The sequence below is a fragment of the Capricornis sumatraensis genome, chromosome X, assembly GCF_032405125.1.
Source record: "Capricornis sumatraensis isolate serow.1 chromosome X, serow.2, whole genome shotgun sequence".
In the NCBI taxonomy this organism is placed as follows: Eukaryota; Metazoa; Chordata; class Mammalia; order Artiodactyla; family Bovidae; genus Capricornis; species Capricornis sumatraensis.
Genome location: NC_091092.1, coordinates 53,117,685 through 53,189,773, shown reverse-complemented (window position 1 = coordinate 53,189,773; position 72,089 = coordinate 53,117,685).

Sequence of the window (72,089 nt, the reverse complement as noted above, 5' to 3'; positions counted from 1 at the left end):
ACCATAACTGTGGTTGTTGTTTAGTTGCTAAGTCATGTCCGACTCTTCTGTGACCCCATGGACTGTAGCTCAGCAGGCTCTTTTGTCCATGGGATTTCCCACAAAAGAATACTGGCTGCTGCTGCTAAGTCGCTTCAGTCATGTCCAACTCTGTGCGACCCCATAGAAGGCAACACACCAGGCTCCTCTGTCCACAGGATTCTCTAGGCAAGAATACTGGAGTGGATTGCCATTTCCTTCTCCAAAGAATACTGGAGTGGGTTGCTATTTCCTTCTCCAGGGATCTTCCCGACCCAGGGATCAAATCAGCATCTCCTGAATTGGCAGGTGGATTCTTTACCACTGAGCCATCTGGGAAGCACAAGATGATAATTGGTATTCACAATTTTCCCTTTTTCTATCCTTAACACTGTGGACAGGGTGTCTTTCCCCTGTTCATATAAACTGATTGTGTTTATAGCCACATGCCTTGCTCTGGTTACTGGAGTGTGAGCAAATCCAGCTTGTGCCATGTTGGACTAGAGGCTTTAGATGTGCTTGTGTGGCTTAGCTTTCACCTTAGCGCTCTGTTCCTGAACTGCAGTGGGATCACAACCCTGGTAAATGCTATTCCCTCACCGTGCATCCTAGAGTTAGACATGTTACACAGCCAAAAATAAAGCCCATAGTTGGAGCTGAACCCAACTGAGCCACAGCTGACCCACAAATCTGTGAATGAGAAATGAATGCTTGTTGTTATAAACTACTAATATATGAAGACATTTTAACCACAGCAAAAGTTAGCACAATTCCCATTTAGAAAGGGGAATAATAGGAGACACAGAGCAGCCATTAGGCTGTGGTAATTTTGAAATCCCCCTGGGAACATTCCTTTCTGTGAAGGTTCCTTACACTTGGACCGGGAACGTTACTTGATTTAGACTCTGATTCTTCACTCTGAGATATGGTTGGGTCTACCCTCTAGGGGACCCATTCTTTGCTCATTATTCTCCTTGGCCACATCTGAAATGTGTTCCAGGGAGAAAGCTCTCCTTAGGGGCTGCAGAGCTTTGAAGTCATCCACCCAATCATGGAAGGTTAAAGGACTCAGGTTAGTTTGTCTGAAATGATCTGAGATACTTCCATCTAGGCTTATGGTTTCTTTAACAATACTGCTGTAGCTGCTGCTGCTGCGTTGCTTCAGTCATGTCCAACTCTGTGTCACCCCGTAGATGGCAGCCCACCAGGCTCCACCGACCCTGGGATTCTCCAGGCAAGAACACTGGAGTGGGTTGCCATTTCCTTCTCCAGTGCATGAAAGTGAAAAGTGAAAGTGAAGTCGTTCAGTTGTGTCCAACTCTTAGTGACCCGGTGGACTGAAGCCCACCAGGCTCCTCCGTCCATGGGATTTTCCAGGCAAGAGTACTGGAGTGGGGTGCCATTGCCTTCTCCCTTTAATGGTACAATTACCTCCAAATTTAGTAATTTGTTTTTGTTTAGTTATTTCTAGATGTCAATAACTATAATTAAAGATTTTTCAGGACATAACTTTCAAATATTCCTTGTTTATTTGCTTCTTTTACCCCCCGACCTCTTTCAATTTATGGTTAAAAATAGAACAGCACATGGAAATGACACCCCCTTAATTTGGTCTCTATCTGAAGTCACTTTGAGAAGTTTTACTTCTCAAGTTTTACTGGGCATTTAAGTCTTTAAGCCTGTTTTATACTGTCTCCTATCATTTTCTTTATGCAAGTAAATGGCTTTTCCAACTTGACAAGCCCCCAGTTTTTTGAACCTTCCTTGATCATTGGATTTCTTGTCAGAAACCAACCACTCTTTTTTAGGTCATCTTTCTTACATGATATCTTGACGAAAAGAATCAATATAACCTAACATATGCTACTAACATTTTGTTTTTCATGTGTTTCTGAAACCTCATGAAACCACATATTATAACCTCAATATACTTTTGTTATTTTTACAGTTTCATCCTACTTTTGGTACCAATTTCTTAATTAGATGAAGTTAGGCTATAAAAAGAACACCTGGCAGCTGTGAGCACAAAAGTGCTTGAAAAGGCCAAAGTGAGAAAAATCATAATGCTCTTATTTGGTGAAAGTTATCTAGATCCAACCTATAAATGTGATGTTGAAAATATATATCTATAGAAAATAGATTTCTCAATCAGTTGTTTTCAGTAGAGTAAAATAGTGAGGTCTTGATCTCATTTCATAACTAAAATGAAAAGAAACTGGTTGATGAATCACATTGTCTGAACAGTATGTTATTTTCTATCATCACAACAAACCAAATAGATTGTTTATGATTGACCAGAATAACAACTGAAAATTTAATGACTCTACTGTAGTCTTGTCACTTTAGTCAAACAGTATAAAGGCAATGGAAATATCATTCTTGCTTTATTCCAGTGTAAGGTATTCAGCAGTTAGCATGAGCTCCTCTGATTAGAAATGCAGACATAGGACCCTTGGGGCAGAAGCTTACTCACTTGCTTGTTAGAATCTCCCTAAGGAGACATTTCAAGCCCAGTGAAGTATATGATTTTGAAATTAATAGAAAATATATATTAACAAACACTCAGGTCAAAGAGACGTATGGAATGCTACCTAATTTTGAGAACAAAAACTTACGGAGCAAATGCATTATGAAAAATAAATGTTTTCAATAGCAGCTTTTTTTTTTTTTTTTCCCAGTATCTGTAAAGAGCCCAATAAGGAGAACATTCTTCCGTAGAATACAAGTTCTCAGGACCAGGACTCCAATTTAGGGCATTCAGTTGCAAATGAGTAATTCACTGTATAGCCAAGGAGAAAAACCACTCTAGATCTGTGTCTTGTGTCTGATTCCAGGCATTACTGCTTGGAGCTAGTTAAACCTGCTAAAATAATTTAGGGAACATTATTATTATTTCCTTGGAACTTCCCTAGTGGCTCAGTCAGTAAAGAATTCACCTGCAATGTAGAAAATCCAGGTTTGATCCCTGGGTTGGTAAGATCCCCTGGAAAAGGAAATGGCAACCCACTTCAGTATTCTTGCCTGAAGAATCCTTTGGACAGAGGAGCCTGGTGGGCTATCATCCATGAGGTCACAAAGAGTTGAACATGACTTAGTGAATAAACCACCAGAATTATTTCCTTAGCATAAAGAAATGTGTTCAACTATGTGTGTTTACTATGTGCTATTTTACTTAAGGTCTTCCCAGGTGGCACTGGTGGTAAAGAACATGCTTGCCAATGCAGGAGACATAACAGATGCAGGTTCGATTCCCTGGGTTGGGAAGATCCCCTGGAGAAGGGCATGGCAACCCACTACAGTATTCTTGCCTGGAGAATTTCATGGACAGAGGAGCCCCGTAGGTGGGCTATAGTCCATAGGGTCACAGAGTCAGACACGACTGAAGTGATTTTACACACACACCATTTTACTTAAAGATGATAGCTATATAAGTGTGTGTGACCAAAAGTAAAATAAAGGAAACAGAAGAAAAAAAGAAATGCTCCCAGATTCCAGAAGAAGGTCTGTAGTTGCTGTCATGACTTGGGTTCCCTGGAAAGCAAACTCTGAGGTATGGAATTGAATGCCAGAAGTTTATTGGTGAGTGCTCTCAGGATCATCACCTCTGGGGTTGTGAAGGAAGGAAGATTAAGAATTATACTGGGTGCAATCAAGGCCTCTAAACAAAAGCCTCAACCCAATACTTCAGAGAATTCTGGAGCTGAAATATGGTAGCAAGGTTGTCCCAAATTGGAGTAAGGGCTTGGACCATTATTATTTCTCCCACAACTTCCCCACAACTACCTTCCACACCTCCCTCCCATGGAACAACCCCCCCCCCCCCCACACACACACACACTCACTGTGACCAGTCATTGGACACAAGCCATCCCGGGAAAGGAGATGTGATTTTGGGGAGCAGTGTTTCTCTCCAGCTATGGGAAATTTCTAGAAATTGATTCAGCTGAGAAAAATCAGTCACCAACACCAGCTGAGGAAATAAGCATTTCACTCCTGGAAGTGGGAAGCACAGTTTTTCATGTGGCAAATATACCACTAACAGCTATACAATTTATTGTGAATGTGTGAGTAGGTGGTGGGTGAGTTGGAAGAGGTGGTAATGGAGAGGGAGGTTGATGGAGGTGGTAATGGAGAGGGAGGAAGAATTGGAGCCAGATATATGACTTTTCCTCTTCTGGAATCAAATCATGTCAGTCTCCTTATTGTTTGGCTTCTTTAACAGCAGATAAAGCCATAAATGTTATTTGATTTAAAAGTATCTAACAAGATTCCCTGAACTTCAAAGCTGGGAGGAACCTTGAAGATCTTCCAGTAAAAGCCCCAGAGATATTAATTGCCCAAAGTCAGAAGTTAAACTAGGGCTTTATATTCGTGTTTAATGGCTAAGGCATGACAAAAGTCAAGTGTAGCTGATATTGAAACATTGATTATCATCTCAACAGCTCTCCTCCTGTTCTTTTGTTCTAAAATGACTTTGTTCAAACATTGGGAGAAGGCAGCATATTGAGCAGAGTGGACATTAGAGGAAGTATTTGAAGCAGCTAGGGCACAAAAAACCCAAGAAAGCCCTTCTTTCAAGATCATAAAAGGTATACACAGTTTAAGGAGGGACTCAAAGGGTGTTGCAGGTACATGACCCTTAGAGTGATTGCCTCCTTAAATTTTGTACCCTAGACACCTCACATACCTTATCCTGATTCTGGCTCTGGGGTGACAGGATGGACCTTTTTCCTTCTGAAGGGAAGAATCCCATTCTCCTTCAGCAGGAATCTGTTTAGGGCAAAGCATGCAACCAATACTGGTCAATGAGGTAGAAGTTGTGGGCTGCAGGGAAGGGGTCCCATGAAAGTTTTTTCTTCTTGGTAAAAAGGAGACACGTGAGAAAGTTCACTTTTTTGTCTGTGAAGAGATTAATAGGGAGATGTGATGCCTTGAACTGTTTAGCCATCTGCAGTTGTAAGGGGATAAACCAACAGGTGAATACAACCTGGTACAGAGGACAGGTTCTTGAGGTAGTGCTGCTTAATGAACAAGTTCTGGAAATGCCGGCCTCAGGACTCAGAGGTGAGAAAATAAATTTTCACTGTTTCAGTCATTTTGATTGAATGTTATGTTATTTACTGGCCACATTAACCCAGCTATTATAGGGGGTCTTTTTAAACATGAACTCTTGTTTCATCTCCTTATTAGGACTTTGATCCCATGAGCATTATTCTCTTTTTTCCATCAGAACTTCTCCCTTACAGCAACCCTAGAGAGTATAAGGATTTGGTGATATCCTAGGTTGATAGCCCTGTTCCTCTACTTCTTAATAGCTGTGAGGCCATGGACTAGTGATTTCACTGCTCTGAGCCCTCAGTTTTCACATTTGTAAGATTTGAATAACACTAATACTTAACAACAGAGGGTGCATGTGAGGCATAATTAACACAGTGCCTGGTAGATATTAAGAGTTCAATAGATGTTATAAATTATTAGCCTTTCAGTTCAGTTCAGTCACTCAGTTGTGTCCAACTCTGTGCAACCCCAAGAACTGCAGCACGCCAGGCCTCCCTGTTAATCACCAACTCCAAGAGCTTACTCAAACTCATGTCCATCGAGTCAGTGATGCCATCCAACCATCTCATTCTCTGGTGACCCCTTCTCCTCCTGCCTTCAATATTTCCCAGCATCACGGTTTTTCCAATGGGTCACTTTGCATCAAAGTATTGGAACTTCAGCTTCAGCATCAGTCCTTCAAATGACTGCTCAGGACCGATTTTCTTTAGAATTGACTGGTTTGATCTCTTTGCAGTCCAAGGGACTCTTAAGAGTCTTCTCCAACACCACAGTTCAAAAGCATCAATTCTTTGGTGCTCAGCCTTCTTTATGGTCCGACTCTCACATCCATACACAACTACTGGAAAAATCATAGCTTTGACTAGACAAACCTTTGTCATCAAAGTAATGTCTCTGCTTTTTAATATGCTGTCTAGGTTGATCATAGCGTTTCTTCCAAGGAGAAAGTGTCTTTTAATTTCATGGATGCAATCATCCTCTGAAGTGATTTTGGAGCCCCGAAAAATAAAGTGTCACTATTTCAATTTTTTTTCTCATCTATTTGACATGAAGTGATGAGACCGGATGCCATGATCTTAGTTTTTTGAATGTTGAGTTTTAAGCCAATTTTTTCACTCTCCTCTTTCACCCTCATCAAGAGGCTCTTTAGTTCCTCTTTGTTTCCTGCCATAAGATTGGTGTCATCTGCATATCTGAGATTATTGGTATTTCTCCCAGCAATCTTGATTCCAGCTTGTGCTTCATCCAGCCTGGAATTTCCCATGATGTACTTTGAATATAAGTTAAATAAGCGGGGTGACAATATACAGCCTTGACATACTCCTCTCCTAATCTGGAACAAATACATTGTTCCATGTTCGGTCTGAAATATTGTTTCTTGACCTGCATACAGATTTCTCAGGAGGCAGGAAAGGTGCTCTGATATACCCATCTTCTGAAGAATTTTCCACAGTTTCTTGTGATCCAAACAGTCAAAGGCTTTGGTGTAGTCAGTAAAGCAGTAGATATTTTTCTGGAACTCTCTTGCTTTTTCTATGAATGTTAACAAGTTGATCTCTGGTTCCATTACCTTTTCTAAACCCAGCGTGAATGTCTGAAAGTTCTTGGTTCATTTACTGTTGAAGCCTGGCTTGGAGAATTTTGAGCATTACTTTGCTAGCATGTGAGATGTGTACAATTGTGAAATAGTTTGAACATTCTTTGGCATTGCCTTTCTTTGGGATTGCAATGAAAATTGACCTATTCCAGTCCTGTGGCCACTGCTGAGTTTTCCAAATTTGCTGGCATATTGAGTGCAGCACTTTAATAACGTTATGTTTTAGAATTTGAAATAGCTAAACTGGAATCCCATCACCTCTGCTAGCTTTGTTCATAATGATGCTTCCTAAGGCCCACTTGACTTTGAATTTCAGGATGTCTGGCTCTTGGTGAGTCATCACACCATCATGGTTATCTGGGTCATGGATATCTTTTTTGTATAGTCCTTCTGTGTATTCTCGCCACTTTTTCTTAATATCTTCTGCTTCTGTTAGGTTCAAGCCATTTCTGTCCTTTATTGTGCCCATCTTTGCCTGAAATGTTCCCTTTCTATCTCTAATTTTCTTGAAGAGATCTCTAGTCCTTCCCAGTTATTGTTTCCCTCTATTTCTTTGCATTGATCACTGAAGAAGGCTGTCTTATCTCTCCTTGATATTCTTTGGAACTCTGAATTCAAATGCTTATATCTTTCCTTTTCTCCTTTGCTCTTAGTTTCTCTTCTTTTCTAAGCTATTTGTAATACTTCCTCAGACAACCATTTTGCCTTTTTGCATTTCTTTTTCTTGTGGATGGTCTTAATCACTGCCTCTTATACAGTGCCTGGAATCTCCACCCATAGTTCTTCAGGCACTCTGTCTATCAGATCTAATTCCTTGAATCTATTTGTCACGTCCACTGCATAATTGTAAGGGGTTTATTTAGGTCATACCTGAATGGTCTAGTGGTTTTCCCTACTTTCTTCAATATAAGTCTGAATTTTGCAATAAGGATTTTTATATTGCTTAGTGTAATTCTGAAGACCAGGAACAAATATCCCCATGCATCATTTACCAGTTTGGATCCTGTAGTGTTTTTGTCAGGAAATGACCTTTGGCTCCAAGACAAAAGGTCTGAAATTTCATTGCTTTGGCAGTTCTTCCATTTGAAAGATTTCTGGCCTTCAGTTATTGTTGGGTCAGACACAGCATGATTCTGACCCATTTGTAGTTTAATTCAGAAATCACTGGTCATTACTTTGAATTCAGAGGATCCTGCCTGCTGGGCTACTCTAGTCTTTGTGGTCAGTCTGTCACAAGGTAGAAGCATCCAGAATGCCAGGTCACATAGCAACTCACTTTAACATAAACAACAAAATTGATAACAAGAAATTAGAATTTCAGTATAATGTTTTGCAGAATAACTGATAATCCACAGGACTTTTTTATACTTGTTTTATAATGTGCAGTCTTTGTCAGAAGAAGCAGGTGGCATGCAGTTCAATACAAGCTCATTCCTTCTGAGCTGACACTTTCCCCTCTGCTTGGAGTAATTCAGAGTTCAGCTTAGCCTGACCATACATGACCCAAGCTGGCATGATGGTTTTTTATCAGAACATTTTTTTTTTACCCCCAGCAATAAGAAATCAGAGTTGTATGAATTTTATTTTGCAGTCTCAAGTTATCTTTCTTTGCTTTTATTTGCCAGTGTCCCACTACTTTCGTTCAGATCTCAGAAGATCACAATGGAACAAGTTAAGAAAAATGGAGCCTTCAAATACATCATAAAGTATAATGATCTGCAGTACAGTCAAGATGGTATTAACACACATTCAAAACGACTTGTTTATCTCTACTTTTACACTGAGCACTAGATAAGATACATTTAAAACCTTTTGTGCTATTCTTGAATTTTCTTATTCTTTTCCCACTTAGATAAATTCAAAGAGTTGAAGCATCAAGCTTATTTTCTTTGTCATTTTCATGCAGTCTTCAGAAAGAATGCTTCTCTATTCAGGCTGATGGTCTTAGGGGCTCGCTCTTTGAGAATTTGGATTCGGATATTTCAAATTTCAGTGTTCACCCATGGTCTTGACAGCAGCAGCCCTCCTTCCTATTACACGCAGATTTCTGCCACCCAGAACAATCATTTAAAGGGGAGCATGGCATAACTGAACCTTTGTGAGTTTTAGTTTTCTTATCTGAAAATAAGGTTAGTTGGAATATTTCCAAGTTCCTGGGTCAGTAACACCATGTCCAATCTCTCTTTGCCAGATGCCAGGTTGTACTCCTTTATGCATTACTACTATTTCCTTTGCAGAAGTAATTGGGGGTCTATATTATTTAATCACTGTATTGGTCAGAGTATTAGGGCAAGCGTCTTCCTAAAACACCCAGACCCCCTTGCAAAGCTCTGGCTTCCAGACAGGTATGTGCGTTCTGACTTGCCTCTGCAGCCAGCCACTCCAAGGAAACAAGTTTTCGCCTCAATGATTGTTTATTCTCTGTTCCTTTATGTCTTTACAAGCTGTGTTTTACTTCTTACTTTGACTTTTTCTGATCTGACTCCTTGAAACTATTGCTGTGTGTATGTGTGTTTTCTTCTTTGGGAATTTATCCAGCTTCCACTTTGGGTTGTTTCCCCCTTTGCTTGCCAGTGCCTCGTGCTGGATTTATTACTGCTATAAGAACTGGGAGGGAAAAAGTGAGTGAGTTGCTGAGTGATATAGCTGTTGACTGTTGTTATTCCCATAACAGTTTGTCTTTAATATTCTCCATTTATGACCAGTTCATGATGATGGCTCAGGTGTCGGGAAGTGGCCTGGGATGCACTGCCAATTTCTCCTCATCTCATCTCCTTTGTGTGGTTTTTAAGTCACTTTATATGACCATGGATTTTTGTGTCCAGGACTCTCTACTGCACTGCATTGTCCACCAAGAAATTTTTTTCCATTCACATTTTTGTTTCCACTTTCAGCCATTCTGTAAACTTCTTCACATGAACACCTGAGTTTGAGACCTGGCTTTTGATCTCTCAATATTAGGCAAGTCTCTTTACCTCTGTGAGCTTATTTTCTGTTTGTGTAAAATGTAGATGATAATGCTTTTGTTATATTGTTAATGTGAAGATTAAATGAGTTGTTATCTGTGACAATGCCTAGCACAATGCCTGACACACAGTGGGGCACTCAATACATTCATGTATGTTTCTTCCCTCCCGCTTCAACCTCTTCCTCCTGTTTATTTCGCACTGAATAAAGCAAGCACAATGGCTATTTTCATCATTCCACAAAAACATGTATTTCAATTATTAGGCCAGGAAACTTTGCTTTCACAGGTTTTTTTCTGACATATTTAGAAAGACTTTTAAAGCCACCCGAGTAAAACTAGACTATATTCCCAGAATTTGTTTTTGTTGCTGGTGGCTATGGATACCACTGTACAGTGGGTTATACTGTATTTATTGGTTCTCAGCAACTTTCCTAAGCATGATAAGCTTCCATGAAGTAATTATTTACCTCTAGTTCTTCTCAGATTTGGGCTTCCCAGGTGGCGCTAGTATTACCCTCATGCTAATACAGGAGACATAAGAGACACAGGTTTTATCCCCTAGTTAGGAAGATCCTCTGGAGAAGGAAATGGCAACCCACTTCAGTATTCTTGCCTGGAGAATCCAGAGGAGCCTGGAGGACTGCAGTCCATAGGGTCACAAAGAGTCAGATATTACTGAAGCACCTTAGCATGCACTTCTCAGATACTTTTAATTCTTTTTCTCTACTCCTTGTATCCTGAAGTAAATAGTCACTATTTCTCCTTCCTCTCGCACTTTCTCAAGTCAACACCATCTTTTATAGTGCTAACCCTGCCAACAAGCCCCTCCAAATTTGAACTTCGGCACCTAGACCATTCATCAACTTTAGTTCATGGTATTTCAGAGATGTTGCAGATTTGTTTATCCATTTTTCTATTCCATTTTCTTCCACAGTCAGATTTGGCTTCTGAGAAATACTTTTTGCCTTCATCTGCTAGCCTTCCAAATTCTTGGCTCTAATCTTTACTTATTGGCTTAACTTCACAGCCATAACCACTTATGTTAGGCATGTAGAATTGTCCACATTTCTCATTATCTTTGTGCATTCATAAGTCTCTTTTCTACCTAGCAAATGACAAACCTAATGCACTGCTTCATGCTCTTAGTATAGGAAGTACAACTCTTTGTTATTCTCTGGTTATCTTACCCATCTGTAGTTCAAGAAGCTATACACTCTTAAAGACATAACAGCTAAAATGATTTCAGACCTATATTTATGTTGTCTGCTCTTTTTTGTGCTTCCCTCATTGCTCAGGTGGTAAAGAATCTGCCTGCAGTATTGGAGACCAAGGTTCAATCCCTGGGTCAGGAAGATCCCCTGGAAAAGGGAATGGTAACCCACTGCAGTATTCTTGCCTGGAGAATCCCATGGACAGAGGAGCTACAGTAGGTGGGCTACAGTCCATGGGATCACAAAATTTTGTGGTTTTTTGTGCAGATTTTACACTATGAGAGAATGTTCCCATATATCATAGAAGACAGTACTCAGGCACTTACTGGGAAGGTCTGTTAGGAATACTGACACTCAGAATCAGAAATTCCCCTTGAAATTCTCCAAGCCTTATACCCTCTCTTAAGTAACTATCACATTTTTGATAAGTGTCTCTCTGCCCACTCCAGTACTCTTGCCTGGAAAACCCCATGGGCAGAGGAGCCTGGTAGGCTGCAGTCCACAGGGTCGCTACGAGTCAGACACAGCTGAGTGATTTTATTTTCACTTTTCACTTTCCTGCATTGGAGAAGGAAATGGCAACCCACTCCAGTACTCTTGCCTAGAGAATCCCAGGGACGGAGGAGCCTGGTGGGCTGCTGTCTATGGGGCCGCACAGAGTCAAACACGACTGAAGCGATTTAGCAGCAGCAGCAGCATCTGATCTCTAGAGATTTTGAAATCATTATCTAATGAGGATATTCTTGGCCTATTCTAACTGCTATAGAATTTATTTGACTATCTCAGAAAACTTTCTGAAAATTTTCAAGTGAGCTAGTGTTCTAGCTTGTCTCTCTTGAACCACATAGTTCTTTTCTGCACAATTGTTTTGTGCTTCCCTTGTGGCTCAGCTGATAAAGAATCCACCTGCAAAGCGGGAGACCTGGGTTTGATCCCTGAGTTGGGACAATCCCCTGGAGAAGGGAAAGGCTACCCACTCCAGTATTTTGGCCTGGAGAATCCCATGGACTGTATAGTTGTTTAGTTGCTAAGTTATGTCTGACTCTTTGTGACCCTATGGACCCCATGGAGTCCACCAGGCTCCTCTGTCCATGGGATTTCCCAGGCAAGAATACTGAAGTGGGTTGCTATTTCCTCCTCCAGGGTTTTTTCCGAACCCATGTCTCCTGCATTGGCAGGCAGATTCTTTACACTGAGGCACCTGGGAAGCCCTTCTGCATGGTAGTCTTTTAAATAATTGAAAACATTAATGTCACTCGTGCTAATTAGTTTTTCTTCCCAAACAACCTCAGTTCTTCCATTGCCAAAGCTTGTCTCTTTACCATCCTGACCATTCACCTCTAGATGTAATCTAGCATGTGAACATTATCTTTAAATGTGAAATTAAACACTAAATCAGAACATTAGGTAAAGCCTAGTCCTCAAAAACAAACAAACAAACAAAAAAAACAGAGACAGTCATCTCCCTTGTTCTACATAGTATGCTCTTCTGATATAACATAAAATGATAATCGCTGCTCAGCAACTTGGTCACACTGTAGAGTCATTGTGAGCTTGCAAAAAATGATAAATCACCTTTTTAAAAGTTATTGGTTAGTCAGAGCACTTTAATTTGGTATTTAGGCAATGCTTCTGCTTGTTTTATTTCATTTTGGTCCAGATACTGAGTTCACATTTACCTACAATAACTTTCACTTTGCTAAATTTACTGTTCTGTCATTTCAGCCCATTGAAATAATTTTGAATATTGTCCTTATTGACTCTTTTTATGTGATTTTATTTTATTTTTTTTAATTTTTATTTTTACTTCATTTTGCTTTACAATACTGTATTGGTTTTGCCATACATTGACATGAATCAGCCACGGGTGTACATGAGTTCCCAATCCTGAACTCGCCTCCCACCTCCCACGCCATATCATCTCTCTGGATCATCCCCGTGCACCAGCCCCAAGCATCCTGTATCCTGTATCGAACATAGACTGGCGATTCGTTTCTTACCTGATAGTATACATGTTTCAATGCCATTCTCCCAAATTATCCCACCCTCTCCCTCTGCCTCTCCCACATAGTCTAAAAGTCAGTTCTATACATCTGTGTCTCTTTTTCTGTCTCACATAGAGGGTTATCATTACCATCTTTCTAAATTCTATATATATGTGTTAGTATACTGTATTGGTGTTTTTCTTTCTGGCTTACTTCACTCTGTATTGTAGGCTCCAGTTTCATCCACCTCATTAGAACTGATTCAAATGTATTCATTTTAATGGCTGAGTAATACTCCATTGTGTATATGTACCACAGCTTTCTTATCCATTCATCTGCTGATGGACATCTAGGTTGTTTCCACGTCCTGGCTATTATAAGCAGTGCTGCGATGAACATTGGGGTACATGTGTCTCTTTCAATTCTGGTTTCCTCGGTGTGTATGCCCAGCAGTGGGATTGCTGGATCATAAGGCAGTTCTATTTACAATTTTTTTTAAGGAATCTCCACACTGTTCTCCATAGTGGCTGTACTAGTTCACATTCCCACCAACAGTATAAGAGGGTTCCCTTTTCTCCACACCCTCTCCAGCATTTATTGCTTGTAGACTTTTGGATCGCTGCCATTCTGACAGGTGTGAAATGGTACCTCATTGTGGCTCTGATTTGCATTTCTCTGATAATGAGTGATGTTGAGCATCTTTTCATGTGTTTGTTAGCCATCCATATGTCTGCTTTGGAGAAATGTCTGTTTAGTTCTTTGACCCATTTTTTAATTGGGTCATTTATTTTTCTGGACTTGAGCTGCATAAGCTGCTTTTATATTTTTGAGATTAGTTTGTCAGTTGCTTCATTTGCTATTATTTTCTTCCATTCTGAAGGCTGTCTTTTCACCTTGCTTATGGTTTCCTTTGTTTTGCAGAAGCTTTGAAGTTTAATTAGATCCCATTTGTTTATTTTTGCTTTTATTTCCAATATTCTGGGAGGAGAATCATAGAGGATCCTGCTGTGATTTATGTTGGAGAGTGTTTTGCCTATGTTCTCCTCTAGGGTTTTATAGTTTCTGGTCTTACATTTAGATCTTTAATCCATTTTGAGTTTATTTTTGTGTATGGTGTTATAAAGTGATCTAGTTTCATTCTTTTACAGATGGTTGACCAGTTTTCCTAGCACCACTTGTTAAAGAGATTGTCTTTAATCCATTGTATATTCTTGCCTCCTTTGTCAAAGATAAGGTGTCCATATGTGTGTGGATTTATCTCTGGGCTTTCTATTTTGTTCCATTGATCTATATTTCTGTCTTTGTGCCAGTACCATACTGTCTTGATGACTGTGGCTTTGTAGTAGAGCCCAAAGTCAGGCAAGTTGATTCCTCCAGTTCCATTCTTCTTTCTCAAGACTGCTTTGGCTATTCGAGGTTTTTTGTATTTCCATACAAATTGTGAAATTATTTGTTCTAGCTCTGTGAAAAATACCGTTGGTAGCTTGATAGGAATTGCATTGAATCTGTAGATTGCTTTGGGTAGTATACTCATGTTCACTATATTGATGCTTCCAATCCATGAACATGGCATTTGCTCCATCTATTAGTGTCCTCTTTGATTTCTTTCATCAGTGTTTTATAATTTTCTATATATAGGTCTCTAGTTTCTTTAGGTAGGTATACTCCTAAGTATTTTATTCTTTTTGTTGCAATGGTGAATGGAATTGTTTCCTTAATTTCTTTTTCTACTTTCTCATTATTAGTGTAGAGGAATGCAAGGGATTTCTGTGTGTTGATTTTATATCCTGCAACTTCACAATATTCATTGATTAGCTCTAGTAATTTTCTGGTGGAGTCTTTAGGGTTTTCTATGTAGAGGATCATGTCATCTGCAAACAGTGAGAGTTTTACTTCTTCTTTTCCAATTTGGATTCCTTTTATTTTTTTCTGCTCTGATTGCTGTGGCCAAAACTTCCAGAATTATGTTGAATAGTAGCGGTGAAAGTGGGGACCCTTGCCTTGTTCCTGATTTTAGGGGAAATGCTTTCAATTTTTCACCATTGAGGATAAAGTTTGCTGTGGGTTTGTCATATATAGCTTTTATTATGTTGAGGTATGTTCCTTCTATTCCTGCTTTCTGGAGAGTTTTTATCATAAATGGATGTTGAATTTTGTCAAAGGCCTTCTCTGCATCTATTGAGATAATCATATGGCTTTTATTTTTCAATTTGTTAATGTGGTGAATTACATTGATTGATTTGTGGATATTGAAGAATCCTTGCATCCCTGGGATAAAGCCCACTTGGTCATGGTGTATGATCTTTTTAATGTGTTGGTTGGATTCTGATTGATAGAATTTTGTTAAGGATTTTTGCATCTATGTTAATCAGTTATATTGGCCTGTCGTTTTCTTTTTTTGTGGCATCTTTGTCAGGTTTTGGTATTAGGGTGATGGTGGCCTCATGGAATGAGTACGGAAGTTTACCTTCCTCTGCAATTTTCTGAAAGAGTTTGAGTAGGATAGGTGTTAGCTCTTCTCGAAATTTTTGGTAGAATTCAGCTGTGAAGCCGTCTGGACCTGGGCTTTTGTTTGCTGGAAGATTTCTGATTACAGTTTCAATTTCCGTGCTTGTGATGGGTCTGTTAAGATTTTCTATTTCTTCCTGGTTCAGTTTTGGAAAGTTGTACTTTTCTAAGAATTTGTCCATTTCTTCCACGTTGTCCATTTTATTGGCATATAATTGCTGATAGTAGTCTCTTATGGTCCTTTGTATTTCTGTGTTGTCTGTTGTGATCTCTCCATTTTCATTTCTAATTTTATTGATTTGACTTTTCTCCCTTTGTTTCCTGATGAGTCTGGCTAATTGTCAATTTTATTTATCCTCTCAAAGAACTGGCTTTTGGCTTTGCTGATTTTTGCTATGGTCTCTTTTGTTTCTTTTGCATTTATTTCTGCCCTAATTTTTTAAGATTTCTTTCCTTCTACTAACCCTGGGGTTCTTCATTTCTTCCTTTTCTAGTTGCTTTAGGTGTAGAGTTAGGTTATTTATTTGACTTTTTTCTTGTTTCTTTAGGTATGCCTGTATTGCTATGAACTTTCATTTTAACACTGCTTTTACAATGTCCCACAGGTTTTGGGTTGTTGTGTTTTCATTTTCATTCATTTCTATGCATATTTTGATTTCTTTTTTGATTTCTTCTGTGATTTGTTGGTTATTCAACAGCGTGTTGTTCAGCCTCCATATGTTAGAATGTTTTATAGTTTTTCTCCTGAAATTGAGATCTAATCTTAATGCATTATGGTCAGAAAAGATGCTTGGAATGATTTCAATTTTTTTTGAATTTATCAAGGTTAGATTTATGGCCCAGGATGTGATCTATCCTGGAGAAGGTTCCGTGAGCACTTGACAAAATGGTGAAATTCATTGTTTTGTGGTGAAATGTCCTATAGATATCAGTTAGGTCTAACTGGTCTATTGTATCACTTAAAGTTTGCATTTCTTTGTTAATTTTCTGTTTAGTTGATCTGTCCATAGGTGTGAGTGGGGTATTAAATTCTCCCACTATTATTGTGTTATTGTCAATTTCCCCTTTCATACTTGTTAGCATTTGTCTTACATATTGCGGTGCTCCTATGTTGGGTGCATACATATTTATAATTGTTATATCTTCTTTTTGGATTGAACCTTTAATCATTATGCAGTGTCCTTCTTTGTCTCTTTTCACAGCCTTTGTTTTAAAATCTATTTTATCGGATATGAGTATTGCTACTCCTACTTTCCTTTGGTCTCTATTTGTGTGGAATATCTTTTTCCAGCCCTTCACTTTCAGTCTGTATGTGTCCCTTGTTTTGAGGTGGGTCTCTTGTAAGCAGCATATAGAGGGGTCTTGTTTTTGTATCCATTCAGCCAGTCTTTGCCTTTTGGTTGGGGCATTCAACCCATTTATTTTTAAGGTATTTATTGATAAGTATGATCCCATTGCCATTTACTTTATTGTTTTGGGTTCAGGTTTATATACCCTTTCTGTGTTTCCTGTCTAGAGAATATCCTTTAGCGTTTGTTGGAGAGCTGGTTTGATGGTACTGAATTCTCTCAGCTTTTGCTTGCCTGTAAAGCTTTTTATTTCTCCTTCATATTTGAATGAGATCCTTGCTGGGTACAGTAACCTGGGCTGTAGGTTATTGTCTTTCATCACTTTAAGTATGTCCTGGCATTCCCTCCTGGCCTGAAGAGTTTCTATTGAAAGATCTGCAGTTATCCTTATGGGAATCCCCTTGTGTGTTATTTGTTGTTTTTCCCTTGCTGCTTTTAATATTTGTTCTTTGTGTTTGATCTTTGTTAATTTGATCAATATGGGTCTTGGGGTGTTTTGCCTTGGGTTTATCCTGTTTGGAACTCTCTGGGTTTCTTGGACATGGGTGATTATTTCCTTCCCCATTTTAGGGAAGTTTTCAACTATTATCTTCTCAAGTATTTTCTCATGGTCTTCCTTTTGTCTTCTTCTTCTGGGACTCCTATTATTCTAATGTTGGAGCATTTCATATTGTCCTGGAGGTCTCTGAGATTGTCTTCATTTCTTTTAATTGGTTTTTCTTTTTTCCTCTCTGATTCATTTATTTCTACCATTCTATCTTCTATTTCACTAATCCTATCTTTTGCCTCAGTTATTCTACTATTTGTTGCCTCCAGAGTGTTCCTGATCTCATTTATTGCATTATTCATTATATATTGACTCTTTTTTTAATTTCTTCTAGGTCCTTGTTAAACCTTTCTTGCATCTTCTCAATCCTTGTCTCCAGGCTATTTATCTGTGATTCCATTTTGATTTCAAGATTTTGGATCATTTTCACTATCATTATTTGGAATTCTTTCTCAGGTAGATTCCCTATCTCTTCCTCTTTTGTTTGGTTTGGTGGTCATTTCTCCTGTTCCTTTACTTGCTGGGTATTCCTCTGTCTCTTCATCTTGGTTATATTGCTGCATTTGGGGTGGCCTTTCTGTATTCTGGGAATTTGTGAAGTTCTCTTTATTATGGAGTTTCCTCACTGTGGGGCGGGGCGGTTTGTATCAGTGGCTTGTCAAGGTTTCTTGTTTAGGGAAGCTTGTGTCTGAGTTCTGGTGGGTGGAGCTGGATTTCTTTTCTCTGGAGTGCAATGAAGTGTCCAGTAATGAATTATGAGAGGTCTATGGTTTTGGAGTAACTTGAGCTGCCTGTATATTGAAGCTCAGGGGTGTGTTCCTGTGTTGCTGGAGAATTTGTGTGGTATGTCTTGCTCTGGAACTTGTTGGCCCTTGGGTGGTGCTTGGTTTTAGTGTAGGTATGGAGGAATATGATGAGCTCCTATCGATTAATGTTCCCTGAATTCAGGAGTTCTCTGATGTTCTCAGGTTTTGAACTTAAGCCTCCTGCTTCTGGTTTTCAGTTTTATTTTTACAGTAGCCTCAAGACTTCTCCATCTATACAGCACTGATGATAAAACATCTAGGTTAAAGATGAAAAGTTTCTCCACATTGAGGGACACCCAGAGAAGTTCACTGAGTTACACGGAGAAGAGAAGAGGGAGGGGGTAGTTAGAGGTGACTAGAATGAGATGAGGTGGGATCAAAAGAGGAGAAAGCAAGCTAGCCAATAATCACTTCCTTATGTGCAATCCTCAGTCTGGACCGCTCAGGGATATTCATGGAGTTATACAGGGAAGAGGCGAGGAAGGAAGTAGACAGAGGTGGCCAGGAGGATAAAAGAGGGAAATGAAAAGGAAAGAGATAGATTCAGCCAGTAACCAGTTCCCTACGTGTTCTCCATCGTCTGGAACACACAGAGATTCACAGAGTTGGGTAGAGAAGAGAAGGGGGAGGGAGGGGACAGAGACAACCTGGTTGAGAAAAAGGAGAGTCCAAAGGAGGAGAGAGTGGCCAAGCCAGTAATCTTGCTCTCAGGTAAAATTGGGTACTAAAGATTGGGTTTTTAAATGTACAAAATTGATAACAAATACCAAAAAGCAAAAATTAAAAATCTAGAATAGAGGTTGGATTTTCAAAAATACAATATTAAAAAAAAAGAACAAGAAGAAAAAAAAAAGTCATGAGAATTATTAAAAAACAACAACAACCACGGGGGGGAAAATATATATATATATATATATATATATATATATATATATATATATATATATATATATGGCGTTTGCTTTAAAAATAGGGTCTTTTTTTTTAAAGTGATAGTAGGTTATAAAAATTCAAATTAAAGGACAAATAGAGGACTTAAAATTTTTAAAAAGCTAAAAAAAAGGAGAAGAAAAAGAAAAGAAGAAAAAACAATCAAACAACATAAACAACAACAAAAAAAAGAGAATGGTCGTAGAAACAGTAAAGATATTTCTGGGACTTTCTCTGGTGTTGTGGGCAGTGTGGGGTCACTTCCAAGGCAGTTCCCTCTGTTTAGCTTCTTCAGTTTGCTGGTCTCTTCAGTGTCTGATTTCTGCCCTGCCGTCTGAGGCCGGCCCTAGGCTGCATGCACCTTCCTGGTCTAAGCCGCTCAGGCTCGGCTGTCAGGTAGCCCTCAGAGGTGCAGATTCAGTTGGGCTTGTGTTTTGTGCCCTTCCCAGGACGGAGTAGCTCAGGTGTTTGGTGAGTGCAGTCGCTGCAACTTACCGCCTTTCCCTGCTGCTCAGTTTTCTGGGTATACCACTGGCGCCCCTTGTCAGGCAGATGGTGACTGTCCAGAACCCCAAGAAGTCTTAGTTAGCAAAGAAGTCTGCTTGCAGTTTGGTAGGTAAAGTCTCACCGGGGCTGCGATTGCCCCCTTCCAGCCCTTACGGCTCTGGCTGCCTGTCACCGGAGGGGGATGGTCTGAAGCCGGCTATTCCTGTTCCATCCTTTGTTCTGTGTGCTGTCCTGGCAGTGTCTTATGTTAGAGCTTTTCGCGTGGTAGCTATCCCACAGTCTGGTATGCTAGCCCAAGTTAGTTCGCTCTGGTTACATTCAGGGCATTTCGGCCCAATTCTTAAAAAGCACTGCAGCCCGCGCCTCCCTGCCCAGCCCCCACTTGCTAGTGGTGGATGCAGGCATCTGCACTGCCTCACCGCTGACGGAGTTACTGTTGGGCTCGTAATCTGTTGGTTTTAATTATTTATTTATTTTTCTTCCCTGTTATGTTTCCCTCTGTGCTTCCAAGGCTCGCCACAGACTCGGCAGTGAGTGTTTCCTGGTGCTTGGAAAGTTCTCTCTTTTTAAGACTCCCTTCCTGGGACGGGACTCCCTTCCTGGGACGGAGCTCTCTCCCTACCTCCTTTGTCTCTTTTTTTGTCTTTTATATTTTTCCTACCTGTTTTTGAAGACAATGATCTGCTTTTATGGGTGCCTGATGTCCTCTGCCAGCATTCAGAAGTTGTTTTGTAGAATTTATTCAGCGTTGAAATGTTCTTTTGATGAATTTGTGGGGGAGAAAGTGGTCTCCCCATCCTATTCCTCCACCATCTTAGGACCGCCCCACTTTTATGTGATTTTAAAGAGAGTAATCTTCAAAACTGGTTTTCATTTTGTGAAACAAATGCCATTTAAAATTTTTAAAATTTACATCATTATTATATTCTGTTCACAGTTTGTTGCCATGTCTCATACTTTATTTAACTTGGGAGAGTCTCTTTTTTTTAATTATTTTTTTCCATTTCTAGAACTGCCTAGGTCAAAAATAATTTTTACTTTTTTTAATTTTTTTTTTATTTTTTAAATTTGAATTTATTTATTTTAATTGGAGGTTAATTACTTTACAATATTGTATTGGTTTTGCCATACATTAACATGAATCTGCAACGGGTGTACACATGCTCCCCACCTTGAATCCCCCTCCCACCTCCCTACCCATACCATCCCTCTGGTTCATGGAAGCAACCTAAATGTCCATCAGCAGATGAATGGATAAGAAAGCTGTGGTACATATACACAATGGAGTATTACTCAGCCATTAAAAATAATACATTTGAATCAGTTCTAATGAGGTGGATGAAACTGGAGCCTATCATACAGAGTGAAGTAAACCAGAAAGAAAAACACCAATGCAGTATTCTAACGCATATATATGAAATTTAGAAAGATGGAAATGATAACCCTGAATACAAGAGAACAAAAGAGACACAGATGTATAGAACAGTCTTTTGGACTCTGTGGGAGAGGGAGAGGGTGGGATGATTTGGGAGAATGGCATTGAAACATGTATAATATCATATAAGAAATGAATCACCAGTCCAGGTTCGATGCAGGATACAGGATGCTTGGGGCTGGTGCACTGGGAGAGTCTCTTTAAAGAGTGCTTAGAGGTTACTTACAGTCCATTGGGATTTGACTCTCTTTTGAAAGCCTGGTGCTTATATCTGAATGTAGTCAGTTCTCTACATATAAACAACCTGCCACGATAGCCAAAATACATAAAAGGAGAGGCAAGGGGTAATATTCATAAAGTCAGAATCAGTTTTTTTTTTTTTTTTTCACAAAACAAATGAACATGTCACCCAAACAGCTGTTTTACAAGGAAGGATTTCAGATTTTGGCCCCCTACCCAATGAGTTTGAATCACAGCTTCCTGGCTCCCTTGGTGGGTCACGCTGAGCCATTTGATCATCTTTGTGTTGCCTCATCTAAAAAGTATAGCCTTATATAGAGTGTGGAGGTGGATTATGAGACAATACCTGTGGAAAAGCCTGGGCCCCAAATACCTAGCATTTAGTTGGTACTCAGTGTGCATTGTAGTGAAATAAACAGACCTTGTCTTTTCACATTCATGATTTTTTCATCACTTCCATGAAGTCTTGAGATTCCTTTCTGTGTAGTAGATACTTAAATTCCATAACCACGTTGCAGTTTTTTTCTTAAATATAATGATTAACACATTCCATGAAACCCTCTCTCATTTATCCTCTATTTCCTCTACTGCACATTCAGTTCCATTTGAATTAAATAGAACAATACTCAACAAGAGCAGATGCTGGTGTAGAGTGTACTTCCAACCTACAGAGTTCTAGCATATGGAAAGCCCATGTGAAAGTGAAGGCTGATCTAATCTGAAGGGAAGGCTATTTGCTAGAGGGAATCCTGGTGGGCTTTGGCTTGAGAATCTTCGAATCCATTTTTTGTCTCCCTGGTACACTTCAGAAAGGTGCCTTTGGAAAGAAAGTGAGCAGAGGGTTTGCTCAGGTCAATGTCATTTGAAAAGTGTTTTGTTCCCATCCCTTGTGACTCACTTGTGAGTTCATCTACTTTCAGCTCATAGCAGCTGTTATAAACAAGATAAGTTCCCCATTAACCTCACAGTATCTTGACCCCTTTTTGACCTCCCAGTTGAATGTACAGTCATCAAGCTGTGTGACCTCCATGTTTCTTAACCATAGCACTTTAGTGGGAAATCAACGTAGCATGTGGGTTAGCATTAAAGTAAAGCTCTGGAATCAAACAAAATGATCTATATTTAAACATGATTTGTCTTACCTCTGAGCCTCCCCCTGTTATTATTTTATATAGGTATGTTATCTCCTAAACTTAGAGTCTTACTCTTCAGAGAATGTATATGAACCACTTGGGGAGATTGATTAGTATGTTCTTCAATTTTCTTTTAAAAAATATTACTAATTCTCACTCCTCCTCTGAGAAAATGAGGCCTACATGACATTAATGCATGCATTTAATAAGAAATACTCAATTGGCAGCAGTGTGTGGACAAGACTGGAAAGAGGCTAAAGATACAGAGAACATTAAGACACTCTTGTTTTTGTTTGTGTTGAAAGAGGCAGAAGTGATAGAAAAAGAGGTGAGTGTGAATATAAGAGTTACTGGGTAGGTAGGACTTGGATAACAGATTTAACTTGGGGGAGATCTAAAATGAGTGTAAGTTTGAGCTTCAGTGATGGGGAAGGTGCACATTCCAGTAAGATATATGGTAAGCACCAGAAAAGGAGATGTTTCATAATTTTGCATGTGTGTTGACTTTAATGACTAGTGCATACACAGTACCCAAAGCCTGAGGTTGAACTGAGGCTGAGTGCAGACATATCTCAGACAAGTATGGAGAAAGGAGTGCAGAGAACCTAGGGCTGCAGACACAGATCTGGCTTGAGATAGTAAATTTACCAAAGAAGTAACATTCCCAGTGAACTATTTGTCATAGTATCTAAGGGACAATTATACAAAAGGAAACATGTCAGATACTACAGAGATATCAAGGGACTTGAGGACCAGGAAAAGGTGATTAGATTCAGTTACTGTGACCTCATTAGTGATGGGATAGGGAGGTAAGAAAGTGGCAATTATCAGTTTACTAAATGTAACGTGTGCACCGTTTGCAGTGAGTGAGAACTGGACTGAGAACCTGGTTCTGCCACTTAGGATGGGGGCCCCTTGCTTTTTAGCCTCAGTTGCCATATCTGTAAGAAGTAGATAATAAAATAGTACCTGTCCTAAAGTGTTGTGTAGACTAAAGGAGATAGTCTTGTAAAGCACCCTTGGAGCATCTCCCACGGAGTCTATTGGACAGAACATACTTTCCTAGATGGGGTGTGGGAGAGCAGAGGAACCTTGTATTGCCTTGGTCCAGCTCTTTGGTCAACCAGTGGTCACATTATCTCTATGAGTTAACCAGCAGTAATATGAAATTTCACCTGTTCTTTCAAGTCTCCTTTCTTATGACTTAAGAAATGTTTGTGGTTTCTCCTTATATATTTAGAACAATTTTTGATATGATTATTCCTGTGCATTTGATTTTTTTTCCTTTCAGGGATGACTTTATATATATATATATATAATTATATGTAATTTAATTATATATATAAAGACATGTAATTTAATTAATTTGAATTAATTAAATTTAAATGTTTAATAGCTGAGTAATATTAATTACTTGATTACTTTAATCAATTGAGTAATTTACTATTAATTAAATTTAATTTAATGTAATTTAATATGTAATTTAATTATATATAAAGACATATATGTTTAAATTATATGTATTATTACATATTAATAATATATAAAGTTTGTTTCTACCAATCTGATTTGACTGTCTTAGTCATTTCCATAGTTTTTAATGTGTTATCTTGGGATTTCAGCATGTAGGATCTTAGTTCCCCAACCAGGGGTTGAACTCATCCCCACTGCAACGTAAGTGCAGAATCTTAACCACTGGATCACCAGGGAAGTCCACTCTTGGGATTTCTAAGTAGATAATATCCTCTTTGTGCATGCATTGCGTTATTAAAATCAAGTAAATATTGTCCATTTAATAATAGAAACAACTTAAAAAACAGCCAACACATCCTCTCATATAGACCATATAGGATAATGCAGTGCTAGATGTGGCCATCCAAGATAATTCAGGTAGCATCCCTGATTTGGGTGCTCCCTTTCCAAAGGAAACCCCAAGTGCCCCAGGAAAGATTTGGTCACAATGAGTCTCAGTTCTGCCCAAAAAGGGGTCAAACAGGAGGTATTAGGATAAGTTGTTTCTTGTAGTCACACTCCAGATGGTCAGTGGGTTTTCCATAGTAAAACTGTAGCAGTGGAATCATGTCTTGGTAACACTGACTTGCAGTTTAGCAAAGTTTCAAGTAGGTTCACTCTTGGTTTGTGAGACAGCTCCTGAGGGAGGAAATGTGATGATTTCATCTGCTTACTAGGCTGTAGTGAAGATTCTGGGACAGAATCCTTGGAAAGGAAAGGTACAGTGCCTGAAACAGAGAAAATACATGATGTGCTTAGCTGCTTAGTCATGTCTGACTCTTTGTGACCCCTTGGACTGTGGCCCACCAGGCTCTTCTGTCCATGGGATTCTCCAGGCAAGAATACTGGAGTGGGTTGCCATGCCCTTCTCCAGGAATCAAAGTGGGGTCTCCTGCATTGCAGGAGTATTCTTTACCCTTGCTCTGTAGCATATATCATTTTCTTAATGAATATGTGAAACATTAAAAGATGGCGATGTTAAGGATAGTAAATAAAATATATTCATTTTCCTGCAGTTTTAGAATTAGTTTTTCTTAGAGAAGGTGCTCAAATGCCTAGGAAAAGAGTGTGAAAGATTTAAAAATTGATTGGGAGTGTTTTGCCTGTGTTTTCTTCTAGGAGTTTTATAGTTTCTGGTCTTACATTTAGATCTTTAATCCATTTTGAGTTTATTTTTGTGTATGGTGTTAGAAAGTGTTCTAGTTTCATTCTTTTATAAGTAGTTGACCAGTTTTCCCAGCACCGCTTGTTAGAGAGATTTCCTTTTCTCCATTGTATATTTTTCCTCCTTTGTCAAAGTTAAGGTGTCTATAGGTGCATGGATTTGTCTCTGAGCTTTCTATTTTGTTCCATTGATTGATATTTCTGCCTTTGTCTTGATATTTCTACCATACTGTCTTGATGACTGTAGCTTTGTAGTATAGTCTGAAGTTAGGCAGGTTGATTCCTCCAGTTTCATTCTTCTTTCTCAAGATTGCTTTGGCTATTCGAGGTTTTTTGTATTTCCACACAAATTGTGAAATTATTTGTTCTAGTTCTGTGAAAAATACTGCTGGTAGCTTGATAGGGATTGACTTGAATCTGTAGGTTGCTTTGGGTAGTATATGCATTTGGACTATATTGATTCTTCTGATCCATGAACATGGTATATTTTTCCATCTATTTGGGTCATTTTTTATTACTTTCATCAGTGTTTTATAGTTTTCTATATATAGGTCTTTTTGTTTCTTTAGGTAGATTTATTCCTAAGTATTTTATTATTTTTGTTGCAATGGTGAATGAGATTGTTTCCTTAATTTCTCTTTCTGTTTTCTCATTGTTAGTATATAGGAATGAAAGGGATTTCTGTGTGTTAATTTTATATCGTGCAAATTTACTATATTCATTGATTAGCTCTAGTAATTTCTGGTGGTGTTTTTAGGGTTTTCTATGTAGAGGATCATATCATCTACATAAAGCATGTCATCTACATAAATCACATCATATCATCTACATAAATCACAGTAAGACCCTCTATGACCCACCTCCCAGAGTAATGGAAATAAAAGCCAAAATAAACAAATGGGATCCAATTAAACTTAAACATTTTGCACAATGAAGAAAATTATAATCAAGGTGAAAAGACAGCCTTCAGAATAGGAGAAAATAATAGCAAAAGAAGCAGCTGACAAATAATTAATCTCCAAAATATATAAGCAGCTTACGCAGCTCAATACCAGAAAATTAAATAAGCTAATCAAAAACTGGGCCAAAAAACTAAACAGACATCTCTCCAAAGAAGACATACAGATGTCTAACAAACACATGAAAAGATTGTCATCGTTACTCATTATCAGAGAAATGCAAATCAAAACCACAATGAAGTACCATTTCATGCCAGTCAGAATGGCTGCGATCCAAAAGATTACAAAGTATAAATGCTGGAGAGGGTGTGGAGAAAAGAGAACCCTATTACAGTGTTGGTGGGAATGCAAACTAGAATAGCCACTATGGAGAACAGTATGGAGATTCTTTAAAACCTGGAACTAGAACTGCCATATGACCCAGCAATCCCACTGCTGAGCATATACACCGAGAAAACCAGAATTGAAAGAGACATGTGTACCCCAATGTCCATCACAGCACTGTTTACAATAACTAGGACATGGAAGCAACCTAGATGTCCATTGGCAGACAAATGGATTAGAAAGCTGCGGTACATATATACAATGGAATATTACTCAGCTATTAGAATACATTTGAATCAATTCTAATGAGGTGGATGAAACTGGAGCCTATTATACAGAGTGAAGTAAGCCAGAAAGAAAAACACCAATACAGTATATTTATGCATATATATGAAATTTAGAAAGGTGATAGCAATGATACTATATGCAAGACAGCAAAACAGACATAAAGAACAGACTTTTGGACTCTGTGGGAGAAGGTGAGTGTGGGATGATTTGAGACAATAGCAGTGAAACATGTGTATTACCATATGTGAAACAGATGACTAGTCCAAGATCAGTGCATGAAACAGGACACTCAAAACTAGTGCACTGGGACAACCCAGAGGGATGGGATGGGGAGGGCAGTAGGAGGGGGGGGTTCAAGATTGGGGACACATGTACACTCATGGCTGACTCATGTCAATGTATGGCAAAACCTACCATAATATAGTAAAGTAATTCACCTCCAATTTAAATAAATCAATTTTTTTAAAAAGTGGTTAAGGATCTCTGGAGCCTTAGCTACCCCAGCTCTTGTAGGAGGCATCCATTTTGTTAGCAGATCAGATAATCATAGTCACTTAAAACTTATATGTGTGCATATGTGCGCCCCCCTCCACACCTGCCTGGCCTAGGCTGATCCATTCTCCCACCTCAATCCAGCTAGACGCCTCCATCTATATTCAGTTCAGTTCAGTTCAGTTGCTCAGTCATGTCCGACTCTTTGCGACCCCATGAATCACAGCTCACCAGGCCTCCCTGTCCATCACCAACTCCTGGAGTCCATCTATATTAGTGCACAGGTAATCTTTAAGAATTGTTTCCTTTTAGAAACAGGAATCATGCTATCTATTTAAACATTTCTAATTTGTCCTTTTTTGATATAAATTTATTTATTTTAATTGGAGGCTAATTACTTTACAATATTGTAATGGTTTTACCATACATTGACATGGATCCATCACAGGTGTGCATGTGTTCCCCATCCTGAAACCCCTTCCACCTCCCTCCCCATACCATCCCTCTGGGTCATCCCAGTGCACCAGCCCTGAGCACCCTGTCTCATGTATTGAACATGGACTGGCGATCCTTTTCACATATGATAATATACATGTTTCAATGCCACTCTTCCAAATCATCCCACCCTCGCTCTCTCACACAGAGTCCAAAAGACTGTTCTATACATCTGTGTCTCTTTTGCTGTCTCACATCTGTGGTTATCATTACCACCTTTCTAAATTCCACGTGTATGTGTTAGTATACTGTATTGGTGTTTTTCTTTCTGGCTTACTTCACTCTGTATAATAGGCTCTAGTTTCATCCACCTCATTAGAACTGATTCAAATGTATTCTTTTTAAAGACTGAATAATATTCCATTGTGTATATGTACCACAGCTTTCTTATCCATTCGTCTGCGGATGGACATCTAGGTTGCTTCCATGTCCTGGCTATTATAAACAGTGCTGCAATGAACATTGGGGTACACATGTCTCTTTCAGTTCTGGTTTTCTCGGTGTGTATGCCCAGCATTGGGATTGCTGGGTCATATAGCAGTTCTATTTCAGGATTTTTGGAGTTTCCACATTGTTTTCCATAGTGGCTGTACTAGTTTGCACTCCTACCAACAGTGTAAGAGAATTCCCTTTTCTCCACACCCTCTCTAGCATTTATTGCTTGTAGACTTTTGGATAGCAGCCATTCTGACTGGTGTGAAATGGTACCTCATCGTGGTTTTGATTTACATTTCTCTGATAATGAGTGATATTGAACATCTTTTCATGCGTTTGTTAGCCATCTGTATGTCTTCTTTGGAGAAATGTCTGTTTAGTTCTTTTACCCATTTTTTGATTGAGTCACTTATTTTTCTGGAATTGAGCTGCAGGAGCTTCTTGTATATTTTTGAGATTAGTTGTTTGTCAGTTGCTTCATTTGCTATTATTTTCTTCCATTCTGAAGACTGTCTTTTCACCTTGCTTATAGTTTCCTTTGTTGTGCAAAAGCTTTTAAGTTTAATTAGGTCCCATTTGTTTATTGTTGCTTTTATTTCCATTACTGTGGGAGGTGGGTCATAGAGAATCATGCTGTGATTTATGTCAGAGAGTGTTTTGCCTATGTTTTCCTCTAGGAGTTTTATAGTTTCTGGTCTTACATTTATTTATTTATTTATTTTATTTATTTATTTTTTTAATTTTAAAATCTTTAATTCTTATATGTGTTCCCAAACATGAACCCCCCTCCCACCTCCCTCCCCATAACATCTCTGTGGGTCATCCCCATGCACCAGCCCCAAGCATGCTGTATCCTGCGTCAGACATAGACTGGTGATTCAATTCTTACATGATAGTATACATGATAGAATGCCATTCTCCCAAATCATCCCATCCTCTCCCTATCCCTTGGTCTTACATTTAGATTTTTAATCCATTTTGAGTTTATTTTTGTGTATGGTGTTAGAAAGTGTTCTAGTTTCATTCTTTTACAGATGGTTGACAAGTTTTCCCAGCACCACTTGTTAAAGAGGTTGTCTTTTCTCCATTGTATATTCTTGCCTCCTTTGTTGAAGATAAGATGTCCATAAGGTGCGTAGACTTATCCCTGGGCTTTCTATTTTGTTCTGTTGATCTATATGTCTGTCTTTGTGCCAGTACCATACTGTCTTGATGACTGTAGCTTTTTAGTAGAGCCTGAAGTCAGGCAGGAAGATTCCTTCAGTTCCATTCTTCTTTCTCAAGATTACTTTGGCTATTCAATGTTTTTTGTATTTCCATACAAATTGTGAAATTATTTGTTCTAGTTCTCTGAAAAATACCCCTGGTAGCTTGATAGGGATTGCATTGAATCTATAGATTGCTTTGGCTAGTATACTCATTTTCACTATATTGATTCTTTCAATCCATGAACATGGGATATTTCTCCATGTATTTGTTCCCTCTTGATTTCTTTTTTTTAATATAAATTTATTTATTTTAATTGGAGGTTAATTACCTTACAATATTGTATTGGTTTTGCCATATGTCAACATGAATCTGCCACAGGTATACACGTGTTCCCCATCCTGAATCCCCCTCCTTCCTCCCTCCCCATAAAGTCCCTCTGGGTCGTCTCAGTGCACCAGCCCCAAGCATCCAGTATCATGCATCAAACCTGGACTGGTAATTCATTTCATATATGATATTATACATGTTTCAATGCCATTCTCCCAAATCATCCCACCGTCTCCCTCTCCCAGAGTCCAGAAGAGTGTTCTATACATCTAATTTCTTTCATCAGTGTTTTATAGTTATATATATATAGGTCTTTTGTTTCTTTAGGTAAATATATTCCTAAGTATTTTGTCCTTTTTGTTGCATGGTGAATGGGATTGTTTCCTTAATTTCTCTTACTGGTTTCTCATTGTTAGTGCATAGGAATGCAAGGGATTTCTGTGTGTTAATTTTATAATCTGCAATTTTACTATATTCATTGATTAGCTCTAGTAATTTTTCTGGTGGAGTCTTTAGGGTTTTCTATGTAGAGGCCCATGTCATCTGCAAACAGTGAGAGTTTTAATTTTTCTTTTCCAATGTGTATTCCGTTTATTTATTTTTCTGCTCTGAGTGCTGTGGCCAAAACTATGTTGAATAGTAGTGGTGAGAGTGGGCACCCTTGTCTTGTTCCTGATTTTAGGGGAAATGCTTTCGATTTTTCACCATTGAGGGTAATGTTTGCAGTGGGTTTGTCATAAATAACTTTCATTATGTTGAGTTATGTTCCTTCTATGCCTGCTTTCTGGAGGTTTTTTTTTTTTTTTTTTTTTTTAATCATAAATGGATGTTGAATTTTCTCAAAGGCTTTCTCTGCACCTATTGAGATAATCATATGGTTTTCACCTTTCAGTTTCTTAATGTGGTATATTATGTTGATTCTTTTGTGGATATTGAAGAATCCTTGCATCCCTGGGATAAAGCCCACTTGGTCATGATGTATGATCGTTTTAAATATGTTGTTGGATTCTGTTTTCTAGAATTTTGTTAAGAATTTTTGCATCTAGGTTAATCAGTGATATTGGCCTGTAGTTTTCTTTTTTTGTGGCATTTTTATCGCGTTTTAGTATTAGAGTGATGGTACCCTCAAAAAATGAGTTTGAAAGTTTACCTTCCTTGCAATGTTCTGAAAGAGTTTGAGTAAGATAGGTGTTAGCTCTACTCTAAATTTTTGATAGAGTAAAGCTGTGAAGCTGTCTGGTCCTGGGCTTTTGTTTGCTGGAAGATTTCTGATTACAGTTTTGATTTCCGTGCTTGTGATGGGTCTGTTAAGATTTTCTATTTCTTCCTGATTCAATTTTGGAAAGTTATACTTTTCTGGGAATTAGTCCATTTCTTCCACGTTGTCCGTTTTATTGGCATATAGTTGCTGGTAGTAGTCTCTTATGATCCTTTGTATTTCTGTGTTGTCTGTTGTGATCTCTCAATTTTCATTTCTAATTTTGTTGATTTGATTCTTACCCCTTTGTTTCTTTATGAGTCTGGCTAATGGTTTGTCAATTTTATTTCTCTTCTCAATGAACCAGCTTTTAGCTTTGTTGATTTTTGCTATGGTCTCTTTTGTTTCTTTTACATTTATTTCTGCCTTAATTTTTAAGATTCCTTTCCTTCTACTAACCCTGGGGTTCTTCATTTCTTCCTTTTCTAGTTGCTTCAGGTGTAGATTTAGGTTATTTATTTGACTTTTTTTCTTGTTTCTTGAGGTAAGCCTGTATTGCTATGAACCTTCCCCTTATCACTGCTTTTACAGTGTCCCATAGGTTTTGGATGTTGTGTTTTCATTTTCATTCGTTTTGAGAGATATTTTGATTTCTTTTTTGATTTCTTCTGTGATTTGTTGGTTATTCAGCAGCGTGTGGTTCAGCCTGCATATGTTGGAATTTAAAAATTTTTTCTCCTGTAATTGAGATCTAATCTCACTGCATTGTGGTAAGAAAAGATGCTTGGAATGATTTCATTTTTTTTTTTTTTGAATTTACTAAAGCTTGATTTATGGCCCAGGATGTGATCTATCCTGGAGAAGGTTCTGTGTGCACTTGAGAAAACAGTGAAATTCATTGTTTTGAGGTGAAATGTCCTACAGATATCAATTAGGTCTAACTGGTCTATTGTATCACTTAAAGTTTGTGTTTCCTTGTTAATTTTTGTTTAGTTGATCTATCCACAGGTGTGAGTGGGGTATTAAAGTCTCCCACTATTATTGTGTTATTGTTAATTTCCCCTTTCATACTTGTTAGCATTTGTCTTACATATTGCAGTGCTCCTATATTGAGTGCATATATATTTATAATTGTTATATCTTCTTTGTGCATTGGTCCTTTGATCATTATGTAGTGTCCTTCTTTGTCTCTTTTCACACCCTTTATTTTAAAGACTATTTTATCTCATACGAGTATTGCTAACCCTGCTTTCTTTTGGTCTCTATTTGTGTGGAATATCTTTTTCCAGCCCTTCACTTTCAGTCTATATGTGTCCCTTGTTTTGAGGTGGGTGTCTTGTAGACAGCATATATAGGGGTCTTGTTTTTCTATCCATTCAGCCAGTCTTTGTATTTTGGTTGGGACATTTAACTCATTTACTTTTAAAGTAATTATTGATAAATATGATCCCATTGTCATTTACTTTGTTGTTTTGGATTTGAGTTTATACACCCTTTCTGTGTTTCCTGTCAAGAAGATCCTTTAGCATTTGTTGAAGAGCTGGTTTGGTGGTACTGAATTTTCTCAGCTTTTGCTTGTCTGTAAAGCTTTATTGTAAAGGGGTGGCGGCCAAGAGGAGCAACCACATGTCCAAGCAGTGGTGGCTGCGTGGATGCAGGAGGGCAGAGAGGAGCTACTACATGTTCAAGGTCAGGAGGGGTGACCTCGTCCAAGGTAAGGAGCAGCAGCTGTGCTTTTCTGGAGCAGCCGTGAAGAGATATCCCACGGCCAAGGTAAGAGAAACCCAAGTGGGACAGTAGGTTTTGAGAGAAGGCATCAGCGGGCAGACACACTAAAACCATAATCATAGAAAACTAGCCAATCTGATCACATGGACCACAGCCTTGTCTAACTCAATTAAACTAAGCTATGCTGTTTGGGGCCACCCAAGACAGACAGGTCATGGTGGAAAGGTCTGACAGAATGTGGTCCACTGGAGAAGGGAATGGAAAACCACTTCAGTATTATTGCCTTGAGAACCCCAGAAACAATATGAAAAGGCAAAATGACAGGATACTGAAAGAGGAACTCTCCAGGTTGGTAGGTGCCCAATATGCTACAGGAGATCAGTGGAGAAATAATTCCAGAAAGAATGAAGTGATGGAGGCAAAGCAAAAACAATACCCAGTTGTGGATGAGACTGGTGATAGTAGCAAAGTCTGATGGTGCAAGGAACATATTGCATAGGAACCTGGAATGTCAGGTCCATGAATCAAGGCAAATTGGAAGTGGTCAAAGAGGAGATGGCAAGGGTGAACTTCAACATTCTAGGAATCAGTGAACTGAAATAGGCTGAAATGGGTAAATTTAACTCGGATGACAATTATATCTACTACTGTGCACAGGAATCCCTTAGAAGCAATGGAGTAGCCATCATGGTCAACAGAATAGTCTGAAATGCAGTACCTGGTTGAAATCTAAAAAACGACAGAATGATCTCTGTTCAATTACAAGGCAAACCATTCAATATCACAGTGATCCAAGCCTATGCCCTATCCTGCAACATTGATGAAGCTGAAGTTGAACAGTTCTATGAAGACCTACAAGACCTTTTAGTACTAACACCCCAACAAAATTTTCCTTTCATCATAGGGGACTGGAATGCAAAATTAGGAAGTCAAGAAATACCTGGAATAACAGGCAAATTTGGCTTTGGAATAAGGGATGAAGCAGGGGAAAGGCTAATAGAGTTTTGCCAAGAGAACGCACTGTTCATAGCAAACACCCTCTTCCAACAACACAAGAGAAGACTCTACACATGGACATCACCAGATGGTCAACACCAAAATCAGACTGATTATATTCTTTGCAGCCAAAGTTGGAGAAGTTCTATATAGTCAGCAAAAACAAGGCTGAGAGCTATCTGTGGCTCAGATCATGAACTTCTTATTGCCAAAATCGGAATGAAATTGAAGAAAGTAGGGAAAACCAGTAGACCATTCAGGTATGACCTCAATCAAATCCCTTATGATTATACAGTGGAAGTGAGAAATAGATTTAAGGGACTAGATCTGATAGATAGAGTGCCTGATGAACTATGGATGGATGTTTGGGACATTGTACAGGAGATAGTGATCAAGACCATCCCCATGGAAAAGAAATGTAAAAAAGCAAAATGGCTGTCTGAGGAGGTCTTACAAATAGCAGTGAAAAGAAGAGAAGCAAAAAGCTAAGGAGAAAAGGAAAGATATAAGCATCTGAATGCAGAGTTCCAAACAATAGCAAGGAGAGATAAGAAAGCCTTCCTCAGTGATCAGTACAAAGAAATTAGAGGAAAACAACACAATGAGAAAGACAAGAGATCTCTTCAACAAAATCAGAGATACCAAGGGAACACTTCATGCAAAGATAGGCTCAACAAAGGACAGAAATTATATGGACCTAACAGAAGCAGTTATGACCAACCTAGATAGTATATTCAAAAGCAGAGACATTACTTTGCTGACTAAGTTCTGTCTAGTCAAGGCTATGGTTTTTCCTGTCGTCATGTATGGATGTGAGAGTTGGACTGTGAAGAAGGCTGAGCACCAAAAAATTGATGCTTTTGAACTGTGGTGTTGGAGAAGACCCTTGAGAGTCCCTTGGACTGCAAGGAGATCCAACCTGTCCATTCTGAAGGAGATCAACCCTGGGATTTCTTTGGAAGGACTGATGCTAAAACTGAAATTCCGGTACTTTGGCCACCTCATGAGAAGAGTTAACTCATTAGAAAAGACCCTGATGATGGGAGGGATTGGGGAGGAGAAGGGGACGACCAAGGATGAGCTGGCTTGATGGCATCACAGACTTGATGGAAGTGAGTCTGAGTGAACTCCGGGAGATGGTGATGAACAGGGAGGCCTGGCATGCTGCAGTTCATGGGGTCACAAACAGCTGGACACGAGTGAGTGGCTGAACTGAACTGAACTGAACAGAAGCAGAAGATATTAAGAAGAGGTAGCAAGAATACACAGAAGAACTGGAGAAAAAAGATCTTCATGACCCAGATAATCACAATGGTGTGATCACTCACATGAGCCAGACATCCTGGAATGCAAAGTCAAGTGGGCCTTAGAAAGCATCACTATGAACAAAGCTAGTGGAGGTGATGGAATTCCAGTTAAGCTATATCAAATCCTAAAAGACAATACTGTGAACATGTTGCACTCAATATGCCAGCAAATTTGGAAAACTCAGCAGTGGCCACAGGACTGCAAAAGGTCAGAGTTCGTTCCAATCTCAAAGAAAGGCAACGCCAAAGAATTCTCAAACTTCCGCACAATTGCACTCATCTCACATGCTGGTAAAGCAATGTTCAAAATTCTCCAAGCCAGACTTCAGCAATATGTGAAACGTGAACTTCCAGATGTTCAAGCTGGTTTTAGAAAAGGCAGAGGAACCAGAGATCAAATTGCCAACATCCGCTGGATCATGGAAAAAGCAAGAGAGTTCCAGAAAAACATCTTCCTGCTTTATTGACTATGCCAAAGCCTTTGACTGTGTGGATCACTATAAACTGTGGAAAATTCTGAAAGAGATAGAAATACCAGACCACCTGACCTGCCTCTTGAGAAACCTATATGCAGGTCAGGAAGCAACAGTTAGAACTGGACATGGAATAACAGACTGGTTCCAAATAGGAAAAGGAGTACGTCAAGGCTGTATATCGTCAACCTGCTTATTTAACTTCTGTGCAGAGTACATCATGAGAAATGCTGGGCTGGAAGATGCACAACCTGGAATCAAGTTTGCCGGGAGAAATATCAGTTAAATTCAGTCGCTCAGTCGTGTCCAACTCTTTGCAACCTCATGAATTGCAGCACGACAGGCCTCCTTGTCCATCACCATCACCCAGAGCTCACTCAAGATCACGTCCATCGAGCCGGTGATGCCATCCAGCCATCTCATCCTCTGTCGTCCACTTTTCCTCCTGCCTCCAATCCCTCCCAGCATCAGAGTCTTTTCCAATGAGTCAACTCTTCGCATCAGGTAGCAAAAGTACTGGAGTTTCAGCTTCAGCATCATTCCTTCCAAAGAAATCCCAGGCCCCCTTGCTAAATTTGGACAAACAGATCCACTATGGAAATTAGTAAAGGCAGCTTATGCTACCTTAAATCAAACCCATCCTGAGGCAACTAAATCCTGTTGGTTATGTTACAACTTAATTCCCCCTTATTACGAGGCAGTAGGCCTCAACGCCTCTTATGACCTGGCCAACGGCACTGATCCTCCCCAATGTCGATGGGGAGAATGAAAAGTAGGCCTTACAATGAGAGAAGTGTGGGGAAAGGGACTATGTATGGGCAAAGTGCCACCAGACAGATCCTCATTGTGTGCCCTTACTGTTGAACTCATGAGTTTGCCGGTAGCCAGGTGGTCAGTTCCACAGATGGGGGGATGGTGGGTGTGGTCTCACACTGGGTTGACTCCCTGTGTACATAGCTCCATTTTTGATCCTAAAATAGAATTTTGTGTTATGGTGGCTGTGATACCAAAGATACTGTATCAACCAGAAGAAGCTGTATATGATTATTGGGCCCACAAATTGACTCTTAATCAACAAGAAAGAGCTTATAAAGTTAAGAGAGAGCCCATTACTGCCATAACCATAGCAACTATGTTCGGTCTGGGAATAGCTGGGGCCGGAACTGGAATAACAGCTTTGTCCATGCAAAGTCAAGGATTTAACTCTTTAAGAGCAGCCATAGATGAAGACATCACTCGTATAGAACAGTCTATTAGTCATTTAGAGTCATCTTTAACTTCCCTGTCTGAAGTAGTTTTGCAAAATAGAAGAGGGCTAGATCTGCTATTTTTGCAACAGGGGGGACTTTGTGCTGCCCTAGGAGAAGAATGTTATTTTTATGCAGACCATACTGGAATAGTTAGGGAATCCATGGCCAAAGTGAGAGAGGGGCTAGCCCAGCGTAAACGAGAGTGTGAGGCTCAACAGGGATGGTTTGAGTCCTGGTTTCAACAATCCCCCTGGCTGACTACTTTAATCTCTACCTTGCTAGGACCCCTGATAATCCTTCTAATAATGCTTATGTTTGGCCCTTGTATTATCAATAGACATGTAGCCTTTGTAAAAGAGTGCATTAATACAGTACAGCTGTTCGTGCTTCAGCAGCAATATCAAACAGTATCTCAGGACCCAGAGGAGGATTCCTCTGTATGATCTAAGAACAGGGGGGAATGTTAGGCAGGGTGGTCGGCTCAATGAGGTGCATAACAGCGCCGGGGACCTGAGTCATGTTTCCTGTTTTCTTGAAGAACATTCCTTAACCAAATAAGGAAAATTTTCTATATGCGATAGCATAAGGAAGGCGTTGCATGAGCTCATTCTGCCTGTCCAATCAGGTATCGCCAAGTACCCTGTAACTGAGACAAAGAACTGACTGTATATATACCACCATACTGCTTTGTTCGAGGCTCTCGTCTGATTCCGCTGCGTCGGATGAGGCTTGAGCCCTAGCGTGCTAGAAATAAAAATTCCCTTCTTGCTTTTGCATTACCAGGGTGGACTTGTTCACTCTCTCGGTTGGTTTGGAGATACGGGCTCAGTGCATAACACTTAATCCAGCTTATACTTCTTCTCAAGATCTGTAGGCCCCTTCCTATGTTGTCAGTGCTAACTACAGGGTTTTAATCTATTGCACCTGGCATTTCCAAAGCAGTTCCATCTATTTATTTCAGCTTCTCCTGTTTTCTGGTCTCTTCAGTGTCTAATTGCTGCCCTGACACAAGGGGGAGATGCTGGTCACTTTTTTAGGCTCATTTGTTCAGTGGTGCTGTGGGGAGGGAGGAACACTGCAAACAAATATCACTGGTGTGTGGTGAGTGCTCGCAGTGTTTCAGCTGCACTTGATTTGTCCTTGCTCACGGCATGTACGCCTTCATGGTCCACACTTTTCAGGCTCTAGGTTGCTCTGCCAGGGAACTGTCTGAGGTGGGCCCTGGTTGCGTGCAGTTCCCTGGTCTAAGCTGCTCAGGTTCAGGTTCTCGGGTACTCCCCAAAGGCACAGACTCAGTTGGGCCTGTGTTTTGTGCCCTTCCCAGGTTGAAATAGCTCAGGTGACCAGGTGCTTGGTGAGCACAGTCACCCCCAGGTGAGGGGTGTGTCTGAATGCATCTCCCCTCCCAGCCGCTCAGTTTTCTGGATGTACAACAGGCACGCCTTCTCAGGTGTGCCATGTGTCTCTTCTGGGGAGCTGATCTCTGGCTGTGACCCTCCTGGTGGATGTCAGCCATCCAGAATCAATGAAGCCTGCTTGCAGTTTGGTAGAGGATGCCTCTCTGGGCCCACAATTGCCCCTTTCTGGCTCTGGCTGCCCCCGCCTGCCTGTCTCCAGAGGGGGATGGGCCAGTCCACAGCTGGCTAGCTCTGCTAAGTCCTTTGTTCTGTGAGCGGACCTGGCAGTGTCTTAGGTTCAGGCTTTTTGTGGATAGTTTCTCTCTCTCTCTCTTTATTTTTAATTTTCTCTCTCTCTGACTATCTCACAGTCTGGGTTGCTATCTCAGGTTAGTTCCCTCAGATTGCCCTCAGGGCATTCAGGTTCTGTCCTTACCCTAAGCAATGCAGTCCACGCCTCCCTGTTCAGCCCCCACTTGCTAGTGGTGGATGCGAGCTGGGCTGCTTTTCCATTGGGAGTTGCCATTAGGCACGTAATCTGTGGGTTTTATTTATTTGTTTATTTATTTTTCCTCCTGGTTATGTTGCCCTAAGAGATTCCAAGACATGCCACAGACCCGACGGTGAGGTGAGAGTGTTTCCTGGTGTTTGGAAACTTCTCTCTTTTTTAAGACTCCCTTCCTGGGACAGATCTCCATCCATACCTCTTTTGTCTCTCTTTTTATCTTTATATTTGTCCTACCTCCTTTTAAAGACAATGGGCTGCCTTTCTGGGTACCTGATGCCCTCTACCAGCATTCAGAAGTTGTTTTGTGGAATTTGCTCAGTGTACAAATGTTCTTTCGATGAATTTGTGAGGGGAAAAGTGGTCTCATCCTATTCCTCTGCCATTTAGGACCGCCCCTAATTTGTTCTTACCTAAAATATTCCACCACAATCCTTCAAGATCAATAGTTGTATCTTGTATTAATATTGCATTTTAAAATTCAATATTCTAACATATAAAATGTATTGAGTGTAAATTGGGAATTGCTGATTTTAAAGTTTAACTTTTCCACGATTATCTAGATTTCCCACAGCATTAATCTTAGTACTGTATTCAGTTCTGTCAGTTCTTGATCCAAAACCATATGGTTTGAAATTAGTAGTTTTATAATTGCACTTTAGTATACCTTATGAGAAGTATCTCTCATTACTCTTTAATTTCGTTTTGTGGATGAATGACCTAAAACTGACACAGGTGACTATGTAAATTTGAATTTATTTTAAGCTAAATAAAATGTGCTTCAAAGCCACCCATGGCTAGCGGTGGCCATGTTTGGCAGCATAGATGTAGACCATTTCTAATGTAAATGAAATAAAAATCAACATCTTAAATGCATCATCTTGTGGTACAGAAATGGGGATATATGCATTGATTCAGTTCAGTTCTGTCACTCAGTTGTATCCGACTCTTTGCAACCCCATGAGCCACAGCACGCCAGGCCTCCCTGTCCATCACCAACTCCCGGAGTTTATCCAAACTCATGTCCATTGATTCAGTGATGCCATCCAATCATCTTATCCTCTGTCTTCCCCTTCTTCTCCCGCCTTCAATCTTTCCCAAAATCAGGATCTTTTCAAATGAATCAGCTCTTCACTTTAGGTGGCCAAAATATTGGAGTTTCAGCTTTAACATCGGTCCTTCCAATGAACACAATTCTGTGGTAGTTTGAGCATTCTTTGGCATTGCCTTTCTTTGGGATTGTAATGAAAACTGACCTTTTCCAGTCCTGTGGCCACTGCTGAGTTTTCCAAATTTGCTGGCATATTGAGTGCAGCACTTTCACAGCATCATCTTTTAGGATTTGAAATAGCTCAACTGGAATTCCATCACTTCCACTAGCCTTGTTCATAGTGATGCTTTCTAAGGCCCACTTGACTTCACATTCCAGGATGTCTGGTTCTAGATGAGTGATCACACCATTGTGATTATCTGGGTCGTGAAGCTCTTTTTTGTACAGTTCTTCTGTGTATTCTTGCCACCTCTTCTTAATATATTCTGCTTCTGTTAGATCCATACCATTTCTGTCCTTTATCGAGCCCATTTTGCATGAAATGTTCCCTTGGTATCTCTAATTTTCTTGAAGAGATCACTAGTCTTTCCCATTCTGTTGTTTTCTTCTATTTCTTTGCATTGATCACTGAGGAAGGCTTTCTTATTTCTCCTTGCTATTGTTTGGAACTCTGCATTAAGATGCTTATATCTTTCCTTTTCTCCTTTGCTTTTCACTTGTCTTCTTTTCACAGCTATTTGTAAGGCCTCCTCAGACAGACATTTTGCTTTTTTGCATTTCTTTTCCTTGGGAATGGTCTCAATCCCTGTCTCCGGTACAATGTCATGAACCTCTGTACTTAGTTCATCAGGCATTGTCTATCAGATCTAGTCCCTTAAATGTATTTCTCATTTCCACTGTATAATCATAAGAAATTTGATTTAGGTCATACCTGAATGGTCTAGTGGTTTTCCCTACTTCCTTCAATTTCAGTTGAATTTGGCAATAAAGAGTTCATGATCTGAGCCACAGACAGCTCCCAGTCTTGTTTTTGCTGACTGTATAGAACTTCTCCATCTTTGGCTGCAAAGAATATAATCAATCTTATTTCAGTGTTGACCATCTGCTAATATCCATGTGTAGAGTCTTCTCTTGTGTTGTTGGAAGAGGGTGTTTGCTATGACCAGTACATTCTCTTGGCAAAACTCTATTAGCCTTTACCCTGCTTCATTCTGTACTCAATGGCAAAATTTTTCTATTACTCCAGGTATTTCTTGACTTTCTGCTTTTGTATTCCAGTCACCTATAATGAAAAGGACATCTTTTTTGGGTGTTAGTTCTTAAAGGTCTTGTAGGTCTTCATAGAACTTTTCAACTTCAGCTTCTTCAGCATTACTGGTCTTTGCATAGACTTGCATTACTTTGATATTGAATGGTTTGCCTTGGAAATGAACAGAGATCATTCTGTCGTTTTTGAGATTGTATCCAAGTACTGTATTTCAGACTCTTTTGTTGATATACTGGCTACTGCATTTCTTCTAAGGGATCTTGCCCGCAGTAGTAGATATAATGGTCATCTGAGTTAAATTCACCCATTCCAGTTCATCTTAGTTCACTGATTTCTAGAAGGTCAGTGTTCACTCTTGCCATCTCCTGTTTGACCACTTCTAATTTGCCTTGATTTATGGACCTAACATTCCAGGTTCCTATGCAATATTGCTCTTTGCAGCATCTGACCTTGCTTCTATCACCAGTCCCATCCACAACTGGGTGTTGTTTTTGCTTTGGTTGTATCCCTTCAATATTTCTGGAGTTATTTCTCCACTGATCTCCAGTAGCATATTGTGCACCTCCCCACCTAGTAGTTCATCTTTCAGTTTCCTATCTTTTTGCCTTTCATACTGTTCATGGGGTTCTCAAGGCAAGAATACTGAAGTGGTTTTCCATTCCCTTCTCCAGTGGACCACATTCTGTCAGACCTCTCCACCATGACCCGTCCATCTTGGGTGGCCCCACACTGCATGGCTTAGTTTCATTGAGTTAGACAAGCTGTGATCTGTTTAATCAGATTGGCTAGTTGTCTGTGACGGTAGTTTCAATCTGTCTGCCCTCTGATGCCCTCTCTTGCGCCTACCATCTTACTTGGCTTTCTCTTACCTTGGACATGGAATATCTCTTCACTGATGCTCCAGCAAAGCACAGCCACTGCTCCTTACCTTGGGCGTGGGGTAGTTCCTCTCAGCCGCCATCCCTGAGCTTGAAGGTGGCATAGCTCCTGTTGGCCGCCTCCCCTGACCTTGGACATGGGGTAGCTCTTCTCAGTGGCTCCTGTGCTGTTGTGCTTATTTAAAGCTTTGCTAAATCCCTCAGCAGCACTGTATAGCTTTATTTCATAGCTTCTTGAAGGTACTTTTTGGTTGTTATTCAAAGACCAGGTGTTATCTGACTTTTAGAGGTGAAAGAATTAAAAGTGTAGATAAATTGAGGGGTTCAGTAGGAGCCCACAAGTGCATTCATATTTACCTTGCTGCATATTTTCCTTGATATTTTACTTACATAAATATTGCTTGCTCATCCTAAGGGGTGAGATACTGGGCAAGATGCAGGAGCAGACATGTAGTGGTCTCCAAGGCCAGCCATCCCTCCCACCCTGTGTGATCTGCTGCTTAGGCCTGGCTTTCCCTGCTGGGCAGCTCTGTGCTCTGGGGCTGGGCTGGGCTGGGCTACACTGGGCTACACTGGACTGGACTGGCTGGGAGTGGGCTTTCTGGCTTGAAGTGTGGATGGGTGGATGGGTGAGGCCGGATTGTCTCTGCTCTAGGAGTTGTTCTGATGACTGAGGAAAACCAAGTGCATGAAGGTTTTATGCTTCCTTTTGTAAAGTTCAACACCTGGCCCTGTGCAGAATCTTTTCAGATTTCTCAAAACACTTTCTGGATATTTTTTGAGAATTTTGGTGAGATGTGGAGATCAACTTGTCCCCTCCTCCACACACCCACAAACATTCCATATGATTCCATATGCTTGGTATCTCTTGAGCTCAACTCTGATCCATTGTCTATGTCAACACCCATGTTTCCTTGATACTTGAACTGTGGACAATTTGCCATGGCCAGTGCCCCTCATTCCTTGCTTCTGTGGCCAGTTTCATGAATTTTCTCACCAGTGTATTGTTGAAGCAGGGTTCACACTGTTTGGTACATAAATCATTTGGCCTGTCCTGCCTCCAGAGCAGAACTCCAGTTTAGAGCTGTGGACTCTGGGCCGTCTGTATGCCCAGCAGGGCCAGGCATGTTTGTTTTCTCCTTTCAAGCCCTCATGTGTATACACGAGTCTCCATTCTTGTCCTGGACACATGTGAGCTGGCTCCTTGCTGGGGCTGTACATCCTTTCTTCCAGTTGTTAAGGGCTGCTCTCTACACTTTATGCTGAGTCTTCTCCTGTCAGCCCTACTTTGTGGGACCATCTTTCGAATTCCCAGGGAGCTTCACTTGATGTTCTTGAGTTTTCAGGGAGGTAATCTTATATTTTCCATGGGAGGCATTTGGAGACCTTGACCTGGAGAAAAGCCATCTCTTCACAAACAGGAGGGGCTGGACGTGGCCACCCAGCAAGTCAGGCAGCAGCCCTGCTGGAGGAGTTTCCAGACCCCTGCACTGACTCCATGGCCCTGGGTTTGTAGCTGCTTAGCTGACCAGATAGAGATCTTCTCCCATGAGATTTGCACTGGGCAGGGGGTGGAGGTGGCCCCTGGCCCCCCAGGTACTCAGGAAAGCAACATGAGACTCCAACACACTTGTGACCTGTTGGTGAAAAGAGTTAAACCTGGGGGTGAAAGGGAGCTGTCAGGGCTCCTCTCTGGTGCTCATAGCTTGGAAAGTGGGCTCTCAGTGAGAAAATGGAGGTGTAAAGTGGTGAGTTAGACCCAGAAACAATGTGATAATTTATATCCCTCACTTTTTTATGCCAGTTCCTAATTTACAGAACTATTTTCACCTGTGTTGGCTCCCTTTGTCCTCACGATGAAAATCAAGCTAGGAATAATGATGGAATACAGTGATCCATGTATCCATCACAGGATAGTGCACAGTGTGCACACATGCACAGTGAGCACACATGCACAGTGAGCAGCACAGAGACCATCCTGGTCAGAGTGCTTAATGCAACGTCTGGTACTTCAGCAAACCTGGGACAATTGCCTCAGCATATGGTGATTTCCCAGTTTCTCCTCCAGCCCCCTCCCCTCCTCTCCTAACTCCTCCCTTTCTCTCTCTCTCCCTTCCTTCCAGCCTTACCTCTCCTCTCTCCCGCCCCTTCTCTCCCCTCTCTTCCTTCCCTACTTCTCTTTCTTCCTTCTTTCTTCCCACTCCTTCCCTCCTTCTCCCTCTCTTCTCCAATTACTTCCTCCCTTCCCCTCCCTTCTCGCCTCTCCTACCCTTTCAGCCTGCTAACTTTCTTTCCTTCTCTTTTGTGAAACTTCCTTCTCTTCTCTTTCCTCTTCACTCCCCATCCTTTCTTCCTTCCTTCCTCCTTTCCCATCCCTTCCTTCCCTGCTCCTCTTCTCCCTCCTTTTTTCTCTCCTTTTCATCTCTCCCCTCATTTTTCCTCCCCTTCTCTCCCATCACCTCCCCTTCCATCCCCTTCTTTTCTCCTTCTTCCTTCTTTTCTTTTCCTTTCTTTTTCACTATTTTCCTTCTTCTCTCCCCTTGTTCCTTCCCCTGTCCTCCTGTCTCCTCTTCTTTCTTCTCCCCGACTCCTTTACTCTTCCCTCTTGTTCTGTCCTATTCTCTCTTTCTGTTTCCTTCTCTCTTTCCTCTCCTACCCTCCCCTTCTTCCTTTTCTCTCCCATTCCCTCTCGCATCTCTTCCATGTTTCCTTTCACCTTTTTTTCCTATTTTCTTCCTTTTCTTCCTTCTAAGTAAATTAAGCTTCGTTTGTGTCCCAAGTTAATTTGAATTAAAATATTTTTCAGTATTTGAAAATATTTATGTAGTACTCGTTTTATCCTATATAAGACAAGCAAGGATCTATGGAGTAAAATTAATACCTCTCCCTTCCCTCCATCACTGAGAAACAATGACATCAACTTACCTCCATCAACACACCTCTGTTGCATACTCAATATTCATAGCCTGGTGCCTCTACTTCTGCAGAATTTTCATGTGCATGCTAAATCGCTTCACTCGTGTCTGACTCTTTGAGACCTTATGAACCATAGCCTACCAGGCCCCTCCATTCAATATATTCTCCATACAAGAGTACTAGAGTGGGTTGCTGTGCCCTCCTCAAGGATATCTTCCTGATCCAAGGATCAAACCTACATCCAGGCATGTTCTTTACCACTAGCACCACATGGGAAGCATTTCCACAGTCAAATATATGCTATGGAATATACATTAGACATGTTTTGGGATTTTTTTTCTAATAGAAATCATTTTGTTCTTGAGTTCAAGTTTTTTACTCATGTGGGATGCAGTTCTTTGAAGCAGAGTAAGATTCTGAGCTTACTTTTCTTCTCCAAATACATAACTTATCCCTTAATGTCTGAAACCTCCATTTTCTTCCCCTGAACTCTAAATTCTTGAGCCCTTAGCCACTCTCCACTCTATTCTTTATTGTAGTTTACAGTGCCATTTCACATGACAAGTATCCCTTCTTATTCTTTATTTTTGTGATTTTAAAAAACACTCTATAACTTTTACACTTAGTCAATTTCCTCTCAAATCATGTTGAGAGTTTTGGCACAATAACTAAATCATGAGTTGCTTGGAGAAAGAAAAAAAAAATATTTACAATATTGACTCTCTCCATCCACATTCATATATATATATATATATATATATACATAAATTAATATATATGTGTGTATATATATATATATATATATATATATATACATATATCTCAACTAATCCACCTTTAAAAACTTTGTAAAATAGTTCTAGCTGTGTTCAAATTGGTCTTTATGTCCTTGTTAAGATTCTAATCAAACAATTTATTTTATACATTTTTCCTTCCCTATGGTTCTGTTATCACATTATTTCTTCTGATTATCATTGGTATGTAGAGAAGTCAGTATTCTTAAACATATGTGTTGGTGTGTGTTTGTCTGCCCACTTTACTGAAATATCTTTTCATTTCTCTATACTTGTTGGTTTTCTTAGTATTTGCAGTTTGCTAGTCATACAGTTTTGGAGTTTGATATACTGAAAAATTAAACTCAAGCCAAACCAAACAGTGTCTCATAATGTTAGTAAGTGCTGTAGAGCACTGTGCTGGCAAAGCTTGGCAGGGTACTTCCTTTCAGGATGTGGGTAATGGGAATATCTTGAATACAGTGATTATGATGTGGTAAGAAGAGAGATGACATCTATACTTGAGAAGATGAGTGGAAGGGTACTGAGCAACTCTTCTACTTTTGAGCCATCTACTTTTGAGCTGTGTGTAGTACCCTACCTAGACAGCTTCTGATCATTTAGGCTTTGTGGAAACAGTGTCTGGGTAGAGTAAGTTTCACAAGAAATGTCATTTGTGTTTGACCTTGGAGCAGTTCTAGTTATGAAAATGCATGTGTTATTGGGCGGCTTGTCATGACCTCATGAGGGTCTAGGGAGCCATCTGGATCCTAGGCTTTTTGAGAATGCTTCCAGTGCTTGAGTATTTGAATACCATAGCACCAATAGGTTACAAAATGGAAGCACAGGTCTTATCAGAAAATAAACTAAATGGGAGTAAGCCTTCACCCATGGTAACTCATCCTTGTCCAGATACACATAGAACAGGGGACGTGATCCTGAAAGACCTGGGATCCATGATTGAGGACAGTGGCAGAAAAGGGTCAACTTTTTCTAGGTCTATGGCTAAATCTTTGGAGCAGTCATAAAGATATGAGGGGAAGAGAGAAGGAAACTTCACTGCAGAGTGGGAAGTGGGGACTAAGCAGGTCATCTACCATGAGGCCATGTTGTGTACAGTATGCTGTCCAGACAGGTGATGTTCACGTAGACTAGGTGTACACAGAGCCTCTCTCGGTTGTATAATGTGCAACAGAATTGTCACTTGTGGTGGCCTATGGACCACTGATGGCTGCAGCTGTCTCAGAGCTGGCTTCTATGAAGTCAGGAGGGCCCGAGAGGCACATAGATATCTGGCCTTGTGATTGTGATTTCAGTGGTCCACTCTGAACATTTTGAACACATATGACAGGAAAAGGGAAGGATAACTCTGAATAGATTGGCATAGAACAAGAACAGGCTGATTTGCTCTGGGGTCTCAGATTTCCATAGGTGTACAGAGAGCAGGTGAGGAGGTCCCCAAAGAGAGTGGGATGAAATTGAAGGGCAGTAGGATGACATTTCTTCAGTTCAGATCAGTTCAGTCGCTCAGTCGTGTCTAACTCTTTGCGACCCCATGAATCTCAGCACGCCAGGCCTCCCTGTCCATCACCAACTCCCGGAGTTCACTCAGACTCACGTCCACCGAGTCAGTAATGCCATCCAGCCAACTCATCCTCAGTTGTCCCCTTCTCCTCCTGCCCCCAATCCCTCCCAGCATCAGAGATTTTTCCAATGAGTCAACTCTTTGCATGAGGTGGCCAAAGTACTGGAGTTTCAGCTTTAGTATCATTCCTTCCAAGAAATCCCAGGGCTGATCTTCAGAATGGACTGGTTGGATCTCCTTGCAGTCAAAGGGACTCTCAAGAGTCTTCTCCAACACCACAGTTCAAAAGCATCAATTCTTCGGTGCTCAGCCTTCTTCACAGTCCAACTCTCCCATCCATACATGACCACAGGAAAACCATAGCCTTGACTAGACGGACCTTAGTCGGCAAAGTAATATCTCTGCTTTTGAATATGCTATCTAGGTTAGTCATAACTTTTCTTCCAAGGAGTAAGCGTCTTTTAATTTCATGGCTGCAGTCACCATCTGTGGTGATTTTGGAGCCCCCAAAAATAAAGTCTGACACTGTTTCCACTGTTTCCCCATCTATTTCCCATGAAGTGATGGGACCAGATGCCATGATCTTCGTTTTCTGAATGTTGAGCTTTAAGCCAACTTTTTCACTCTCCTCTTTCACTTTCATCAAGAAGCTTTTTAGTTCCTCTTCACTTTCTGCCACAAGGGTGGTGTCATCTGCATATCTGAGGTGATTGATATTTCTCCCGGCAATCTTGATTCCAGCTTGTGTTTCTTCCAGTCCAGCGTTTCTCATGATGTACTCTGCATATATGTTAAATAAGCAGGGTGACAATATATAGCCTTGACATACTCCTTTTCCTATTTGGAACCAGTCTGTTGTTCCATGTCCAGTTCTAACTGTTGCTTCCTGACCTGTATACAGATTGAGTGCAGCACTTTCACAGCATCATCTTTCAGGATTTGTAATAGCTCCACTGGAATGCTATCACCTCCACTAGCTTTGTTTGTAGTGATGCTTTCTAAGGCCCACTTGACTTCACATTCCAGGATGTTTGGCTCTAGATTAGAGATCACACCATCGTGATTATCCAGGTGGTGAAGCTCTTTTTTGTACAGTTCTTCTGTTTATTCTTGCCACCTCTTCTTAATATTTTCTCCTTCTGTTAGGTCCATACCATTTCTGTCCTTTATCGAGCCCATCTTTGCATGAAATGTTCCCTTGGTATCTCTTATTTTCTTGAAGAGATCTCTATTCTTTCCCATTCTGACCTGCATACAGATTTCTCAACAGGCAGGTCATTTGGTCTGGTATTCCCATCTCTCTCAGAATTTTCCACAGTTTATTGTGATCCACACAAAGACTTTGTCATGGTCAATAAACCAGAAACAGATGTTTTTCTGGAACTCTCTTGCTTTTTCCATGATCCAGTGGATGTTGGCAATTTGATATCTGGTTCCTCTGCCTTTTCTAAAACCAGCTTGAACATCTGGAATACGTTCCAGCATATGTTGATTATGATTGCACTAGCCTAGATCTGAAAATGTGCCCATGTAAAGTAGGGAATAGGAAGATAAATGTTACTAGAATCACGTTCATCGTGCTTACTGATCATTTCCCTTATGATCATACATTTCCTCAGATACCTTTAGACCACCTAAAGAGATTATCAGGGAAAAGAGGTGCAAGTTGGATGAGAGAATGTTCATGTTTTAAAGGGAAATAGGAAAAACTTTATTGCAGCATCAGAATATGATCAGGAAAGATATGTGAGGGTCAAAGGGGAATCCTGCACCTGGAAGTCAAGCTGTGTGCAGTGCACTGCAAGACAGGTGCAGTTCACAAAGAGTCAGTGTACTGTGCTCTGGATGGGTAGTGTAACACTCACAAGAAAAACGTTTGTGGTGTCTTCTTTAAGGGTGATGTGGATGGATTGGTAGGTTTCAATCAGATGCCTGTCCTTATACCATAATGATCCAGGGAAACATCTGTGGCTGAGCCATCCTCAGGAATATTTCGTTGGTCCTATCTGCACAATGTGAACACAAAGATTTTTCAGAAGGCAAGATGGTTCCTGAGAAGAGAAGTGAGAAATACTAGAGGTATTCTCTCTCTGTCTCGGGATTCATACATATCAGGAAGTCATAGAGACATGGATGATGGATATATATTGAAGGAGATTTTCAGGTTAAAATAGGTAGGTGAATATTCTCTAGGGGCCTGGATCTCTCCTGTGTGCAGCATATAGAATGCAGTGGGCGGAGAGATCATAATTGCCTGTATGACTGCTTGGAGTCTTGGGATAATCCATCTTTGAGATCTGTGATGTTTGCAATGTGCTGCCTAGAGAACTGATCATGGATACCTCATCTACACATTCTCTGTCCTTGTAGAGTGAGGCTCACTGGGAACACAATATTTGCTTGACCTTGGAGCAGTTCGAGTGTTGGAGCTTCATATGTCTGTGGGCTGCTTTCCATGATATCTTGTGGGTCCAGGGAGCCAGCCGGTTTGCAAGCAATTCGAGGGTGCTTCCAGTGTTTAGTATTCCTAATAGCGTCAGCAGCTACATGTTAGATAATGGAATCGCAGTTCCTAGTAGAAAAGAATCTAAACGGAGTGAGCTTTTACACAAGATAATCTCATCCTGGTACAGATACACATAGGTCAGGTGTGAGATCCAGCCAGAGGGGTGATACACGTTTGAGAGTCGTGGGTCAACATTTTCTAGGTGCATAGCTAAATGTGGGCTGCAGTAACCGCTTAAAGAACCTGTAAACAGAGGCTTCCTGACTAGCATAATGTGCAACAACATCACCATGACTGGTGGCCTTTGGACAATAGATGGATGTGGGGCTCCTGATGATATTAGTCCAAGATATCAGCGAAGGCCAGGAACACACCTAGGTCACTATTGCACCTCGATTATGATCTCAGAAGTCCACATCTGAAAATGTGACTATGTATAATGTACAGAATGGAAAAATTAAGGCTACTAGAATCACATTCACCTTGATGGTTGTGCATTTACCTGTGTTCACATATACCCCTAGATATGTGTAGACTAGCTGAACATATCCTCAAGGAGAGGAGATGCAGGTTGGATAACAGAGGATCAATGTTTTGATGGAGGATGGATATACATTTCTTGTGGCATCAGAATATGCATGATGAGCAGCAGTATGTGTGGATGTTAGGGTGAAAGGGCAAGTTCTCCTCCTGTGAGTCCTGCTTTGTGCCGTCCTGTGCCCAGAGAGATTGAGTTCAACTAGTCGTTGTGTGAACTGGACTGTCTAGGTAGAGTAATTCTAGCAATGTCTTTTGTGGTGGCCTCAGGACAAGTGATGTGCCTGGTATTGCAGGAGTCCTTGAGCTGCCCTCTTTGATGTTATAATGACCCTTGAGTCATCTGTGCCTCTACCATCCTCGGGAAGATTTCATTCAACCTCCCCTCACAATGTGACCCCAGACACTGTACAGAGGGAAAGAAGTACATATTTGGAGAATAGATAAATTAAGATACTTCTTTTCTCTCATCACCCCCATATATCTCAAACAAGCAGGGGGTTGGGAAGAGTGGACAGCCACTCAGGAGGGATGATGATGAAAATCAGCTCACTGTTATCTCCAGGGGCTGGAAATATGCTGAGTGCGGTCATGGGCCTGATGGGGAGAGGTCACAGCTGCTTCAGAGGGAGAGCAGGTGCTTGGGTAGATGCTCCACTGAGAGCCCTTCTGGGTAGAGTTCCCTATAAAACTAGAGCTGGCTGGCATTCCTCCGATCTCAGGAATCTTCAGTGTGATTTAATTAGTCTCTTGCTCGCAGCGTAAATGCCTACTCGAGAGGCAATAACGAATTTTTGCCATTGAGTAAAAGAGAAGTCCATATATCTTGTCCTCCGGTGCTGCTCCTCAACTTTCCAGTAAGACATAGACGAGAGGAGAAGAACTCTGTTGAGTGATGCATGTGTTCTGTGGGCAGCGAGTGAACATGTCTCAGTTTAGGGAAATTCTAGACATCATTAAATAGGATGCGGTAGGAAGAGAGGTGAAAATGACATTTGGATGTGCATGAAGTTGAGAGTTGGTGCTCCTACCTGAATCCACCCTGTGTGCAGTGTCCTGCTCAGACAGATTCTGCACACTTACATTCGCTCTTCATAGTGACTGCATAGAGAAAGCTCGCAGGAAACATCAATGCTGGTTGAGCATAGAAGATTTCTAGTGGTGAAGCTAATGTTTCCCTTGTGTCCTTGCCATGATGTTATGAGTTTCTGGGGAGCCACACAGTTCTCTATATTTTGAGAATCCTTTGAATCCTGAAATATTCCCGATAACATGAGTAGCTAAAATTTATAAAATGGAAACAACAACATATTAAAAAACAAAAAAGAGAGAGAGAGAGAGAAACTAAAGGGAGTCAGTTTTTACCCATGGTATGTCATCCTTGTGCAGATACACACAGACCTTGGGAAGAGAACCTGCGAGAGATGCAAACCATGTTCCTGGGCCATATGTCAACATTCTACTTCCACGACTCAATGTTGGGGTCGTGTTCACATACAAAACTGCAAACACATCCGTCCTGGGTAGAATACTGAAATGCATCAACATTACTGGTGGCCTTGGAAGTTGAAAGGGTGTGCGGCTCCAGGTGATATTATTCCAAGGTACTGGGTAGTCCCTGGAAGCCACAGAACTGTGAAACATCCCTAGATTTTGATGCCAGTTGTTCAGATCTGAAAATGTGAACATGTAAAATGGAGAGAATGAAAAGGGAAATGCTACTAGAATCACATTCACCTTGCTTGCTGATCCTTTAACCTGTGTTCACATATTTCTCCAGATACCTGTAGACCAGCTGAAATGATTCTCAAGGAGAAGGGGTACATGTTGGATGACAGTCTGTCCATGATTTCAAGAGAAATCGATAAATATTTGTTGCAGCCCCTGGATATGAGGAGCAAAGATATGTGTCGGTGTGAATGTGAAAAGGCAATCTTCCACCCGGAAGCTCTGCTGCATGCAGTGCCCTGCCCAGCCAGGTGCAGTTCATGTACAATTGAAGTACTGTTCCCTGAATGGGTAGTGTAAGGCTCACAAGAACGTCATTTGTGGTGGCTTCTGGACCAGTGATGGGGATGGATTGATAGGTTTCACTGAGCTGCCTGCCTTTATATCGTAATGAACTGGGGGGTCGACTGTGGCTGAGGCATCCTCAGCATTATTTCATTGGTCCTATCTGCACAATGTGAACACAAAGACTTTTCAGAAGGCAAGATGATTCCAAGAGGAGAAGTGAGAAATACTAGAGGTCTTCTCACTCTGTCTCGGGTTCCATACATATCAAGTAGGCATAGAGACGTGGATGATGGATCCCTATTGAAGGAGGGATTCAGGTTAAAATAGGCAGGTGAATATTTTCTAGGGGCCTGGATCTCTCCAGCATGTAGTCAATAGAATGCAGTGGTCAGAGAGATCATAAATGCCTATATGACTTCCTGAAGATTTGTGTTAATTCATATTTGAGATTTGTGCTGTATGCAATGCCCTGCCTAGAGAAGAACTGATCATGTATACTTCGTCTACTCATTCCATGTCTTTGTAGAGTGAGGCTCACTAGAAACATGTATTTTGTTTGACCTTGGAATAGTTCGAGGTTTGGTGCTGCATGTGTCTGTGGGTTGCTTTCCATGATATCTTGAGGGCCCAGGGAGCCAGCCGGTTTGTAGGCATTTTGCGGGTGCTTCCAGTGTTGAGTATTCCTAATAGTATCAGAAGCTACAGGTTAGATAATGGAATTGCTGTTCCTAATAGAAAAGGCGCTAAACGAGGTGAGTTTTACCCAAGATATCTCATCCTGGACAGACACCCGTAGGTCTGGTGTGAGATCATGCAAGTGGGGTGATCCACTTTTGAAAGTTGTGCATCAAATTTTCTAGGTGTGGGAGGAGCATAAAGATGGCGGAGGAATAGGACGGGAAGACCACTTTCTCCCTCACAAATTCCTCAAAAGAACATTTCAACGCTGAGCAAACTCCACAAAACAACTTCTGTAGGCTGGCAGAGGATATCAGGCAACTAGAAAAGCAGACCATTGTCTTCAAAAACAGGTGCTGTATAGATGGAGAAGTCTAGAGGCTACTGTAAAAACAAAACTGAAGACCAGAAGCAGGAGGCTTAAATCCAAAGCCTGAAAACATTAGAGAACTCTTGAATTCAGGGAACATTAAGCAATAGGAGCTCATCAAATGCCTTCATACCTACACTGAAACCAAGCTCCACCCAAGGGCCAACAAGTTCCAAAACAAGACATATCACTCAAATTCTCCAGCAACACAGGAACACTCCCCTGAGCTTGAATATACAGGCAGCTCAAAATTATTCCAAAACCTTTGATGTCTCATAACCCATCACTGGTCACTCCACTGCACTCCAGAGAGAAGAAACCCAGCTCCACACAACAGAACTCCAACACAAGCCTCCCTAACCAGGAAACCTTGACAAGCCACTGATAGAACCCCACCCACAGTGAGGAAGCTCCGTAATAAAGATAACTCCACAAATTACCAGAATATAGAAAGACCACCCCAAACGCAGCAATATAACCAAGATGAAGAGACAGAGGAATACTCAGCAGGTAAAGGAACAGGAGAGTTGCCCACCAAACCAAACAAAAGAGGAAGAAGTAGGGAATCTACCTGAGAAGGAATTCCGAATATTGATAGTGAAAATGATCCAAAATCTTGAAATCAAAATGGAATCACAGATAAATAGCCTAGAGACAAGGATTGAGAAGATGCAAGAAAGGTTTAACAAGGACCTAGAAGAAATAAAAAAGAGTCAAAGTATAATGAATAACACAATAAATGAGATCAGAAACACTCTGGAGGCAACAAATAGTAGAATAACGGAGGCAGAAGATAGGATTAGTGAAATAGAAGATAGAATGGTAGAAATAAATGAATCAGAGAGGAAACAAGAAAAACGAATTAAAAGAAACGAGGACAATCTCAGAGACCTCCAGGACAATATGAAACGCTCCAACATTCGAATTATAGGAGTCCCAGAAGAAGAAGACAGAAAGAAAGATCATGAGAAAATCCTTGAGGAGATAATAGTTGAAAACTTCCCTAAAATGGGGAAGGAAATAATCACCCAAGTCCTAGAAACACAGAGAGTTCCAAATAGGATAAACCCAAGGCGAAACACCCCAAGACACATATTAATTAAATTAACAAAGGTCAAACACAAAGAACAAATATTAAAAGCAGCAAGGGAAAAACAACAAATAACACACAAGGGGATTCCCATAAGGATAACAGCTGATCTTTCAATAGAAACTCTTCAGGCCAGGAGGGAATGGCAAGACATACTTAAAGTGATGAAAGACAATAACCTACAGCCCAGATTACTGTACCCAGCAAGGATCTCATTCAAATACGAAGGAGAAATCAAAAGCTTTACAGACAAGCAAAAGCTGAGAGAATTCAGCACCACCAAACCAGCTCTCCAACAAATTCTAAAGGATATTCTCTAGACAGGAAACACGAAAAGGGTGTATAAACCCGAACCCAAAACAATAAAGTAAATGGTAACTGGATCATACTTATCAATAATTACCTTAAACATAAATGGGTTGAACGCCCCAACCAAAAGGCAAAGACTGGCTGAATAGATACAAAAACAAGACCCCTTTATATGCTGCTTACAAAAGACCCACCTCAAAACAAGGGACACATACAGACTGAAAGTGAAGGGCTGGAAAAAGATATACCACGCAAATAGAGACCAAAAGAAAGCAGGAGTAGCAATACTCATATCCGATAAAATAGACTTTAAAACAAAGGCTGTGAAAAGAGACAAAGAAGGCCACTACATAATGATCAAAGGATCAATCCAAGAAGAAGATATAACAATTATAAATATATATGCACCCAATATAGGAGCACCGCAATATGTAAGACGAATGCTAACAAGTATGAAAGGGGAAATCAACAATAACACAATAATAGTGGGAGACTTTAATACCCCACTCACACCTATGGAGAGATCAACTAAACAGAAAATTAACAAAGAAACACAAACTTTAAATGATACATCAGATCAATTAGACTTAATTGATATCTATAGGACATTTCACCCCAAAACAATGAATTTCACCTTTTTTTCAAGTGCTCATGGAACCTTCTCCAGGATAGATCACATCCTGGGCCATAAATCTAAACTTGATAAATTCAAAAAAATCGAAATCATTCCAAGCATCTTTTCTGACCATAATGCATTAAGATTAGATCTCAATTACAGGAGAAAAACTACTAAAAATTCCAACATATGGAGGTTGAACAACACACTTCTGAATAACCAACAAATCACAGAAGAAATCAAAAAAGAAATCAAAATATGCATAGAAACTAATGAAAATGAAAACACAACAACCCAAAACCTGTGGGACACTATAAAAGCAGTGCTAAGAGGAAAGTTCATAGCAATACAGGCATACCTCAAGAAACAAGAAAAAAGTCAAATAAATAACCTAACTCTACAACTAAAGCAACTAGAAAAGGAAGAATTGGAGAACCCCAGAGTTAGTAGAAGGAAAGAAATCTTAAAAATTAGGGCAGAAATAAATGCTAAAGAAACAAAAGAGACCATAGCAAAAATCAACAAGGCCAAAAGCTGGTTCTTTGAAAGGATAAATAAAATTGACAAACCACTAGCCAGACTCATCAAGAAGCAAAGAGAGAAAAATCAAATCAATAAAATTAGAAATGAAAATGGAGAGATCACAACAGACAACACAGAAATACAAAGGATCATAGAGACTACTATCAGCAGTTGTATGCCAATAAAATGGACAATGTGGAAGAAATGGACAAATTCTTAGAAAAGTGCAATTTTCCAAAACTGAACCAGGAAGAAATAGAAAATCTTAACAGACCCATCACCAGCACGGAAATTGAAACTGTAATCAGAAATCTTCCAGCAAACAAAAGCCCAGGTCCAGACGGCTTCACAGCTGAATTCTACCAAAAATTTAGAGAAGAGCTAACACCTATCCTACTCAAACTCTTCCAGAAAATTGCAGAGGAAGGTAAACTTCCAAACTCATTCTATGAGGCCACCATCACCCTAATACCAAAACCTGACAAAGATGTCACAAAAAAAGAAAACTACAGGCCAATATCACTGATGAACATAGATGCAAAAATCCTCAACAAAATTCTAGCAATCAGAATCCAACAACATGTTAAAAAGATCATACACCATGACCAAGTGGGCTTTATCCCAGGGATGCAAGGATTCTTCAATATCCGCAAATCAATCAATGTAATTCACCACATTAACAAATTGAAAAATAAAAGCCATATGATTATCTCAATAGATGCAGAGAAGGCCTTTGACAAAATTCAACATCCATTTATGATAAAAACTCTCCAGAAAGCAGGAATAGAAGGAACATACCTCAACATAATAAAAGCTATATATGACAAACCCACAGCAAACATTATCCTCAATGGTGAAAAATTGAAAGCATTTCCCCTAAAGTCAGGAACAAGACAAGGGTGTCCACTTTCACCGCTACTATTCAACATAATTCTGGAAGTTTTGGCCATAGCAATCAGAGCAGAAAAAGAAATAAAAGGAATCCAAATTGGAAAAGAAGAAGTAAAACTCTCACTGTTTGCAGATGACATGATCCTCTACATGGAAAACCCTAAAGACTCCACCAGAAAATTACTAGAGCTCATCAATGAATATAGTAAAGTTGCAGGATATAAAATCAACACACAGAAATCCCTTGCATTCCTATACACTAATAATGAGAAAGTAGAAAAAGAAATTAAGGAAACAATTCCATTCACCATTGCAACGAAAAGAATAAAATACTTAGGAATATATTACCCAAAGAAACTAAAGACCTATATATAGAAAACTATAAAACCCTGATGAAAGAAATCAAAGAGGACACTAATAGATGGAGAAATATACCATGTTCATGGGTCAGAAGAATCAATATAGTGAAAATGAGTATACTACCCAAAGCAATTTACAAATTCAACGCAATCCCTATCAAGCTACCAGCCATATTTTTCACAGAACTAGAACAAATAATTTCAAGATTTGTATGGAAATACAAAAAACCTCGAATAGCCAAAGCAATCTTGAGAAAGAAGAATGGAACTGGAGGAATCAACTTGCCTGACTTCAGGCTCTACTACAAAGCCACAGTCATCAAAACAGTATGGTACTGGCACAAAGACAGACATATAGATCAATGGAACAAAATAGAAAGCCCAGAGATAAATCCACACACATATGGACACCTTATCTTTGACAAAGGAGGCAAGAATATACAATGGAGTAAAGACAATCTCTTTAACAAGTGGTGCTGGGAAAACTGGTCAACCACTTGTAAAAGAATGAAACTAGATCACTTTCTAACACCGCACACAAAAATAAACTCAAAATGGATTAAAGATCTAAATGTAAGACCAGAAACTATAAAACTCTTAGAGGAGAACATAGGCAAAACACTCTCAAACATAAATCACAGCAGGATCCTCTATGATCCACCTCCCAGAATTCTGGAAATAAAAGCAAAAATAAACAAATGGGATCTAATTAAAATTAAAAGCTTCTGCACAACAAAGGAAAATATACACAAGGTGAAAAGACAGCCTTCTGAATGGGAGAAAATAATAGCAAATGAAGCAACTGACAAACAACTAATCTCAAAAATATACAAGCAACTTATGCAGCTCAATTCCAGAAAAATAAACGACCCAATCAAAAAATGGGCCAAAGAACTAAATAGACATTTCTCCAAAGAAGACATACGGATGGCTAACAAACACATGAAAAGATGCTCAACATCACTCATTATCAGAGAAATGCAAATCAAAACCACAATGAGGTACCACATCACACCAGTCAGAATGGCTGCGATCCAAAAATCTGCAAGCAATAAATGCTGGAGAGGGTGTGGAGAAAAGGGAACCCTCCTACACTGTTGGTGGGAATGCAAACTAGTACAGCCACTATGGAGAACAGTGTGGAGATTCCTTAAAAAATTGCAAATAGATCTACCTTATGACCCAGCAATCCCACTGCTGGGCATGCACACCGAGGAAACCAGAATTGAAAGAGACACATGTACCCCAATGTTCATCGCAGCACTGTTTATAATAGCCAGGACATGGAAACAACCTAGATGTCCATCAGCAGATGAATGGATAAGAAAGCTGTGGTACATGTACACAATGGAGTATTACTCAGCCGTTAAAAAGAATTCATTTGAATCAGTTCTGATGAGATGGATGAAACTGGAGCCAATTATACAGAGTGAAGTAAGCCAGAAAGAAAAACACCAATACAGTATACTAACACGTATATATGGAATTTAGAAAGATGGCAATGACGACCCTGTATGCAAGACAGGAAAAAAGACACAGTGGTGTATAACGGACTTTTGGACTCAGAGGGAGAGGGAGAGGGTGGGATGATTTGGGAGAATGGCATTCTATCATGTATACTATCATGTAAGAATTGAATCGCCAGTCTATGTCTGACGCAGGATACAGCATGCTTGGGGCTGGTGCATGGGGATGACCCACAGAGATGTTATGGGGAGGGAGGTGGGAGGGGTTTCATGTTTGGGAACACATGTAAGAATTAAAGATAAAAAAATAAAAATAAAAAAAATTTTTCTAGGTGCATAGCTAAATGTTGGCTGCAGTAACCACTTAAAGAACCTGTAAACAGAGGCTTCCTGAGTAGCATAATGTGCAACAACATCACCATGACTGGTGAACTTTGGACAATGGATGGGTGTGGGGCTCCAGGTGATATTAGTCCAAGATATCAGGGAGGTCCAGAAAGTCACCTAGCTGACAAACGTACCTCAATTATGATCTCAGAAGTCGATATCTGAAAATGTGACTATGCATAATGTTAAGAACGGAAAAATTAAGGCTACTAGAATCACATTCACCTTGATGGTTGTGCATTTACCTGTGTTCACATATATCTATTATTATGTGTAGAGCAGCTAAATATATTCTTTAGGAGAGGAGATACAGGTTGGATGACAGTGGATCTCTGTTTTGATGGTGGTTGGATATATGTTTGTTGTGGCATCAGAATATTCATGATAAGCAACAGTATGTGTGGATGTTAGGGTGAAAGGGTACCTTCTCCTGCGAGTCCTGCTGAGTGCAGTACTCTCCTCAAAGAGGTTCACTTCACCAAGACGTTTGTGAACTACACTATCTAGGTAGAATAACGCTCACAAGAACATCTTTTATGGTGGCCTCTAGACCAGTGGTGTGTGTGGAGGTGCAGGAGTCCTTGAGCTGCCTGCCTTGATGTTATAATGACCCTTGAGTCATCTGTGCCTCTATCATCCTCGAGAAGATTTCATTTGTCCGACTCTCACTATGTGACCCCGGACACTGTTCAGAGGGAAAAAAGTACATATTTGGAGAAGAGAGAATTTAAAGATGCTTCTTTTCTCACTCGTCACCCCCATATGTCTCAAACAAGCATAGGGTTGGGAAGAGTGGAGAGCAACTCAGGGAGGGATGATGATGAAAATCAGCTCGTTGTTATCTCCAGGGTCTGGAAATATCCTGAGTGCAGATATTGTAGTGATGGGGAGAGAGGTTGGAGCTGTTTCTCAGGAGAGCAGGGGCTTGGGTCAATCCTCCCCTGAGAGTCCTTCTGGGTAGAGTTCCCTGTAAAACAGGAGCTGATCACTTGTATTTCATGGCACCAGTGAAAGTTTCAGTTGAAAATGCTCAATAGGACACACTGTGCTGAGCTTTGTACACAGCATAATGGTGGAGATCCAGGTTTGTTTGCTCGTGCTACAGAAAAGCCATGAAGACACTGGCATTCCCCTGGTCTCAGGAATCTTCAGTGTGATTTCAGTAGTGTTTTGATCAGAGCATAAATGCCTACTTTAGAGATTATAAAGAATTTTTGCAGTAGAGTAAAAGAGAACTCCTCCTATCTTGCCCTCTGGTGCTGCTCCTCATCACTCCAGTAAGGCAGAGAGCAGAAGAGCAGAACTCCATTAAGTGATGCATGTATTGTGTGGGCAATGAATGAATATGTGTCAGTTTAGGGAAATTCTAGACATCATTTAATAGGATGTGGTAGGAAGAGAGGTGAACATGACATATGCTTGTGCATGCAGTTGAGAGTTGGTGCACCTACCTAAATCCACCCTGTGTGCAGTGTCCTGCTCAGACAGGTTCTGTGCACTTATATTTGGTCTTCATACTGACTGGGTAGTGTAAAGCTCGCAGGAAACATCAATGCTGGTTGAGCTTAGGAGATTTGTAGTGGTGAAGCTGATGTTTCCCTTGTGTCCTTGCCATGATGTCATGAGTGTCTGGGGAGCCACACGGTTCTCTATATTTTGAGAATCCTTTGAATCCTGAAATATTCCTGATAACATGAGTAGCTATAATTTATAAAATGGAAACTAACAACATATTTAATAAAAAAAGAGAGAGAAAAACTAAAGGGAGTCAGTTTTTACCCATGGTATCTCATCCTTGTGCAGATACACACAGAACTTGGGAAGAGAACCTGCGAGAGATGCAAACCATATTCCTGGACCATGAGTCAACTTTCTACTTCCATGATTCAATGTTGGGGTCGTGTTCACATACAGAAGTGTAAACACAGCCTTCCTCGGTAGAAGAATACTGAAATGCATCACCATTACTGGTGGCCTTGGAAGTTGAAAGGGTGTGCGGCTCCAGATGATATTATTCCAAGGTACCGGGTAGTCCCTGGAAGCCACAGAACTGTGAAACATCCCTAGATTTTGATGCCAGTTGTTCAGATCTGAAAATGTGAACACGTAAAATGGAGAGAATGGACAAGTAAATGCGACTAGAATCACATTCTCCTTGCTTGCTGATCCGTTAACCTGTGTTCACATATTTCTCCAGATACTTGTAAACCAGCTGAAACGATTCTCAAGGAGAAGAGGTGCATGTTAGATGACAGTCTGTCCATGATTTCAAGATAAATCGGTAAATCTTTGTTTCAGCACCAGGATATGATGAGCAAAGATATGTGTCGGTGTGAATGTGAAAGGGCAATCTTCCACCCGGAAGCTCTGCTGTGTGCTGTGCCCTGCCCAGCCAGGTGCAGTTCACGTACAATTGGTGTACTGTTCCCTGAATGGGTAGTGTAAGGCTCACAGGAACGTCGTTTGTGGTGGCTTCTGGAACAGTGATGGGGATAGATTGGTAGGTTTCACTGAGCTGCCTGCCTTTATATCGTAATGATCTGGGGAGTCAACTGTGGCTGAGGCATACTCAGCATTATTTCATTGGTTCTATCTGCACAATGTGAACACAAAGATTTTTCAGAAGGCAAGATGTTTTCAAGAGGGGAAGAGAGAAATACTAGAGGTCTTCTCACTCTGTCTCGGGTTCCATACATATCAAGTAGGCATAGAGATGTGGATGATGGATCCCTATTGAAGGAGGGATTCAGGTTAAAATCGGTAGGTGAATATTCTCTAGGGGCCTGGATCTGTCTTGTGTGCAGCCTATAGAATGCAGTGTGTGCAGAGATCATAACTGCCTGTATGACTGCCTGGAGACTTGGCTTAATTCATATTTGAGGTCTGTGCTGTATGCAATGCCCTGCCTAGAGAAGAACTGATCATGTATACTTCGTCTACTCATTCAGTCTTTGTAGAGTGAGGCTCACTGGGAACATGATTTTTGTTTGACCTTGGAATAATTTGAGGTTTGGTGCTGCATGTGTCTGTGGGTTGCTTTCCATGATATCTTGAGGGCCCAGGGAGCCAGCCGGTTTGTAGGGATTTTGAGGGTGCTTCCAGTGTTGAGTATTCCTAATAGTATCAGCAGCTACATGTTAGATAATGGAATTGCAGTTCCTAATAGAAAAGGCATTAAATGAGGTGAGCTGTTGCCCAAGGTATCTCATCCTGGTACAGTCACCCATAGGTTTGGTTTGAGATCCTGCGATTTGGGTGATCCACTTTTGATAGTTGTGGGTCATCTTTTTCTAGGTGCATAGCTAAATGTTTGCTGCAGTAACCACTTAAAGAACTGCTGGGGTCCTGCCCCAGTGGATCCAGGGTGATTTGATGGTGGGAAAGGAATCAGCGTCCTAGGAAAAAACTTAGTTACAGATATATAGAGAGATTAGAAATGGATAGTGTAGTAGGAAAAATTAGTGGAGAAAAAGAGGCTGAAGAACTTGGTTTATGTGGAATAGCATCCATACTTCAGATGGGAATTCAACCAGAAAAACGGGGAGCAAAAAGAAACAACATGGGGGAATCAGTCTTTCCAGAAACTGATCCAATTTCTTTATTTTTCAGGTTTGTTTATATACCTTTTTGTTATACATAAGGATGAATACAGAGTCACATGGGGGTCAGCAGACCTGACCCTTGTAACAATCAGGTGCTTCATATAAAATTATACGAAGGTCTTATGGGTTTGACATCATCTTCTGGCCATGAGACCTGCTGACATTTTATGGCCCTTTCTGATACCGGTCAGTAAACCAGAAAACTTATTTTTCCAGGGGTGTTTTTTTCTTAAATTAGGCAGCACCCTTCAAATAAAGTTGCATTCCTACAGGGTGAGCGTGTAGTGAGTTACAACTAGGAAAGGAATTTACTTAGCCTAAGGTTTAACACGATTAATCTTAAAGGTTAATACTTATTTTTCCTATATGCTAGTTATATTCTTTATAAGGGCAAGGAATATGGATATTTAGCAGCAAATATTGGCTCAACAAATGTAAACCCTTCACCAATGTCCCCCTTAAGATCTATTTTGTCCTAAGACAGTGATAAAGATACATTTTTACATAGCAAGGACACAGTGATTTATAACAAAGTACAGTGATCTATAACAAAAGAGAAAATTCATTAACTCAAAAAGTCTAGTATTGCTAACATCAAAAACTACTATATTTCCTTTTCTATATTCCAAATACATTGATTAATATAATTCCCAGGTGCCTAAGGATATGGAGGCCTGGTGGCAATCACTGACTCAACAATGAGAAAAGCCCTATGCTAATACTCCAAACTCTCTGTGCTGGTTATGGTTGAGAGGTTGTCACACAAGCTAGTCTGTCAGCAGAAAGGTTTGACCTGATACACCCTTGTCACACCCAGGGCAGGGAACAGAACACAGACTCTGGCGGTGCTGCCAGCTGCAAGCCTGGTGCTCTGGGTCTGGTCAGCCTGGCCCGCCCCACCCACAGCTCCCTGTAGGCAGCTGTTCCATGCGGTGGCGGGTCCAGGGGCAGAGGAGTGCCCTTCAAAGCAATGGGGAACCTGATGCCTGGGGATCCAAATTGGCAAATCTGTGTCCTGTGGAAAATTAAAAGCACACCCTCGACCACTAGTTAATATTGGGTCGGGACCTTTTCATTGTTTGGAGAGGAGGTCCTTTCATTTTACTAATGGCTTTGCATTTGATTGTTCCGGGCACCAATGAGAAGCATTGCAGTGGTTCCGGCTGAATCAACATTTAAAATATTTGTTACGAAAAGAGCATGTTGCAAGATTTGATGGGGAGAGCTATATTTAAACTCCCCCTTCTTTTAGTTTTTGAATTAACAAAGCATGACAGGGTAAATGATGTAAAAGTTGACCACAATAATCTCCTATAACAATCTGCGAGTCATCATCAAACATTAGAAGAGCATCAAGTTGTTCCTTATTATATGGAATTACAATCTCTGCTGGCTCTTTACCAAACAATTTAATACTCCGTTTCCTCCCTTTTAATATCAACATCGCTATCAAGTCAGGATAAGAAGCCACTACCTTTTTAGCTTGGGCGGGAAAGTGGATCCATTCTAAGGGACCATTCTGCCACAGAAGTAGGTGCTGTCAGGGTTGCTAGGCAAAGGAATTGCCAGTTTACTGTTAAGTCAATTTTTTTTTTTTTTTTAAACAAAACTATCAGATAAAGCTGCTTTTACTTTGCCTAGGGCTTCCCAAGCCTCAGCAGTCAATTGTCTTTTAGAAGTAGGGTTAGAATCTCCAGGTAAGATATTACGGAGAGGCTTTAGTTCAGCAGTGGTTAATTTTAAATAAGGTCTAATCCAGTTAATATCACCTAAAAGTTTTTGATAATCATTTAAAGTAACGAGGTGGTCTTTTCTCAATTGCAGTGGGGCATGAGCCACTGTTTTTGAGTTTATGACTCTTCCTAAGTAGGTTATGGGCCGGTTGATTTGAATTTTATCTGGGGCAATTTTTAGACCTCTATCTGTCAATGCATGGGTCAAATCTTGGAGGACAGTTTGTAAATGAGCTCTATTAGGATGAGCTATTAAAATATCATCCATGTAGTGAATAGTATATACCTGTTCATATTTAATCCTAGTATCTTCTAGGGCAGCATTAACAAATTTCTGGCATAGGGTGGGGCTATATATATATATATATATATATTTAAAGCATCCCAAATATATAACTTGCTTTTATTAAATAGGGGGAAATCATCATATTTTCCAAAGAGGCAGATATCCCAGTAACTAATGTAACATCAGTTTGTTTGACAAGGCATTTAGAATAAACAAGCAATTAAATTCTTCAGGTAGGAACAGAACATCAACAAGCTTCAGATCCCAGAATTGTTAAAAGCCAACAAGTTAGGCATTGTTTTGCTTAACAATTTTAACTTTAACATAAATATATATTATTTAGAATATTAGCCTTTGAACTACATAATGACTTTATCACTATAATTAAAACCAGGATTTTTGAAACTTCCAAGTAATCTTTTAAAGTTTTCCAATATGGACATAAACTAACCCCTATTCTTATCTACATATCGAATTTGAAATAACTGTCACAATATATCAACATTTTCACAGGAAGAATTTTAAGGCTTCTGGCACATAAAATGTGCAACATCTGTGTGACAATAATGTTATAATTATATACAGAAAATATTTAAAATTTTCCTTGAGCAACTTAAGTTTTAAAGAATAAAAAAGTTAAGTGTCTATGTTAATAAAATATTAAAATACTATGAGCTTTTTGATGAACTTGACACTGATTTTGTAATTACATAAAGAATGTGCAAGATAAGACCTGCAGACTAAGTGATTCATCATTGAAACTAACTGTTAAATTGAATATACTTATTGATATAATTAGTTTTTTTTAGATTAAACTTTCAGCACAAACAGGCTTTAATATAACTTAAAAACATTTCTAATTAAACTGTAACTTTGAGGCAGCAAATCAGATCTATGTTTGCCTAGCTATTTAGGTGTCACATAAATAAGTCTATGAATCCTAATTTATCCTTTTGTCTAAGTCACCATTGTAGATGATGTGTTAATAAGTGGGAAATAAGTCAAATCAACAAAAAGTGACTATTTCTCATTTGAAAAAATGAGTTATCAACACTTTGTCTTAAAGTTTTGAAGCAGCATATTCAGTTCTTAAGGCAAAAAAGGCCAAACTTATTATAAGTTATACATTTTGGTAATTTTTTTTTGCATGAAAAGTCACAGCACAAATTCTTATGCTTTAATAGATAATATATTAGCGTGTATCTCAATATACATTTGCTAACATTCTCCATCAGTATGAAGTTGGGCGGGGCTATTTTTCATTTCCTGGGGCAAAACCTTCCACTGAAACCGTAGGTAAGGCTGTTTAAGATTTTTTGATGGCAGACTAAAGGCAAATCACTTTTTATCCTCAGCATTTAAGGGAATGGTGAAAAAGCAGTCTTGTGAATCAATTACAATTATATTATATCCCTCTGGAATGGCTATTGGAGAAGGGAGCCCAGGTTGTAATGGGGTCGGGAGCAAAAACAATGACCTTCATTATAAATTTGGATACCCCAATGCAGTATGTAGCTTTTGAGGAGTTGGGCAAATTGGCTCAATTATTCCTGTTTGTTAAGCGTCTGACTCCAATGCAGGAGACCCGGGTTTGATCCCTGGGTCGGGAAGATCCCCTGGAGAAGGAAATGGCAACCCACTCCAGTATTCTTGCCTGGAGAATCTCATGGACAGAGGAGCCTGGTAGGCTACAGTCCACAGGGTCGCAAAGAGTCGGACATGACTGAGCGACTTCACTTTCACTTTTGTTTACCCAATCCTTTTGATGGATTGTAGCCCATCTGCAGCATTTGAGAAGTCACTTTATAATCAGGGCTAAGCAGTAATACTCACATTTGAGACAGCACATCCCTCCCCCACAGGGTAAAGGGGAGTGAAGGAACTATATACGGTTGAAAAGTTCCACAGGTTTCCTCAAATCGCCAATCTAAAATTTTTGCACTTTTAGCTACTGTGGGGGCTTGAGGGCAAATGAAAATTTGACCCCTGAAATCTATCAGGGCAACTTGTCAATCATCAGTATTTTGTAAAAGACTTGCAGTTGATCCCTATTGAATGGAATTACTATATTTGCTATTTCTTTTCTAAAAGTTTCACACTTTTTTTCTTCCTTTTATAATTAATTGTGCCACCAAGTTGTGATAAGATAAAACTATTTTTCTTGGAGTCACTGGTAGATGGAACCAATGGGCCTTCTTGTCACAAGCATCCTGTAGGTGTATGCTTTGTGGCAACAATAATTTAATATCATCTTTTGGTAATATTAATCCTAATTAGCTGATCATTTAAAGCCTCATCCAGTTTAACAAAAGCCGAATCTGTCTCACTAGTCAACTTTCCCTTAGAACTGGAATTAGGATCGCCTTTTTTTTTTTTTTTTCTTAAGCTATCAAATAAAGGCTTTAAATCTGTAATAGTCAGTTTTAAATGTGGGTGTATCCAATTAATATCTGCTAATAATTACTGGAAATCATTTAAAATTAATAAACAATCTCTCCGTAGATTCAAAGGGGCATTATCAGTTTTCAAAACTTTTGGCAAACCTAAATATAAGAAGCAAGTAAAGAGGTGTTGCACAATATTTTTATAAACTTTCCAGTTATCCTTCCATAACCTAAATCTGGTCTATAGCTTTTCAGATGACAAGCAACCATCTAATCTTTGATTGAATATCTCCAGCAACGGGGAACTCACTACTCTACAAGGCTTTAAACTCTCTCTCTCACCTTTTCTTCTGCAGCATTCCCACCTCGAATACCACTTTCTCTAATCCTACCAACTCATTTTCAGTAGTAGATGTTGGCCAGGAGCTGGGCCAGTAAAGATCTGTTAAAGGCCTAGAAGCAGTAATTTCCTACACCCAAAAAGCTAGATCACTAGATCTAAATCTTCTGGGGCTCCTAGCTTGAGAAGTCAAGATTTTTCCTATCTGATAATAAGGTAAAAGCAAAAGCTGTGCTATTTTTTTACTTTTATTAATTTGCACAGTTTTAGTAGGTGGTGAGATCAAAACTTTAATTTTGTCAGTATAATCAAAATCTACTGCACCAGGCACCAGCTGAAATTCTTTGAAAAGAAATCAAGCTACGCCCTAGCACAAGTCCTACAATGTCCTCAGGCAGGGGGCCAGACACTCCCATTGGAATCGGTATGTCAGGGGTTAAAATTGTTGCCATGGTGAAACTGAGGTCTAGGCCTGATCTACCTGGGGTTAATTGGCATGGCTTTTTGTCTCTGTTTAGCAGGACATTGCCAGCAAAAATGTTATATTTGACCATAAGAGAAATATTTTCTATTTGTAAAATCCTTTTTGTTAAGATTATTTTTCTTTTCTTTTTTCTTTTTTTGTTTTTCTGTTTTTTCTTTTTTTTGTTTTTTTTTTTTCTTGGCCCACTTTTTTTTTTTTTTGCTTGGATGAGGCCCCCCTGAGGGGGTTTTCTGCAAGAAGCAGGCTCTGCATTAAACGCTCCTTTGTTTTTTAAAAAAATGTCCCTATCTTTTTTAACCTTAGGCAATGTTTTGGGAGGCTTTTGAATTGAACTGAACTGAACTGAACTGGGAGGCACAAGCGGAGGCGCTGGTGGTCGCCTTAAATCAGAAAGTGTTGGATAAATTTTTAAAGGTTTGTGTAGAGGCGGAGGGGGCTCACCCAGGCGCCTGGCCGCAGCATCCTGTAAGTCCTTTCCTTCCCCCGGAGGTAGAGCACAGTGTCCCTCCTTTTGTTCGCCAATGGCAGAAAATATGATCTGCGTAGAAGGTGGAGACCCGCTACCATCCACCGCTATAGCCTCTCTCGTAGTCTGTCTAACAGCCTCATGACGCGGGTCCAGAACATTTCTAATCATATTCCACAGAGCAAAAGCATTTATAGGCCTATGGAAAGTATAATAAGTTTTTAGCTGTTTCCTTAGCTTCACCCAAGTATCTAAGTTCACAGTGTCCTTCTTCCAGAAACCAAGGACACTGTTCTTGTACAAATGAAAAAATGACTGAATATTGGATGGCGGCTGTGAGGGCCAGCCAGCACACTGAGCACGGCCGAGAGGAGCTACCCCACTTCCGAGGTCAGGGGCAGCGGCCTAGAGTGCCAGGCTGCTATGGCGCTGGAACAGCCGAGAGGAGCTATTCCGTGTCTGAGGTCAAGGGCGGCCGGGAGGAGACACCCCGCGTCCGAGGTCAGGGGCGGCCGGGAGGAGACATCCCACGTCCGAGGTCAGGGGCTGCCGGGAGAAGCCACCTCTAGCCTGAAGCCAGGGGTGGTGACCCTGAGGAGCCACCCCGAGCCCAAGGCCAGGGGCGGCAGCTGGGAAGAGTCACCCACAACTGAGGCCAGGGCCGGCGGCCGGGAGGAGCAACCCAGGAGCGGTGGCTGCGCCGGCACAGGAAGGCCTAGAGGAGCTATCCCACGTTGAAGGTCAGGAATGGCGGCAGTAAGGAGACACCCCTCATCCAAGATAAGGAACATCGGCTGTGCTTTGCTGGAGCAGCCGTGAAGAGATACCCTATGCCCAAGGTAAGAGAAACCCAAGTAAGATGGTAGGTGTTGCAAGAGGGCATCAGAGGGCAGACACACTGAAACCATACTCACAGAAAACTAGTCAATCTAATCACACTAGTACCACAGCCTTGTCTAACTCAATGAAACCAAGCCATGCCTGCAGGGCAACTCTGTGGGTCATGGTGGAGAGGTCTGACAGAACGTGGTCCACTGGAGAAGGGAATGGCAAGCCACTTCAGTATTCTTGCCTTGAGAACCCCATGAACAGCATGAAAAGGCAAAATGATAGGATACAAAAAGAGGAACTCCCCAGGTCATTAAGTGCCCAATATGCTCCTGGAGATCAGTGGAGAAGAAACTCCAGAAGGAATGAAGGGATGGAGCCAAAATAAAAACAATACCCAGTTGTGCATGTGACTGGTGATAGAAGTAGGATCCCATGCTGTAAAGAGCAATATTGCATAGGAACCTGGAATGTCAGGTTCATGAATCAAGGCAAATTGGATGTGGTCAAACAAGAGATGGCAAGGGTGAACGTTGACATTCTAGGAATCAGCAAACTAAAATGGACTGGAATGGGTGAATTTAACTCAGATGACCATTATATCTACTACTGCGTGCAGGAATCCCTCAGAAGAAATGGAGTAGCCATCATGGTCAACACAAGAGTCCGAAATGCAGTACTTGGATGCAATCTCAAAAACGACAGAATGATCTTGGTTTGTTTCCAAGGCAAACCACTCAATATCACAGTTATCCAAGTCTATGCCCCAACCAGTAATGCTGAAGAAGCTGAAGTTGAACGGTTTTATGAAGACCTACAAGACCTTTTAGAACTAACACCCCAAAAAGATATCCTTTTCATTATAGGGGACTGGAATGCAAAAGTAGGAAGTCACGAAACACCTGGAGTAACAGGCAAATTTGGCCTTGGAATGCGGAATGAAGCATGGCAAAGACTAATAGAGTTTTGCCAAGAAAATGCACTGGTCATAGCAAACACCCTCTTCCAACAACACAAGAAAAGACTCTACACATGGACATCACCAGATGGTCAACATCGAAACCAGATTGATTGTATTCTCTGCAGCGAAAGATGGAGAAGCTCTATACAGTCAACCAAAACAAGACCAGGAGCTGACTGTGGCTCAGATCCTGAACTCCTTATTGCCAAATTCAGACTTAAATTGAAGAAAGTAGGGAAAACCGCTAGACCATTAAGGTATGACCTAAATCAAATCCCTTATGATTATATAGTGGAAGTAAGAAATAGATTTAAGGGCCTAGATGTGATAGATAGTGTGCCTGATGAACTATAGAATGAGGTTCGTGACATTGTACAGGAGATAGGGATCAAGACCATCCCCACGGAAAAGAAATGCTAAAAAGCAAAATGGCTGCCTGGGGGGGCCTTATAGATAGCTCTGAAAAGAAGAGAGGCAAAAAGCAAAGGAGAAAAGGAAAGATATAAGCATCTGAATGCAGAGTTCCAAAGAATAGCAAGAGATAAGAAAGTCTTCTTCAGTAATCAATGCAAAGACATCGAGGAAAAGAACAGAATGGGAAAGACTAGAGATCTCTTCAAGAAAATTAGAGATACCAAGGGAACATTCACGCAAAGATGGGCTCGATAAAGGACAGAAATGGTCTGGACCAAACCGAAGCAGAAGATATTAAGAAGAAGTGGCAAGAATACATGGAAGAACCTTACAAAAAAGAACTTCACGACCCAGATAATCATGATGATGTGATCAATCATCTAGAGCCAGACATTCTGGAATGTGAAGTCAAGTGGGCCTTAGAAAGCATCACTACAAACAAAGCTAGTGGAGGTGATGGAATTCCAGTGGAGCTATTTCAAATCCTGAAAGATGATGCTGTGAAAGTGCTGCACTCAATATGCCAACAAATTTAGAAAACTCAGCAGTGGCCACAGGATTGGAAAAGGTCCGTTTTCATTCCAATCCCAAAGAAAGGCAACGCCAGAGAATGCTCAAACTACCACACAATTGCACTCATCTCACATGCTAGTAAAGTAATGCTCAAAATTCTCCAAGACAGGCTTCAGCAATATGTGAACCGTGAACTTCCAGATGTTCAAGCTTGTTTTAGAAAAGGCAGAGGAACCAGAGATCAAATTGCCAACATCTGCTCGATCATGGAAAAAGCAAGAGAGTTCCAGAAAAATATCTATTTCTGCTTTATTGACTACGCCAAAGCCTTTGACTGTGTGGATCACAATAAACTGTGGAAAATTCTGAAAGAGATGGGGATACCAGACCACCTGACCTGACTCTTGAGAAATCTGTATGCAGGTCAGGAAGCAACAGTTAGAAGTGGACATGGAACAACAGATTGGTTCCAAATAGGAAAAGGTGTACATCAAGGCTGTATATTGTCATCCTGCTTATTTAACTTATATGCAGAGTACATCATGAGAAACGCTGGACTGGAAGAAACACAAGCTGGGAGAAATCTCAATCACCTCAGATATGCAGATGACACCACCCTTGTGGCAGAAAGTGAAGAGGAACTGAAAAGCCTTTTGATGAAAGTGAAAGAGGAGAGTGAAAAAGTTGGCTTAAAGCTCAACATTCAGAAAACGAAGATCATGGCATCTGGTCCCATCACTTCATGGGAAATAGATGGGGAAACAGTGGAAACAGTGTCAGACTTTATTTTTGGGGGCTCCAAAATCACCACAGATGGTGACTGCAGCCATGAAATTAAAAGACGCTTACTTCTTGGAAGAAAAGTTATGACTAACCTAGATAGCATATTCAAAAGCAGAGATATTACTTTGCCAACTAAGGTCCGTCTAGTCAAGGCTATGGTTTTTCCTGTGGTCATGTATGGATGGGAGAGTTGGACTGTGAAGAAGGCTGAGCACCGAAGAATTGATGCTTTTGAACTGTGGTGTTGGAGAAGACTCTTGAGAGTCCCTTGGACTGCAAGGAGATCCAACCAGTCCATTTGAAGGAGATCAACCCTGGGATTACTTTGGAGAGAATGATGCTGAAGCTGAAACTCCAGTACTTTGGCCACTTCATGTGAAGAGTTGACTCATTGGAAAAGACTCTGATGCTGGGAGGGATTGGGGGCAGTAGGAGAAGGGGACGACCTAGGATGAGATGGCTGTATGGCATCACGGACTCGATGGACAGGAGTCTGAGTGAACTCCGGGAGATGGTGATGAACAGGGAGGCCTGGTGTGCTGTGATTCATGAGGTTGCAAAGAGTCGGACATGACTGAGCGACTGAACTGAACTGAACTGAACTAACTAATTCCTCTCTTAGTTAATGACTGTAAAATTACTCCTATGAAGAGCTGTCTTTAGTTTGACTAATTGTTACCCATTTCAGAAAGTTGAGATTTATAGAAAAGTCTGCCTCAACAAAGGT